We start from the raw sequence: 72,089 nt of genomic DNA, 5'->3' as shown, positions 1-72,089 counted from the left end.
GTGAGTGCTGCCCTCTCAGAGTGATGTGGATGAGATATTAAAAGAGATCTCTTCTGCCCATTCATGTAGGTGTATAACATTTCATGGCACTATTTAGAAAAAAGAGCCAGGGAGTTACCTCAGTTGGAATCAGTCAGCTGGATAATGTTTATTCCACAATAAATATTTCAAAAGCAGACTTATCATCACTTTAGTATTTGAACACTTGCTATGTGCAAGTTGCTTGCCATGTTTCCTACATTTTAACAGTACTAGAATTCAAGAAGTATTTCATTGCCTGAAAAGTGCCTTAATATCTAGTGTTTGTGAAAGGTGCTGTGTAAATGCATGTCCTTTCACTCACCAGCAGCAACCAGAACTATTTTTAAACAAGAAGAGCTTTGATTCACTAACAAATTCATTAGTGACATACATGTGTGCTTTGTCCAGATTCCCATCCATAATTATGAATACTTCCATGTTGTCCAAGTGCTTAGTACACTTAGCATTCCAATCAGATCACTGGGGGAACAAAGCGTGCCCCCTCCCAACTGCCTTGTGACTTCTTCCAGGAATCTAGGAAATGCTGAGCTCACATATATAAAAGAAAGCAGCTGTAGCTATTCTGACTGATGTCACAGTCAGAATTTATGTGCCTTATTATTTTACAAAAATAATATTTTGTAAGAAAGGTATGTGTGCTTTCTTATGATCAGGATGGATGCCTCAGATTATCCTGTTCCTCAGGATAAGATGTTCTCTAATCAACCTGTTCAAAGATATTACTGTACACCTCTGGAGCAAATAGGGCATGAATCCAAGCCTCCTGGTCCAGAATATGGACACTACCCCTGCACCTGCAGACTACCCCTGACAGCAGACATGACTTGAACGTGGACCCTCTAACCTAATGCTCTAACGAGCCATCCATGCTCCCAATTCCATAGGTTCAATATTTTCATCAGTCTGTTCAAGGATTCCTCACCTTTGGAACAGATAGGACTTGAACCAGGCTTCCATTGTGCTATGAGGGTCTTAGGTCCAAACATCTTCAGCTGCTTCATCATTAATATTCTTTAATCATAAGGTCAGCATTAGGGATGTTCACTGACGATTGCACAATGTTCAGTACCACTTACATCTCATTGCTGCTCAGATACTGAAATAGTCTGTGTCCAAATGCAGAGTCGAGAGTGTGGTGTTGGAAAAGCACAGCAGATCAGGCAGCATCCGAAGAGTAGGAAAATTGACGTTATGGGAATAAGCCCTTCATCAGGAATGAGGCTTGTGGGCTAGGGGACTCAGAGATAAATGGGAGGGGGTGGGGTTGGGGGGAAGGTAGCTGAGAATGCACTAGGTAGATGAAGGTGGGGAGAAGGTGATTGGTCAGAGAGGAGGGTGGAGTAGATGGATGGGAAAGGTGATGGACAGGTCAGGAGTTCGGTGCTGAGTTGGAGGCTGAGGACTGGGATAATGTGCAGGGAGAAGAAATGAGGAAACTGGTGAAAGCCACATTTATCCCATGTAGTTGCAGGGTCCGAAGGCGGAATATGAGGAGTTCTTCCTCCAGGCGTCCGGCGGTAACGGTTCGACGGTGGAGGAGGCCCAGGATTTAGATGTCCTTGGCAGATTGGGAGGGGGTGTTGAAGTCTTCAGCTACAGGGCGGTGGGTCGGTTGGTGCAGGTGTCCCAGAATGTCCTCTGAAACAATCCTCAAGTTGGCGTACTGTCTTCTAAATGCAGAGGAGACCACATCGGGTGCAACGGATCTAGTAGATGACCTTGGTGGAGGTACAGGTAAATTTCGGTTGGATATGGAAGGATCCTTGGGGCCTTGGACGGAGGTGGGGGGGTGGGGGGTAGAGGAGGTGTGTGCACAGGTTTTGCACTTGCTGAGGTGCAGGGGAAGGTGCCGGGAGTTGGGTGGGGACCATGAATCTGACAAGGGAGTCGCAGAGGGAATGATCTCTCTGGAACACTAATGGGGTGGGGAGGGAAAACTATATCTGGTGGTGGGAACCGTTTGCAGGTGGCAGAAGTGGCGGAGGGTGATGCGATGTATGTGGAGGTTGGTAGGGTGGAAGGTGAGGACCAGAGGGGTTCTGCACTTGCTGTGTTGGGAGGGGTGGAGTTCAAGGGCAGAGGTGCAGAAAGTGGAGGAGATGCTCTGTAGGGTATTGTCGACCACGTGGGAAAGGAAATTGTGATCTTGGAAAAAGGAGGTCATCTGGGATTTTCTAAGGTGGAATTGGTCACCCTAGGAGCACATGCAGCAGAGGTGGAAGAATTGAGAATAAGGGATGGCATTTTTACAGCAGGTAGGGTGGGAGGAGGTGTAGTCTCGGTAGCTATGGTGGGCTTGCAGTAGATGTCCGTGGTTAGTCAGTCACCGGATATGGAGTTGGAGAGGTCCAGGAAGGGAAGGGAAGTGTCTGAGATGGTCCAGGTGAACTTGACGTTGGGGTGAAATGTGTTGAATTTGCTCCTCGAGGGAGCACAAGGTAGCGCTAATACAGCCATCGATGTAACGGAGTAACAGGTGGGAGGTGGTGCCATTGTAGATGCGGAAGATGGACTGTTCCACATATCTGACAAACAGGCAGGCATAGCAGGGTCCCATACGGGTGCCCATTGCTACCCCTTTGGTTTGGAGGAAGTGAGAGAATTGGAAGGAGAAGTTGTTAAGGGTGAGGACCAGTTCTGCCAGGTGGATGAGTGTGTCAGTGAAAGGACATTGGTTGGGACGGTGTTAGATGAAGAAGTGGAGGGCTTGGAGGCCTTCATCATGGTGGATGGGTGTGTACAGGGATTGGATGTCCATGGTGAAGATGAGGCACTGGGGGCTGGGGAAACTAAATTCTTGATGGAGGTGAAGGGTGTGGGTGGTGTCCCAAATGTAGGTGGAGAGTTCCTGGACTAAGGGGGAACAGGATGGTGTCAAGATATGTAGTGATAAGTTCAGTCGGGCAGGAGCAGGCTGAGACAATTGGTGACCAGGGAAGTCAAGTTTGTGAATATTGGGTAGGAGATAGAATCAGGTAGTGCAGGGTTAACGGACAATGAGGTGGAGGCTGTGAATGGGAGATCCCCAGAGGTGATGAGGTTGTGGATGACCTGGGAGATTATGGGAAGTGAGGTCGTGGTCGATGGGGCAGTAGGAGGAGGTGTCTGTGAGTTGGCGCCTGGTTTCAGCAGTGTAGAGGTCAGTGTGCCCAAGTACCACAGCGTTTCCCCCCCACCCCCCACCCCAGTCTGCAGGTTTGTTGGTGAGGTTGGGATTGCAACAGAAGGCGTGGAAGGCTGCGCGGTGAGGGTGGGAGGTTGGAATGAATGGGGGGGGCGGTGGACAGGTTGAGGCAAACTATGCCACAACAGCTGTTAGGAATGAAGAGATGGAGGACAGGTAACAGGCCAGTACGGGGTGTCGAGGTGGATGGTGTGTGTTGGAGGTGAGGGAAAGGGTCCTCGATAGGTGGGCGGGAGTCTTGATTGAAAAAGTTGCTCTGGAGACAGAGGCAGCGGAAGAATGTTCAAGGTTGCGATGCATGTCAAACACATTAATCCGGCAGCATAGAGGGATGAAGATGAGGCCTTTGCTGAGGACTGAACATTCATCCTCAGTGAGGAGGTAAGTCTGGGGGAATAGTCAAGGCACAGCAGGGCTGGGATCTAGGTCCCGGGGTGTTCAAGTACAATAATATGTAGGCAACACTCAGACTTGGGCTGCTAACTGGTAAGTAGCATTGTGCCATACAAGTGCCAAACAATGACTATCTACAAAAAGAGAAAATCTCAAAATCTCCTCATGACATTCAATGGCATCAGTACCACTGAATCTTTTACTATCAACATTTGAGGTTATTGTTGTGAGCAGTGAAAGAGGATTAAGAAGGCAGCTGAAAAGGGGTCAGTGAAAGAATCTGAGCAGGGGTGAGCCCATCCACCCTTCCCCATCACTGCCTTTTTTTTATCCCCAAGTCCTTCTTTCCCCTCCCGCTTACCCTCACTTCCTCGGAACTGCAATGCTCATTTCCTCACCCATTGCTCTCACTGCCTCCCAACTATTTTCACTCCATCCCCTACCCTCACTCACCCCATTCCTCGCCCTTCTTTCCTACACCCCAATCCATCATTTGCTCACACCCCTCCTTCCCATCTCTCAGATCTCACTCCCACCCCTACTCTCAATTCTCCACTGATTCCCTCCTTCACTTCCTGCCTTCACTTCGTCCTCATTCTCTCACTCACTCCCTGCCCTCAGTGCCAATTTGGATTAAAAAAAGCAGAACTGACTGATATGTGGGCACGTAAACTTTTTAATGTAAAAGGCTTGTTGATGTTTTTGAGGTGCATTTTCTTCTAATAACACTTTTGAGCATGTTTTGGTACCACTTAACTGGTAGACAATTGATGTTTTGTTTTAAAGAGAGGAAAAGGTAGGTAACTGTGCTTCAGCACAGATTTATAGCCTTTAGTTTCGCTATTACATAATGTAAAAGTTGTGTTGCATTACATTACACGCAACGTCAACATTTTTTATTTTTAGATAAGGCACTCCTAGAAATTTATGCATTCTGAAAGAACTTATACTATATTCAAAAATAAATTAGTTCTGATTTCCTAAATGTTAATGCCCTATCTAATGATCTGTATGGCTGAAATTGTCCCTTAGTCAGAAATCCAGTTTGTCTTCAATTAGATTTCTAAATATCTACCTCAGATTTTTGGAATCTTCTTTTCTAGATGGCCACTGCTGTTACTATGTCAAAAAGTGTGGTGCTGGAAAAGCACAGCCAGTCAGGCAGCATCCGAAGAGCAGGAGAATCAATGTTTCAGGCATAAGGCTAGTCCTCACTTTCTCTCATTGCTATTACTATGGCATGTTTGCTTCCAGACATCTGTTTTATGAGATATAGCAATGTTTATATTATCCTTCATAACATAAGAAACTGGTTGCGGATATCATTGAATTGAAAAATCCAACAGACATTTCTTATAGTTCAGCCTGCATTCAGTAAAACCTACATTCTTCAGATACTTAAGTGCCTGGGCTAACGTTAAACTGGTAGACTACAAAGAACAGCATGCTTCCAGTAGTGTCATGCAAGTGATCTGAGGCACAGTGGAGTATGAGATCTGTATGTCCTTGGGTGACAGCGATGATATTGGAGGATGTCTCGTCAAGATTTACTAACATACTGGCTGTAAGACGTAACAGCCTGATTTAACTGTTTATGCTTATTGGATTGCTTAGGGGACTGGAATCATTTTAGACACTTCAGAGCAGCAAGATTCATAATCATTGTCATATGTTTCCAGAGCAGTAACCATATTATAAGTGCATTTGCTCCTGGGAGACTTGCTCCAGTTTCATCAGGTGCCAAATCAGACCCTGGCAGTAGGCTCAGGGTGCATTTTACAAAATTGTAATTTGGTTGCAAAGGCCAACTATTTTGAACCAACACTGCAATTCTGATATTAAATTCTTTGCTGGGAGACACATTCCCTTTGCTGGGATTGAGGTGCAAGTCATACTCTGGCAACTCAAATATGATAACCAAACTCTGGTCAAAGACAGGTCAGCTAGAACAGGGTAAAAATGCAAGATTCCTTGCATAGTTAGGTGTCAAAATATTTTCAAACTATGGTTGCATGTAATGATTTCATTTATGAATAACTACTAATTTGAGTTTTGTAACATTTTCTGTTGAATTGCTTTCCTTGCCTGTCAGCATTATTGGAAAAAGACTAAAATCTTCAGCAATCAATGCTCCTCTGCATTTTGATGATTGGTTGGCAGGGCATCCTACATTGCAAGTCAAATGTTTTTTTTAATTTCTAAATTACATTATTTTTTGGTGGCTAACCCTTAGATTGCCTGAGAAATTTAATAATTTGATGTTATAATAATCTGGATGAACTAGGATAATTATGTGCAACATCTCGTAAAAAGATGGACGGTAACTTTTAGAAATAAACTAGTGGCGGCTTCAGCCACATAAACCCTGAACATGGAAGGGATTTGAAATTATAGTGGTCACAGGAAAGCACATATTCCAACAAAGTGGATGATCCGTTCTTTTTAAAATAATGCTGTGTTGATTTACGGTCATTGATTTTTAGAGAAAGTCTGCGCAATGCATCACAACATTGTGTGAAAACAACACTGGAATATTTTGGATCTATTCATTTGAAAGCAACAAAGATTATTTAATAAACAGAACATATCAGAATAACTATAATTTTGATAAATAACACATTTCTTAACAGCTTGTTCCTACAGCAATTTCATTGGTAGCATAAACCTACAAAATACTATATAATTCATGGAGCTCGGATGTTTTAGCTCATTAACTAGGTGTAAATTGAAAAATATATTTTTGTGTCAATGCTCACCATTGGATGTAATTAAAACATACTGTGGTTGCTTTCATTCCATGCTTGAAGGAGCATTTTAATTTTCTTTTTATATTGAGTTCTGAAAACAATACTTCAGCATATTCTAAAACTCAATGCTGTAACCTGCTCCTGTTTCAACCGCAATTCTTCACTCACTTGCCCATGACCATTAACAGATAGATCACTGAAATCTATCACAACATTGCTCAAACTTTGAGTTTTAAGTTGATGAAAATCACATCAACTATTTTTTTCCAAATAATTGGTAATTAAATATCAATGAACCTCCCAGGATTTTAAACAGGATGTGCAAGTTTAACATTGTATTAAAGCTCACCAGCATTCATTTTGGAAAGTTCATTAGACAGTTTACTGCTTACGATTGAAATGATGTTTTTGCAACAAAAGAAATTTTGCAGCACTATATTAGAGAACATTCACACCAACAAAAACTACTTTAGTATATCAGAATGAATGCATGAATAAATAAGGACTGCAAATTGCACATTTCACTTGTGAGGAAGACTTTTCTCTAGTATTTTAGTAGTGCAATATAGAGCTTGTAACAGTTCCTCCAAGAGTTCCATGTAGTTCCACCAACCTGCTCTTTCAGTATATCCATGCAATTCCTTTTAGGTGTGGATTTAGTTTCCTCTTGTAAGCATTTATTATATTTGTCACTAAAAGTTGGAACAGTTAAGATTTTCTAACACTGGTTAGTCTAATTTCGAAAATACATCTCAAACATGAATCAATTAGTTTCAACAATCAAAACCTAGGTTTTTCTTTTTAAAAAGTTATTGGGAAATTGGTCTAAATGATTTTTTTCTAAAGAATGGGGTGAATTTTATTTATAACTTTGTGTATTGTCTCAATTGCTGTAAAGGAATTTGTCACAGCCATTAAAATATGAACAGCACTTTCAGAGCAGATTACGCACATGGGTTAGCTTGAAGTCATCTCAGTGAAAGGAAAGCTCTTAACATACTTTTTCAGCTTTATAAGTACAGAACATCAACCAGGCTGGGAAAAACCTCAAGGAGGCTTTAATACAGCATAATCATTTGAACTCAACACGACAGCATGCCCTACCGAATGTTCTCTTGTTAAATGTGTTTCTACTGACTTAACAGGAATTGCAATTTATTATTGCGTGTAAAAAAGATTTTAACAAGTTATTTTGCTTATCATGTTAAATTTGCCCTCTGGTTTCAGCCTTCAAACTAATTTTGTTATCCTGCTTAAATGCTTCACAATGATAAAGGCTCCTATTAAATCTCCTTATAGCCTTCCTTGCTCTAAAGGAAACAAACAACTTCTCCATTCTATTCAAATATCTTTTATCTCAGAAACCATTTTAGTAAATTTTCTTCTATACCCTCTCCAAAACCTTTACATCCTTTCTAGTTTGTAGTGCCCCAAATTAGATATAATGTTTCTTTGCTTATTTCTTTCATGCATGTAAGAACCTTGTACAAGCCCCCATCAAGTGGTGCTGGATGCCTTAAAACTCATGAAGATAGAAAAATCCCCGGGAACTGATTAAGTGTATCCTAGAACTCCATGGGGAGCTAGGTATGTGATTAATGGGCCCCTTGTTGAGCTATTTGTATCAGTGATAGCCATGAATTAGGTGCCAAAAGACTGGAGTATGGCTAATGTGTTGCCGTTATTTAAGGAAGGTGGTAAGGGAACTATAGACTCGTGAGCATGGCCTCAGTAGTGGGCAGGTTGTTGGACGAAATCCTGAGAGACAGGATTTACATGTATTTGGAGAGGCAAGGACAGATTAGGGATACTTGGCTTTGCAAAATTGTGTTTCACCAACTTGAATTTTTTAAAGAAGTAACAAAGATGATTGATTAGGGCAGAGTGGTGGATGTGATGTATATCGATTTCAGTTAAGGCATTCAACAAGGTTCCTCATCTGTAGTTGGGAAAATGCTGGAGGTTATCATTAAAGAAGAAATAGTGAAACATCTGGATGGAAAGGGTTTCATCAGGCAGACACAGCATGGATTCAGGAAGGGAAGGTCGTATTTGACAAACTTACTGGAGTTCTTGAGGATGCAACAAGTGTTCTGGATGAAGCTGAAGAGATGGATGTTGTATACTTGGATTTCCAGAAGGTCTTTGATAAGATGTCACATAAAAGACTCATCCACAAGTTAAGAATGCGTGAAGTTGTGGGGTATGTGCTAGCATGGATAGAGGATTGATTAAACAATAGAAAACAGAAAGTTGAAATAAATGGGTGTTTCTCTGGCTGGAGATCAGTGATGAGCGGTGTGCCGCAGAGGTCAGTGTACAGACCGCAACTGTTCATGATATATATAAATGATTTGGAAGAGGAGACCAAGTGTAACATATCCAAGTTTGCTGTTGACAGTAACTTGAGTGGAAAGGCAAACTGTGCAGAGGATGTGATGGGTCTGCAGAGAGATTTAGATAGGTTACGTTAGTGGGCAAGGGTCTGGCAGAGAGTACAAGGTTGGAAATTGTGAGGAGAAAGTGAGGACTGCAGATGCTGGAGATCAGAGCTGAAAATGTGTTGCTGGAAAAGCGCAGCAGGTCAGGCAGCATCCAAGGAACAGGAGAATCGACGTTTCGGGCATCAGCCCTTTTTCAGGAATGAGGAAAGTGTGTCCAGCAGGCTAAGATAAAAGGTAGGGAGGAGGGACTTGGGAGAGGGGTGTTGGGAATGCGATAGGTGGAGGGATGTCAAGGTGAGGGTGATAGGCCGGAGTGGGGTGGGGGCGGAGAGGTCAGGAAGAAGATTGCAGGTTAAGAAGGCGGTGCTGAGTTCGAGGGATTTGACTGAGACAAGGTGGGGGGAGGGGAAATGACGAAACTGGAGAAATCTGAGTTCATCCCTTGTGGTTGGAGGGTTCCCAGGTGGAAGATGAGGCGCTCTTCCTCCAACCGTTGTGTTGCCATGGTCTGGCGATGGACGAGTCCAAGGATCTGCATGTCCTTGGTGGAGTGGGAGGGGGAGTTGAAGTGTTGGGCTACGGGGTGGTTGGGTTGGTTGGTCCGGGTGTCCCAGAGGTGTTCTCTGAAACGTTCCGCAAGTAGGCGGCCTGTCTCCCCAATATAGAGGAGGCCACATCGGGTGCAGCGGATGCAATAGGTTAAATGTGTGGAGGTGCAGGTGAATTTGTGGCGGATATGGAAGTGTCCCTTGGGGCCTTGGAGGGAGGTAAGGGGGGAGGTGTGGGCGCAAGTTTTGCATTTCTTGCAGTTGCAGGGGAAGGTGCCTGTAGTGGAGGTTGAGTTGGTGGGGGGGTGTGGACCTGATGAGGGAGTCACGGAGGGAGTGGTCCTTTTGGAATGCTGATAGGGGAGGGTAGGGAAATATGTCCCTGGTGGTGGGGTCCGTTTGGAGGTGGCAGAAATGACGGCGGATGATACGTTGGACATGGAGGTTGGTGGGGTGGTAGGTGAGGACCAGTGGGGTTCTGTCCTGGTGCCGGTTGGAGGGGCGGGGCTCAAGGGCAGAGGAGCGGGAAGTGGAAGAGATGTGGTGGAGGGCATCATCGACCACGTCTGGGGGGAAATTGCGGTCCTTGAAGAAGGAGGCAATCTGGGTGGTATGGTTTTGGAACTGGCCCTCCTGGGAGCAGATGCAGCGGAGACGAAGGAATTGGGAATATGGGATGGCGTTTTTACAGGGGGCAGGGTGGGAGGAGGTGTAGTCTAGGTAGCTGTGGGAGTCAGTCGGTTTATAATAAATGTCTGTGTCGATTCGGTCACCCGAGATGGAAATGGAAAGGTCTAGGAAGGGGAGGGAGGAGTCTGAGACGGTCCAGGTGAATTTGAGGTCGGGGTGGAAAGTGTTGGTAAAGTGGATGAACTGTTCAACCTCCTTGTGGGAGCACGAGGCAGCGCAGATACAGTATTCGATGTAGCGGAGGAAAAGGTGGGTAGGGCCAGTGTAGCTGCGGAAGATGGACTGTTCCACATATCCTACGAAGAGGCAGGCATAGCTGGGGCCCATGCGGGTGCCCATGGCTACTCCTTTGGTTTGGAGGAAGTGGGAGGATTGGAAAGAGAAGTTGTTCAGGGTGAGGACCAGTTCAGTCAGTCAAAGGAAATTGTGAGGTTATCCACTTTGGAAGTAAAAATTGTAGGTCAGAGAATTATTTAAGTAGTATAAGATTGCAGCATGCTGTTTTGCAGAGGGACCGAGGAGTGTTTGTAACATGAATCACTAAAAGGTGATTTGCAGGTGCAACAGGTAATCAGAATATTGGTTTTCATTGCTAGAGAGATTCCATTTAAGAGCAGGGAGGTTCTATTGCAAAGTACAAGGTGCCAGTGAGGCCACACCTGGAGTATTGTGTGCAGTTCTGGTCTCCTTAATTGAGGAAGGATATACTGCCTGAGGCAGTCCAGAGGAGGTTCATCAGAGGAGTTTGATTCTGGACAGGAGGGGGTTACTCTATGAGAAGGGGTTGAGCCACCTGGGACTGTACTTGCTAGAATTTAGAAGAATGAGAGGGGATCTTATAGAAACATATAAAATTATGAAAGGGATAGATAAGATCGGAGGAGGCAAATTCTTTCTGCTGGTAGGTGAGACAATGACTAGGGGACATGGCCTCAAGATGAGGGGAGTAGATTTAGGTCAGAGATGAGGAGGAACTGCTTTTCCTAGACACTCGTAAATCTATGGAATTCTCTGCCCAAGAAAGCAGTAGAGGCAGCTTCATTAAATATATTCAAGACACAGTTGGATGGGTTTTTGCATGTAGGGGAATTAGGGATTATGGGAATAATGCAGGTATAATCCATGTCAGATGCCATATCACTTGCCCTTCACTCCTTCCTAGAACATCTTGACACCAAGAACAGCTACATAAGAATCCTACTCATTGACTGCAGTTCAGCCTTCAACACTATTATCCCCTCTAAATGACTAAATCTAGTGATCTCGGACTAAGCCCCAATCTCTGCAACTGGATCCTCAGTTTCCTGACCCACAGGCCACAATCAGTGAAGATTGGGGACAATATTTCATCCTCACTAACACTCAACACTGGAGCCCCTGCGTACTCAGCCCCCTACTGTACCTATTGTATACCCATGGCTGCATAGCCAAATACCAGACTAACAAGTTCGCTGATGACACCACCATAGTCAGTCGAATCTCAGATGGCGACAAAACAGACTACAGATGGGAGGTGGAAGACCTGGAAAAATGGTGCAATGAGAACAACCTAGCTCTCAATGCTGGCAAAACCAAGGATTACATTATTGACTTTTGGTGGGATGTTACTCATGCCCCCCTACACATTAACATTCCACAGAGGTGGAATGAGTGGAGAATGTCAAGCTTCAGTGAGTGGTCATCCACAACAAGCTTTCTTGGACTCTTCACGTGGATTCACTGGTTATATAGGCCCAACAATGTCTCTTCTTCCTCAGGCAGCTGAAGGAATTTGGCATGATGGCGAATACCCTTGCCAACTTTTATAGGTACGCCATTGACAGCATTCGGTCTGGATGTATCACTACTTGTATGGAACTGTATCATTAAGGATCGGAGACGGTTACAGAGAGTGGTGAACTTGGCCTGGTCAATCACAAGGCCAACCTCCCATCTACAGACGGCACGGATAGGGTGAATAGCCAAGGTCTTTTCCCAGGGTGTGGGAGTCCAAAAGTAGATGGCATAGATTTATCGTGAGAGGGGAAGGATTCAAAAGGAACCAAAGTGACATTTTCATGCAGAAGGTGGTGCATGTATGGAATGAGCTGATATAGGAAATGCTGGAGGCTGGTACAATTACAATATTTAAAAGGCATCTGTATGGGTATATGAATAAGAAGGGTTTACAGGGATATGGGCCAAATGCTGGCAAGTGGGACTGGCTAAATTTAGGATATCTGGTCAGCATGGAAGCTGATTTTAAGTGTGCCCTCAGTAAACTTGCATGTTTTATTCAGCTCAAGGAAATTCTGTACACATTTCATATGCCACCTTTGAATATAGTACTAATAGCAGTACAAGATCTTGAATCAATAAACTACCAAATTCTTATAACTAAGTCCACCAATTTTTGTGAGGAGTCCGTAGTCCTGCTTCTAGGGCGACACAGCGGTTAGCACTGCTGCCTCACAGCGCCAGGGTTCCAGGTTCGATTCCAGTCTTGGGTGACTGTCTGTGTGGAGTTTGCACATTCTCCCTGTGTCTGCGTGGGCTTCCTCCCACAGTCCAAAGATGTGCAGGTCAGGTGAATTAGCTATGCTGAATTGCCCATAGTGTTAGGTACATTAGTCAGAGGGAAATGGGTCTGGGCAGGTTACTCTGTGGAGGGTCAAAGTGGACTTGTTGCGCCGAAGGGCCTGTTTCCACACTGTAGGGAATCTAATCTAATCTTCTACATCGCCAGGAAGCCTTGACCAGATTTAAGAGCCATTAGATTCCCACTTTGTCCCCCCACTGTCTTACCACTGAACACTATTGGCCAATCAAAAAACTGGCTGCTCTTCAGCACCAATGAAAGTAATGATCTGTGCTGTAACATTAATAGCCCTCCTTTAGGAGACCAAAGGAAGTGGGCAGCTTTGCTAATGCCAATCATGTAAGCCCTGGAAATGATGGTGTGAGGCTGTGACCTGTTTTCTAGAGTGAAATGGGAATAAGCAGGGATGGGATAGCAATGTTCAAAGCTTTGGTTGGACACAGAATGACTGATCAGGACCCTCCACCCTTTCAAGAGACTTACAAAGAACAATACAGCACATTCACTGGCCCCTCAGCCCTCCAAGCTTGCGCAACCACATTTTGCCCTTTCAGACAAAAACGATCTTCATTCCCACAATCTATATCCCTCTATTCCCTGCCTATTTATGTATTTATCCAGGCACTTCTTGAATGCTGCTATTGTGTCTCTTTTCACCACTTCCTTTGGCAATATCAGGAACTCACCACCCTCACCTTGCAATCTCTTTTAAACAACCCCCTCACACCTTGAGCCTGTGTCTCCTACTAACTGACCCTTCCACACTGCGGAAAACACCTCATAGTTTCCACTCTATCTATGTCATTCACAATCTTATAAACTTCTGTTAGGTCATCCCTCAACTCTGGTTTTGCCGTGAAAACAAACTCAGCCTATCCAATCTTTTTTTGCAGATAAAATCCCCCATAGCAGACAACATCTGGTTAACCTTTTCTCCAAAACATCCACATTCTTCTGGTAGTGTGGTGACCAGACTATATGCAATAGTCCAAGTATGGCCTAACTAAAGTTCTATAATGCTGCAGCATAACTTGTCTTTCCTTATACTCAATGCCCCTTTCAATGAAGGCAAGCACGCTATAAGCATTTTTATTATCTTATCAATCTGCGCTGCTATCTTCAGTGATCTATGGACCTACACATACAGATCCCTCTGCATAGCCAATACTCCAAAGGGATCTGGCATTCGCTGTATAATTTCCACTTGTACTTGACCTTCCAAATGCATTACCTCACATTTGTCCGGCTTTCCACGGTCTATCTGACGACTTCACCAAGTGACACGGGCACCCTCTGCCACAGTCAGTGCAATGACCAATATAATAACCACACAAGTTTCATCAGCAATTCACTGTGCAAACAAGTGGTCTGTTACTCAAGTCTTTGGTTAGGGATCATTGTACTTGTAAAACAACCTAGTGTTAGAACTTCGGATCTTCTGTAAGTACGTTCAGCTTTAATTTCTATGTGTCGGTGTTCAGTAATGAAGATTGTTTCAGAAATAATTGAGGACAAAAGGCATTCCTTTTTGTCCGAAACTATGCAGATGAATAAGTTTTAAACACTACTGTGGAATAAGAACACCAGTTCTAAAGGATAAACACTCCATTCCATATCTTGTGTTTTTGATACCTTGTGACCATTAACATTCCATATCAAAAAATAATGCCTAACATATATTTTAAAATCTTTACTTTTCCAATGAAATGTTTAACACTCTCTGATTTATATAGTGAAAAGGTATATTCTTTAAAAAATAAACAGTCCTGGCCTAGTGATCAGCCTCTGACATTCCTTAATATTTCTCACTTTTGGCCAGTGAATACTTTGAAAAACATCAATAATTGTATATAGTACATTTTGGGTAGATAAAGCACACCTTTTTCAATGTTCAAGTATAAACACTAGCAAAGACTACTTCGGCAAAACTGCCTGTTACAATGTAAATTTTATGCCAACGGGCATCTGCATATGTGCTGATTTATGTAACTCCCAGCCACATGACGTCACAGACAGTTATGAATTAAGAAATTCTTGGTCAACTGTTAAAAATTAACAGTGCTAAATATGTTAACAAGCAGATTTTATAAGCAAAGGCAAGATCTATATTTTTTCTAACATGAAGCAATACAGGATAACTGAAAACAAGCCTAATGATTTAAAGAATAGCTACATGGAACCAGAACCATAGTCATGTAATAATGTTGCAGTAAGAGGAGAGGAAACAAAAAATACACATCAACCATATTTGTATAAAACCATATCTGTGTCCTTATAGGAGGGACCATTTTATTATCTGGCAATATAGTTTTCAAAGAAACCTTCCAGTACAACTTGTTTATTGCCACTACTGAATTGCCAAATTGTTGACCAGCATACACGATGGCATCCAGTTGCAAATTCAGTAATTTTGTTGTTCACATGTTCAAGTTACGTCAGGAATTCCCATGGAACTATACTTCCCTATTAAAAGGCAACAACAGAAAATATTTCACTTGTAATGCTATGTTCTTTCTTCAGACATAGTTAACACAAGTTTGATACAGTAATGCACAATGCGCTCACAAACAAGAGTAAACTGTAAATCATTGGAGAAAAAAAGTAAAAGACTTAATAAGTTTAATCACAGTGAAGTGCGATAAAGATTCATCGTAACATTAGGAGAAATGCTTTTGTTTTGTACGATATATTTAGCTTCCATATAAATAGAATAAAGTTAAATAAAGCTGTATGGTTATCAGGTTTATTTACGTTACACAAAAATTGAACAAACATTCTTAATTACAATCAGTAGGTGATGGTCAAATACCATCAATGGTGGAAGATGAAAAAATGCCACAAACAAAATCATTCAACTACTTTTAAATACAAAAGGAAAAATATAGCCATTAAAATGTATTAATCAGCGCCTTTGCAATCTGGAAATAATCTATATAAAGTGCAATATTAGACCTAATTATGTAAAATGGTCGTAATATTTAACACCATGTCACGCTTGCTATATTTTTATGCATAATTACATTAACATTGAATTTTATTTTGTGCAATATTGGATTACAGATTAATTCTGCTAAAAACCGTTTTCATTGAAAGATAGGTTAAACAGCAGCCAGTACCATCTCTATTATAGATAAGAGCGGGAGTCAACATACAACTATTATTCATAAGCATGGCATTTAATAAAATTATTGTGGAAGGACACTTGTCTTTGGAGTTGATGTAAAGGTCATGTGAATTACCACTGTTCAAAGGCTTAGCTCATCGGTCAAGTTTCACCGCTCTTACAGTCATGATGTAAAGCTTGTTGCTTCTCCAGAAGCTGAAGAACAAGAAAGGAAGTTACTAAATAGTATGAACTAATTATACATAACTTCTTTAGAAAAAGGTTAATCAAAATTCATTTTACCTGTGCGATTACGGTACCTAGTTCTGGCTTCAGCTCTCTCCTCTGCATCAAAGTACCATACCGTGATAGCATATCTGGAACACAAAAATATTAGCTTTGCTGAAAGAGGCACATTTTTTCAAAGCTTTTCATCTTGCACTCATTAGGACAATTTTCAAGAAATGCCAAAGCAAAAACAACATTTATACAATATGAGAGGAAATTGTTATTTGGTTGGCAAATGAACGCTGACTGGCAGGGACATTGCCAAGGAGAATGCAAAATTAATTCCAGTTAACGACTAAGCTTTGTTAGATTTTAAACCTGGAAGGTTAACACTGATTTCTTAAAATATTGCCATGAAAAACAAACCACAGAATAGCTGTCATCTATTTTGTTGAGTTGAAACAATCACTGTGCATGTACATGTTCTTTCTGCCTTTACAATTCTTCCTACTAACATGTAACCCTAAATTCATTGCCTGCATAATTCTTCACACACTTAGTTGTATTTGGCAAATGTAGGCCAATTGTAGTTTCACATCTACTACTGGACACTGCATTTTGAATTTTGCAAGCATATGCTGGTTAGATACAATTGCTAACTTGCTTGTTGTGAACAGGTTTACTTGATATGAATTGCCAGTCTTTGGGATGTAGAGCCTACACATATTGCATCACATGGACAATGAAATTCATATATTGTGTTACCCATTTATGCATGTGCTTTTGGCTCGATGGCAATATACTGTTGGTGGCGAATAACACTAACATTGCCTCTACACAGTAGCAGTGTGAAACAGCTATCCTCACCTGCTCAAAGCTTAGGTTACCTTTGGAGAGTAAATTATCTCAAATGTAGATTAGGTCAATTTCAGGACCAAACATGACAGCTTTCAGCAGGAACCAAAATCACAAATTTCTCTTCAAATATCTTGAGTACTTTCATTAGATTCCTTTTATGCCCTCAATAATTTATAAAATTATTTTGAAGTCTAAAAGTCCAACTTGATATAAGTAATGAATCAACAGGTAGTTTGCTACTTAACAGCTGCTGGGCTTTCTGTCTTGCCAGTCTTTTAATTAAAAACCAAGTTTGCAATTACCAAATGCTATTGTTTACCAATTGTTAAGCAGTAGTGAAGCAAATCATAACAAAACTTCAAAACAATAAATATGTTAAAATTTGCATATTGGGAAACCTTGTCTCCAATGCATATATGGTGGGATGGAGGGGACATCAACTGTGAATTTTATTTTATTTTCCTGTTTTAATCCTGTTATTTCATTGTCAGTGGACAAACATCATTAAATGATACAAATGTATTCATTTCTCGCCAGTAACAGTTTCACATTAATTCCTGAAAACAAAGACATTTGTTGGGGGTGGGGTCTTTATATATCAGGCTTCTTTGGAGTTTGACAAAGGCAGCCATAGTTTTCTGATTATGTTTACAGTGCTATGTTTGTAAATGTATGCCACAGAACTCTAGCAAACATCTCAAGGTGTGAAAGTTGCTTGAAATGATTTTTCATTCACAGGGTAGTTTGTATTTTATAGGACTACAAAGGCAGCCAGATACCTTTGTAAAGAGAATGCCTGGATTTGGATTATTCATTGCCTTCATACTTGTCTGCATTTAGGAATTGTTGGTAGAAGTTCTATGTACTGAGCTACTTGTTTGGAGCTAGAAGGGGTGCTGTCCTGAGAATGGGTTGAAAAGCCGTTGGGACAATTAAATTGGTTGTAATTCTGCAGGTGCCATTCCTGATGCCAATCTGCCCACACCACTACAATTTTAATGGCGTGGGAGGTGTTGAGCAGTCTGCCTGCTTTTGGGCCAAATGACATCCTTAATTGGCTAATTACCTGCAGACCTCTTCTCAGTTCATCATAATACTTCCAATGAAAGATCCAATTTGATTCCAAGTGAAAAGTTTGGAAGCTCTCCTCGAGCTGCTAGAGGCCAAAGTTCCCAGAGATCCTTCGAGCACAATCCTTCTCAGCTTGTCCATCCACACACCCTCAACCTCATTAAACTTTGCCAGGCTGCGCTACCCTCAACAGCCAATGCCACCACTCACTTCTGATTCTGGTAAAAAATCTCCATTGGGGACTGAATGCAATCCAAGCAGAAGCCGCCCATTGTTGCTGCTACTTGAACTAGAGAGCTGCCAGCTATTTGATTGGTCTATGTCCCTCAGGTGTAGTACTCATCCTAAGCCAATTATTGATACAAAGAAAAGTTGAAGCCATTACTGTCAATGTATAGGATTCGACTATTCCAGGATAAGGGGCTCTCAGCAGTCTATACAAATTCCTTCCTCAATCAGTGAGATTTCTTGCTTTGTGCAAAGTAGCCATTGCATTTGCTTAACTTAAAATAAATTTTTCTGTTATCTAGTACTTTGGGATATGGTAAAGTTGTTATATAAATATGAATCATCCCTTCAATTGCTGAATATCTGCAACTAAACCTCAGATTTTTCAGCGTCAGCTGGAACACCTAGCCATCTTACTCCTTCCCCTTGACATTCAATGGCATTACCATTGCTGAATCCCTCGTTATCAACGTCATCAAATTTTCCATTAACCAGAAACTGAATTGGACTAGTCATAAAAACTACAACTACAATAAGTCAGAGGCAAGGAATTCTGTGGCAAGTCACTCAAATCCTGCCTTTCTAATGTTTTCCCATAAGGGACAAGTCAAGACTCTGATGCAATACCCTTTAGAACCTGGTTGGACATAGCTCCAAGAAAACTCAAAAAGCTACAACACCATACAGGACAAAACATCATGCTTGAATTGCACACCATCTAACACCTGCAACATTCATCTCCTTCACCACTAACACACTGGAAGCAGTGTGTACCTTCTAAAAAAATATACTGCAGTAACATACCCAGTATTCATCAACAGCGTCATTCAAACATGTGGCCTCTACCATCTAGATGGATAAGGGTAGAAAATACATAGGACACAACCACCTTCAATTTCCCCTCCAAGCCTCACACCATCTTGCCTTGAACTGCACTGCTGTTCCTTCACTGCCATGGTCTTAAAATCCTTAAACTCTTGTCTTAATAGCACATATGCACATTTACTTTGCTTCAATACAGAACAGGAGAAAAGAGAAAAGGAAGCTAGCTTGCCAGAAATCCCAGGGAAATGAACAGTGGATCAGGGACAGGGAATAAATAAAGTTAATGCAAGTAAAATGTTGGTATTGAGGAAAGCTCCAAGACTCGGTGATTTCCATTTAAGTGTGTTAAAGGAAGTAGGGGAACACATGATCGACTAAGATCTTTGAGAGCTCGCTTCGGATTGGAAAATTGCATGTCACTCTGCTTTTTAAGAAAAGCAAAAGTGGAAAACTAGGGAATTACAAGCCAGTTAGCGTAACATGTGATGAGGAAATTTTTGGAGTCTATAATAAAGGATGAGGTAACTGAATATTTTGAACATAGTGATAAATTAAGTGAATGAGTAAAGCTGTGGCAATGGAGTTCAATGTAAGCAATTACGAGGTTAGCTATTTTGGACCAAAAAAACGACAGATTGGATTACTTCCTAGATGGCATGAAGTTAAATACAATGGATGCCCAAAGAGACGTTGATCTTTAAAATATCAGGAACAGGTGCAGAAGATAATCAACAAAGCTCAAGGAATGCTGGCCTTCATATCTAGAGGACTGGAGTAAAAGGATGCAGAGGTTCTGATGAAGAGTCACCGGACCTGAAACGTTAACTCTGATTTCTCTTCACAGATGCTGCCAAATCTGCTGAGATTTTCCAGGAACTTCTGTTTTTGTTGCAAAAGTTATGCAACAGTTACACAAATGTCTAGGTTAGCCCTACTTAAGAGTAATGTGAGTAGACCTAGGATGTATTGGCTTGGAAGGAGTACAAAGTAAATTTACAAGATCGATACCTTGGACTTCAGGGGTTAAACATAAGGACAGATTATGCAAATTAGGCTGTTTTTTCCCCCAGAATTTAGAAGATTAAGGGGTGATCTGATTGAAGTCTTCAAGACATTATCAGGAAAAGACAGGGTAGATAAAGATAAACTAATTTCATTGGTTGGGGCTTCGACGAAAAGGGGACATAATCTGAAAATTTGTGCAAAACCATTCAGTAGAAATATTGGGAAGCACTTTTACACACAAAGGGTGGTTGATGTTTGGAACTTTCTTCCATAAATGGCAGTGGACGCTGGATCAGTTGTTAATTTTAAATCCGAGACAGATAAATTTTTGTTAAGCAAAGATTTTAAGGTGGGCCAAAAGCAGCTAAATGGCATTAGGCCATAGATCAGTCATGATCTCACTGAAAGATGGAAAAAGCTCAAGGAGCTGAATGGTTATCTTCCTATGTTCCAAGGACTGCAGTGGCTCAACAATTGGTGCATTACCATCTTCTCAAGGCAATTTGGGAAAAGCAATAAATACTGGCCTAGCTAGAGATGCCCACATCCCATCTTGAAATAAAAGAATACAAATCTTGATACGAGAGTCCTTTTCTCATTAGTTACCAGTGGGATCACTTGTCTGATTTAGACTATGTCTAGATGGCATGGTAGCTTATCTAACTTTTTTGAGCGACATTACTATCTATCGCATAACTTAGAGTCACAGAGATGTACAGCACGAAAACAGACCCTTAGATCCAACTCATCCATGCCGACCAGATATCCTAATCTAGTCCATTTGCTAGCACCTGGCCCATATCCCTCTAAATCCTTCCTATTCATATACCCATCCAGATGCCTCTTAAATGTTGCAATTGTATCAGCCTCCACCACTTCCTCTGGCAGCTCATTCCATACACACACCACCTCTGTGTGAAAAAGTTGCCCCTTAGGTCCCTTTTACATCTTTCTCCTCTCACCTTAACCCTATGCCCACTAAGTCTGGACTCCCTCACTCCAAGGAAAAGACCTTGTCTATTTATCTTATCCATGCCCGTCATGATTTTAAAAACCTCTATAAAGTCACCCCACAGCCTCCGATGCTCCAGGGAAAACAGTCCAAGCCTATTCAGTCTCTCCCTATAACTCAAATCCTCCAACGCTGGCAACACCCTTGTAAATCTTTCTGAATCCTTTCAAGTTTCACAACATCCTTCCAATAAGAAGACGACCAGAATTGCATGCAATATTCCAAAAGTGGCCTAACCAATTTTCCTGTACAGCCGCAACATGTTCTCCCAACTCCTATATTCAATGCTATGACCAATAAAGGAAAGCATATTAAATGCCTATTTCACGATCCTATCTATCTGCGACTCTACATCCAAGAAATATGAACCTGCACTCCAAGGTCTCTTTGTTCAGCATCACATCCCAGGACTTTGCCATTCAGTTCATAGGTCCTGCTCTGATTTGCTTTTCCAAAATGCAGCACCTCGTATTTATCTAATTTAAACTCCATCTGCCACTCCTCCGCCCATTGGCCCATCTGATCAAGATCCCTTTTTATTCCGAGGTAACCCTCTTCGCTGTCTACTACACCTCCAATTTTGGTGTCCTCTGCAAACTTACCAACTATACCTCCTACGTTCACATCCAAATCATTTATATAAATGACAAAAAGCAGTGGACCAAGCACCATTCCTTGTGGCATACCACTGGTCACAGACCTCCAGTCTGAAAAGCAACCCTCCACCACCACCTTCTGTCTTCTACCTTCGAGCCAGTTCTGTATCCAAATGACTAGTTTTCCATGTATTCCATGAGATCTAACCTTGCTAACCAGTCTCCCATGAGGAACATTGTTGAACACCTTACTGAAGTAAAGACAGATCACACTACCATTCTGTCCTCATCAATCCTCTTTGCTATTTCTTCAAAATAATTCAATCAAGTTCATGAGACATGATTTCCCACACGGAGAATTTTGCTTTTTGTTAATTTTTCCTAGATGCACCCCAATATCCACAGATACATGAACTCAAACAATAAAAGCAGTAACTGCAGATCCACTGCTGTGTCAATCAGGAGTGAATGTTTCTTTCTCTCCCCCTCACTGACCATGTAGTCGCTGCCTTTTGTCTGTATTCCTCCTTTTAAAAGTGCCATTGTTTGATCTTTTTTCCCCAAAGTTCCAAAACAAGCCAAAAGCTTATAAAAACAGTAATTTCTGCTCCTCGAATTCGAGTAAATCATGTCCAACACCTAAAATAACCCAAAAAAGGAGCAGCTCTTACAGCCACAATTTTTTCCCATCCTCCATTTTGGATTACCCATTTCTTTTGAGTCATATCATTATCTCAATGATATTTAGGATAAGTACATTTACTTGGATGTGGAATCTTAAATTTTGTCAACATCAAGGGTTGGAAGTCTTTCATAAACAGTAACACTGGCATGTCAAAGTTCTTTCAAAATGTAAATCTTAATAATAACATTTGGCTTGGTTCATTTTGGCTTGATTCCCAACTTTTGCAGAATCTCGAGAGAGGAATTTGGCTTCCACAAGTCTGTATTTCCATGTCACTGGTGTTAATTACTGGAATGATGAATGGTCATCACATTTAACCAAGATCAAAAGAAGCATAAACTCCTTGACAAATATTTTTGGTACAACTGTGCAGGCAAATTTTCAAAATCCAACTAATGGGAGGGTCATAATTTTCTTTTCTTTGCATTATTTTCGTTTATAATTTATCAAAATGTATAGTTTAGAAAATTTCATTCAGCTATTGGTTAAAGCTGACATTCAGGAATCTCTACATTGTTAGTTTATGGCAAAGCTGTAATAAATTTATATGACAAAATGACTTCAAGTTTTACAACTAACACAAAAGTGGAACAGCCCAACATTTCACATTAGGAAGCTTGGTACGGTTTTTTTCCTCCATCTATTTGTTCACAGATGCAGGCACTGTCAATGGGCCATTTATTGCCATCCCTTAGTGTATTTGTAAAGGTGGTGATGTCTTATACTTATTTCTAAGAGACTCCAACAAGGACATACCTGACAGAATATGCTGGTTGTACTTCATGTGGATTTCTTCGATCAGACCAGAACAACAATAATCTATCAAACATTGGCTCAACATCAACTACATACGATTTTCCTTCTGGAAATATTCGGAGAATACCACCATCAACCTATAAAAAATAAGTTTTGACAGAATGGCTAAGAAATATTAGCTCTAGAAAGACAAATCAGGTATGTCACTAACATTATAAGCTTTGCTGTAATAGTTTTCAACGGATGAAAGTTAACTAAAGTAATGACGAGCGCTTTTAAATAGAAAGTACAACATAGTTAGTATTGAACATATTAAGGCAAGGATCAAAGCAAAAAATAAGGACATTGCAAAACTTCTTCTAACAGGAGTAACCAGCCATAGCAAGTGATGGCAGATCTCCAAATCAGACAGAGCCTGATTGCATAACCATTGCCAATATGGTTTCATTTTTAAAACAGCCTGATCTTTTCTTGACATCCAAATTAAATGGGGAGGCTTTCAGGAATAGTGTGATGTTGGCAATGTGCCCATGTATTTGGCCAACACAATATTCGATAGCCCAATCCACATGTAATTTCAGGATTGTAAATATTTGTTGATGTGCTGCAGGTGCTAAATGAGCACATCACTTCAACTTGTCAGTTCAATGAGCAAAATCATCAGGATACAGAATGCAGCCTGTTAGCAAGACATATCTGGTATAGTGGGGTGAGTTCAATAAAAGATTCTGGGCAGCAGATAGCAAGCAGCCAATTGGGGAATATTGTTGCAATACTGGTCTTCCTTGCTCACAAAAATTTAGGAAACACAAAATTACAATTTTAGGGGAGGTCTCCAACAGTATTCAATACCTGGAGAAATAGAACTGGCAGTAAAGATACACAAAATGCTTTGTACATTTCAGCTTGAAAGGTACAGTCAGGATCTTACAAAAGGCAATTCTAAATTATATATTGAACACAATTTCCTGCCTTTTATGGGCAAGAATGTTGGCCGTCCATTTAAAAATCTGTTTGATCATTGACTGAAACTTGAAAATATTTGCAATGGCAAATTTACAATTGTCGATCATCAATTTAGCAAGTGAGAAATGGGCAGCCAACAATTGGAAGGCTCACAAAGTGTTATTTCATGAAACTGATGTGCTAACTGAACAAAATGGCATTGAGTTTCAACACATTTTATCTTTCTTTCTTTTGTTATATACACATGATTATCACATGGACAACAGACAATCTGTTCCTGAACTTTCACCATCATTAAGTGTGGTGACCACTATGAAATTTGCAAGGACAAAGCATCAATAGCAATCTCCAACTTAATCTCTTTCCTGATTTCTACTGCACAATGAAAATCAAATTTCAACACAGTGTCAGAACAAACAGATTTTAATCCAGATAGAACATAGAACATTAAAGCGCAGTACAGGCCCTTCGGCCTTCGATGTTGCGCCGCCCTGTCATACTAATCTGAAGCCCATCCCACCTACACTATTCCATGTACGTCCATATGCCAGTCCAATGACGACTTAAATGCACTTAAACTTGGCAAATCTACTACCGTTGAAGGCAAAGCATTTCATACCCCTACTACTCTGAGTAAAGAAACTACCTCTGACATCTGTCTTATACCTATCTCCCCTCACTTTAAAGTTGTGTCCCCTTGTGTTTGCCATTCCCATACTTGGAAAAAGGCTCTCCCTATCCACCCTATCTAACCCTCTGATTATCTTGTATGTCTCTATTAAGTCACCTCTCAACCTTCTTCTCTCTAACGAGAACAGCCTCAAGGCCCTCAGCCTTTCTTCGTAAGACATTCCTTCCATACCAGGCAACATCCTAGTAAATCTCCTCTGCACCCTTTCCAAAGCTTCCACATCCTTCTTATAATGCGGTGACCAGAACTGTACATAATACTCCAAGTGTGGCCGTACCAAACTCAATCCCTCTACTAATAAAGACCAAAACACTGTATGCCTTCTTAACAACCCTGTCAATCTGGATGGCAACTTTCAGGGATCTGTGTACATGGACAACGAGATCTCTCTGCTCATCTGCACTCCCAAGAATCTTCTCATTAGCCCAGTACTTTGCATTCCACTTACTCCGTCCAAAGTGTATCACCTCACACTTGTCCACATTAAACTCCATTTGCCACCTCTCAGCCCAGCTCTGCATCCTATCTATGTCTCTCTGCAACCTATTACATCCTTCATCATCATCCACAACTCCACCGACCTTAGTGTCGTTCGCAAATTTACTAACCCACCCTTCTAAGCCCTCATCCAGGTCAATTATAAAAATGACGAACAGCAGTGGACCCAACACCAACCTTGCTGTACGCTGCTAGTAATTGAACACCAAGATGAACATGTTCCATCAACTACAACCCTCTGTTTTCTTTCAGCGAGCCATTTACTGATCCAAACTGCTATGTCTCTCACAATCCCATTCCTCCGCATTTTGTATAATAGCCTACTATGGGGAACCTTATCAAACGCCTTGCTGAAATCCATATACACCACAACCGGTTTACTCTCATCTACCTGTTTGGTCACTTTGTCAAAAAAGTCAATAAGACTTGTTAGGCACGACCTACCCTTCACAAAACCGTGCTGACTGTCCCTGATCAGATTATTCTTTTCTAGATGGCTATAAATCCTATCTCTAATAACCTTTACCAACAACTGAAGTGAGACTCACTGGTCTGTAATTATCAGGGTTGTCTCTACTACCCTTTTTGAACAAGGGAACCACATTTGCTATCCTCCAGTCCTCAGGCACTATTCCTGTAGACAATGATGATTTGAAGATCAATGCCAAAGGCTCGGCAATCTCTTCCCTTGCTTCCTAGAGAATCCTAGGATAGATCCCATCTGGCCCAGGGGACTTGTCTACTTTCACACTCTGCAGTATTTCTAATACCTGTGCCTTGTGAACCTCAATCACTTCTAGTCTAGATGCAAGTATCTCTGTATCTTCCTCGCCAACGTTTTCATTTTCTATAGTGAACACTGTCGAAAAATATTTATTTAGTGCTTCCCCTATCTCCTCTGACTCCACACACAACTTTCCACTATTATCCCTGATTGGCCCTAATTTAACTTTCATCATTCTTTTATTCCTGACATAACTATGGAAAGCCTTAGGGTTCACCCTGATCCTATCTGCCAACAACTTCTCATGTCTCCTCCTGGCTCTTCTGAGCTCTCTTTTTTGGTCTTTCCTGACTTCCTTGTAATCCTCAAGCGCCCTGAGTTTTCACATTTTGTCCTAACATAAGCCTTCTTCTTCTTCTTGACCAGGGATTTCACTCCCTTAGTAAATTACAGCTCATGCGTTCTATATCTTCCTCTCTGTCTGACAGGTACATACCTAGCTAGGACACACAGGAGCTTTTACCTTGAATAAGCTCCAAATTTTTAATGCGCTCATCCCCTGCTCATCACATGGATCATTGGTGGCCTGCATTAAAGCTGAAAACTATGTTACCATCATTACTTAATGGATGACGGAAATTAAAAGTACATGTATCTAATACTTCCAAATGTTCTTGAAAGTATAAATAACTTCATCAACAACTATATTACAAAACAAACAACCAACAGAATAGAAACATTTACATTTAAATAATAAAATATTATTAAAGTCAATTTGTTTTAAGAAGTATTGTCTGAAATAATAAAAGCACAAATGTAACCTGTATAACCATACTGCTAGAAAGCGGAGCTGAACAATAACTTGAGAAAGAAAGGAATATCTCATACCTTTGCATCCCAGTTTTTATTCAAGTAATAAATACATGTCACACAACGACCATCACCAGTTGGATTGTCAACGTGCCGGACATACCCTGTTCCATTCCCTGGGTAGCAGGCTACCATTGCCTGAAGAAGTAAAATAGAAAAAGTTTACTTGTAAGCAATTTTCCTTACTTATTAGATTTTGATTATCCAGCAACAATGCAGGTTATAATCATAGAATGGGTACAGTCTAGACAGTAAACCAGGTGTTGGTTTTGGATGCCCTCTCTTTCCCTCATGGAAATGGTACTTACTGTATGTAAACCCTCTTCTTTTTAAAGACAACTCATTGTTCTGTTAGCTTTGTCTTTAAGTAGAGATAATGAAGAAAGGCATGCTTTTTTTCTTCAATCCAACCCATAATCCACTTGTGTCATGTGTGTTTTTAGTGATATTTCCTTGCCATTAGTAGCCTTCTGTAAGACTGGCACCAGAGCTGTGGTCTTGGTTATGTACCTTATATAACTGTGCTATTAGGTTTTGTTGCATGGCCATTTTTCTAAATATCTTTTGAAAAAAAATTGAAGTTTTAAAGTGCAGAAAATATAAAAGGAGTGATTTTACAATTGCCGTTTTGTGGTCCTGGTATGTTAAAGATCTAGATGCAGTCCTTTGAGTAAAGGCATAAGATGCTGTGAAGAGTGGAAATGGAAAATGGATAAGTGAGCATGTGTTGGTGCAAAACTTAAAAGGATCTCTGGTTGAATTCACCACAAGGTAGAAACTCTTCATTTGTATGGTAATGAAGAACATTTTCAGTAAACAATGAGGGAAACAGAGCAAAAAAAAAAGAGGGAAAGGAAGTTGAAATCACACTCAAAGGTTGGTGTGGGAAGAATTGGTTTTGCTTCATGGGGCATGGATACCAGTGCTGAAGAAAGAGGGAGTTGTTCCGTTGGAATTAGCTTAACATCAACTATGCAGGGACTAATACCTTGACAAATCTTGTAACTTGGGCTGGAGAGGGTTGTAAATTAAATAATGGGAAAGGGGGAACCACACAAGAGGACAAGTCTACAAATATCTCCAATTTTATGCTTCTGTTAAAACTGCTTACCATACCATGCATCTTGGCCTCATTAACAAAAATATGTAGCTTTTTATTCACATCATTTAAGTGATTGATAAACATTGTGAAATAGGACATGATTAGGGAACAGTTATTGAGGGGTTTGGGTATGGGGTGGAGGGGAATTAGACACACTTCTCAGGCAAGCATACAAAACCAAAGAGTAAAGTGCTATGTTCAAATCTGTAGTTTCACAGCTTGTGTTGTGAGACAAATTCCAATTGTAAAGAGAAATTAGCCAGCCCAGTTTCCATGGCAATCAGGAGTGAAACTGAGGTCAGAAACTAAAACTATTGGCTGAAATCATATAAAAGGACACAAAGTCAGCAGAGCTCAGTAGGTGATCATAGTCCAATGGTGCAATATAAGAAAGTAGATGGAGGCTAGATCCAGAAATTAAGGATAAACTAAAATTAATAGCTACAACTGTTTCTGCTAGTTACACTGACAAGGTGAACAACAGTCACCTGCCCAAGATCATACTGCATGGCGAGCTGGTCACTGGTTGAACAGTGGAACAGTAGGGCCTCTTGCAACTGTTTCAAGGACTCCTGAAGAAGCATATCATGTTGACTACTGCCAGCAAGAAACACAGACCATAGATCATGACGACTGGAGATGTTACATCAGAAGTGCCATAGACACCTTTGAGACTCATTGAAGAACCATGCTGTTAAGAGAATCGGTGTAGAAGACTAGGTGCATTTGGCCCCAGCAGTGACTGCATCTTCACTTCCATCTGCTGTGAGCGAATATGCCGATCACAGATAGGCCTGAGTAGGTACCAATGAGTTCAACATTCCTAAATTCTTTGCTCTTGGAGAAATGCCAAGAAGAGCCAACTGGGGGTAGGATTGCCTCAAACCCCACTCTCCCCATGGTCCCCACCCAGAAAGTCCTGAAAAAGGTTTACCTTCTCGCCATTGGATCCCCTGAAGACAAGGTCTTCAGCAATGATATCCAAGACCCAAAACTGCTTGCCTCGGAGTGGCAGACAATTTCTGGCAAGACAGGATTTCAATATCAAGGCCTGCAATTTGCTGAGAAGCTTGCTGATGAGCTCTTAAAAAGATTTTGGCCATCAAAACCTTAACAAGATGGTTGGACCTCAATTCAGCAGGCTTCTTGATTGTTGGGGATGGAGTGTCAGTCACCACTGATGGCACCCACCTGCTCACAGAGACTGCAAAGTGGAAAATCTTGGCCATAGCTAGTTTACTGCAAATATGAAGTTTCACTTGACTGTGTTCATTGAAAATGAGAATTATTTAATGCCCTACTAATGGTACCAGAGAGAATTGATTACTGGGAAATGACATGTCATTGAACAACTGTCTTTGGTTGAAAGGCTCAGATGGTCATACCCTAATAATAATCACTACTGGTCCAATACGTTCAATGCCTATAAACTCGTTGTTTGATTATCAAAACTTTGTTTTAACTAGCACATTATGAACGGGCACTCTCGATGTATCGGCAAAAATTATATACTTGAAATACCAAATGTTTGCTGTATTATTGTGATCTACAGTGATGTCCAAATAGTCAATAAAAAGTGCGGATAAGAAGGCTCTCTGCTGTCATGTTTTCTTAAAGGCAAGAATACATTATTATTTGAGTGATTTATGCTGTAAATAAAATATAACCATGATTTGTGTACGCCCTGCATAATGTTTCTATTACTTAGCATATGTTTCTTACATTGATTATATCGGCCTCTTGATCAGTCAGAATATTTGATCAATTGGTACACTTCTAGTCCCCTAGATGCTGATTAATAAAATGTTTGCTGTAATAATATAGTTAAAGGACTGACGAAGGGTCACTGGACCCGAAATGTCAACTCTGATTTCTCTCCACAGATGCTGCCAGACCCAAGTTTTTCCAGCAATCTCTGGTTCGGATTTCCAACCTCTGCAGTTCTTTAGATTTTTAGTTAAAGATCTTGCCCGCTTTGGAATAAAAGTTTTAGATTATATAAAATGCTTCACAGAAATTCATCTAATCAATTCTCTTTTGAACTGTCCAGATCAGATTTTTCCTTTAGTGTTTCCTTTTGAGGAAACACAAGCTGAGACATTTTCCAACATTGTGTTTATGATTTCCAAAAGTCAAGAAACTCCCTCAAGTTTTTAAGCCTTCGGGAGCCAGGGTCAGGTGGTAGTAATGTCACACCAGGAAGCAGGCATGTGGTGGCAAAACAGGCATGACGGCAAGCTAAATCTGAAGGTCCTTCTCAGTGTGCTATGGCATTGCTCCAATCCTGCACGGGGTTGTTAGGTTTCATATTCCTCGCCCCTCATATTTCCCTGACCCTTCCATGTCCTTCATATATCTTTCATGTCCCATGCTTCCTCCAGCCAGATTTTTTCTTTCCTTTTCTTTTTCATTGCCTCATTTCCCTTCCAGGCCTTATCCACTGCACATATGTCCACTCTATGGATTCTCCATTCCCACTCTCCTAGTATTATTTTGCAGAATCACTGAGCTATTTGCAAGGCTGACAAGTGTTGAAATGCTCCTGAAACTGATGCAATAAGCACAATTGCTTTGAAAAAGGGTTAATGATAAATAAGTTTGATTCATTGATAAGCTGTGGTTGATTTGATAATTTTATGATATTATAAGATCAGAAGATATTTGTAATACAGCTTATCAATGCTTGTTTGCTTGGTTTAACAATTTTAGGAGCATTTCAAAAACTTGTCACAGTTATACAGCCTATTTCTAAATGTACTAAACATTGAAAGAGAGAGTATGGAGGATGCATAGGAGTCATGGAGAGGGGAAAGATATGAGTAGATACGGGAGGCATTAGCAAGACTTTTTTTAAAAAAAGCATACTTGTCAAAAGGTTCCTGAATCTTCAGCAGGTTTCCCCAATTGCAAATTAAATTTACCTAATGGCATTCCCATCGGCTTCTATAATCTTTCACATGATGACAAAAATAGACTTGGCGATGAAATTCAGACTTTGCCTAGTTCATATACAGAACAACTTTGATTGTCTGAATAAGACGGGCAGGGAATATTTTGTTCGGATAACCGATTGGTCAGATAACTGATAACGTTTTTACAGGATCTTGAGATCTTGTTCGGATAATCCGAAGTTTGGATAATTGATGCTGGGATAACCGAGGTTGTTCAGTAATGACAACCCCAACATCACAGGATGGGTTTGTGGGGTTGCAACCCAATAGTTTTCAAATTAGGGTAAGATAGTACAAGTCACGAATAGAGCTAACTTGAAATTCTGATTCCACAGGTCACGTTTTACCCAGTTGTGACTTAATTCCAGGCAGGTGTTAGAGCCTTTATATCAAAAATGCATGCAAGAATAATTTAAAATAATTTAGGATTCAGCACATAAATGTGATGGAATAAATACAACTAACAACAGAAATGCTGGAATTTGCATTTTACACGAAGGCTTTGATCAAAGAATTAGAGAAGCCTATGCCTGAGCTCTGGAAATGCTGATGTTCTATATCCAAGAAAGATGTCAATCTTTTATAGGGATAGCAACTTTCCAACCACAACAGCGTCACTGGGAGTAGTGCCCATAGTTAGAAGTACAGAAGTCCCCAAATCAGCCACTACTGATACAGAAAATGGGTTCAAGTCATGCTGGGACCAATCAGGCTGATCCTAGAAATATGGAAATTAGTTGGGTTGATTTCAAGTGCAGGAGATCTTTCAACAAGAGATACCATTGCTGCTACTGGAGAAACTCTCTGTGAACCATAAGGTTCCAATCAGAAGGAACTAATTCTCTCCACCCTCCACATGCCTGCACCGAGGCTGCTAGATTGGCCTCCTTAAATGTCACAGGGCCCAACCGCCACTGGTAAAATACCATTAATGGTCACTGAACATGTTCAATTCACGTAAAGGTAGGCAGACTGCACTCTACCTGACCTGCAACTGGGAAATGCCAGTGGGAGCAGGAAGGTGATGAGCAGAGCACCCTATTGCACTCATCAAATTGAACAGCTTCCCAGCTCCAATCTCCAATGGTTTAAAATTCTGACCACAGGTCCTAGTATGAATTATGTAATAAAAAGTTACATGCAATAAAAGTGTGTTTTAGTTAGAATGTCGAACATTTTGAGTTCTAAGTGTAATTTGTGAAATGCCAGGTTTTATATTCAACTCAACCCATTCTAATGCACATTCTAGTATTAAGCGCAAGTCTGGAATTGTTCATACACCTGCAGTCTAAGCACAGTGTGTATCCCCAGGATAAAAAATAAGGTGGATTCAACAAGGGTGGAGTGGATGTTTCTACATTGCAGAAAAAAAAACACTGTACAGTCACAGAAGGCGATTTCATCAGTCTTGTGTTTCAGCGAGTGAAACAATATAACTGAATTGTATGAAAATGGAGTCATGAAATGCAATCACAATTAACAGAAAAGCTTTAATCTTAAAGTTCCCCTCATTGAATCCAGATAATTCAAATGTTATTAATGATTTAATGAATAGGGAACAAGAGGGCAAATGTCACCAGTAATAGCTATAATTTTCTAATTTCAACTAAGATTGCAAACCCCATCAATAATAGATTTTGCATATACTACATTCAGTAAAAAAAAGTTTTAAAAGATTCTAATGTTGTACAGCTTTTAATATTTTTACTTAATCTATGGTTAAATCTTTGGTGTCTATCATCAGTTTTTAACAGGAGAAATTTACATTCAAATTGTATTTTAAAAGTCTTAGAAAGCAAGTAGAAAACTACAGCAAAATCAGTCATTATACTTATTTAATGCTGCCTTATTTAAGCTTTATGAAAGATATGTGAAAAAAAACTTGGCTGCAAGACTGATTTTTTTTGTTGGCACTGCACTATATGAATAGCCTGCTTCATATATGGTTCCACCTAGTACATGGATCAACTCCATATTTTATATTTTGATCACAAATCCTGCATGTAATTAGCATCTGCACAAAAATTAGTAGAGTATTTTCTTCAAAACTCAAAATGTTCCAATCTTATCTTCTGTCAATGACAAAGAACAGTTTCCATTGGCAAGTAAGCTGAATGGAATGAGGTCAGTGTTAATGCTCTGTGATCTGCAAATACTTCATGCCTTAAGTGTACAGTGCAGTACGTGCTCACAATCATGAACTGAAAACCACAGCAGTTGCAAAACTATTGATTTCATTCCAATAACTTATACTTCAGTTTGGCTTTGCAAAAGCAGGCAGCACAGCTGAGGGACTAAATCCATAACATACAGACTTTACTGGGCTTGTTTGGTGGCATAAATAAAATAGATCACAGCATAGAAATTGACCCAAGATTTTTTGCCCCATAAACAATGTTTTCACATCTACTCATCATCAGTCAAACCCCTACTCTAATTTTTCAGCCGCAACATACTAAATTCATATTAGTAGTCGTTTAAATTTTCACACCCACATAGAACTGACCCCGTGTGACAAACATCAAAGCTGATGACCACTCACACTATTGGTTCATTTTTGTTAATCAACATATAAATTAACCCCTGCTTTTGGAGGGATTTTTGAGATTTAAAAAGTCAATTTATACAGACTGATATTGATGCTATTCAAGAAAAAAATTGAACCACCGAACAAGAAAAGAAATATGCCAACAACAAGAGTACCTGCATCATATTCGGATAATACTGTCAGAATGTCAAACACTATGCAATACACTCTATGTAGTCACTGTAATATGATTACCTACACATTACTGGACTAGTACTCTTGCGGCTGAGGCTACTAATCAAAATTCAAAGTCAAATCTTACTAAGGCAGTTTTGAGAATTTGAATTTAAAAAGTAATCTGGAAAGAAAACAGAAACAACAGTTGAGGTGAATTGTTGTGATAGCCCAACTGGTTTACTAATTACCTTATCCATTCTGACTGAAGTGTGACTTCCTTTTCCCCCACCAATGTGATTCATAACTGCACTCTGAAATGGCATGACAAGCAACTCAAGCATTTGTAACAAGCATTTGTTAATAGGAGTGAGTATTAATAGCTGCACTTGCCAGTGACTTCCATATTCCAAGCATGAACTAAAACAAAGAAATATAAAAGAAGAATTCAATTGCATTCTATCAAAGCCACCACATTGGAATTTAAAATAAACAAAAACCACTACCACAGATCAATTTTAGCACCAAAACTAAGACCGACGATTAATTTGATGGAACAGCAAATCCATTTAAATAAGTTTAAAATTGTGCTTTAAGTTACTTTGAACTTCTTGATTAAACTTGTAAATAAAATGTTAAATTTTATTATGCCACTGGTTCTGCAGCATTTTTAAACAATCAATGCTAATTATCTCTATTAAATGGCTGATGCTAGTCCATTTTTTTGCCGTTGGTAGGTTTTAGCAATTTATATAATTAACATCAGCCAAGATTGCTTGTTTGCATAAAATTTGTGGGCCTAGACAGGTATGTATGCCACATTCCATTTTATGGAAGAGGTACACTGTACTGATTAAGGCCTCTCCATGGGTATTCAGGTCACAAGCAAATAGGGCCCCTTATTCTTTACAAGGTCTCCATCTAAGGATTTGGTTGGGCTTAACTGCCACTATTCACTTTTCATCAACCTGCCAAAATCACCATCCCTCAGCCTCTCTTCTATTATCACTTTTTAAAACATTAACTGTATTCAAGGCATGATTCGATAGAACACTTGGGGCGAATGGGATCAAAGGTTCTGAGGAGAAAGTAAGATTAGGCTTGTGAGTTGGAGAATCGGCCATGATCATGATGAATGGCGGAGCAGGCTCAAAGGGCTGAATAGCCTCCTCCTGCTCCTATCTCCTATGCTTCTGTGTTTTTCTATTAGAGCTGCTTATTTTCAGCAAGTTCAAGGCCATATCTAAAGCACAATTTAAACAATGCAAACCAACTGTTGTAACTATTCAATTTACCATTGATTTGGAAAATTAGTTAGTCAAGGAATGCTGAAATGCAAAAGTGATTTCACTCTCGTGGTTACTTATGCATATATTGTTGTATTTTGCAGTGGTTTAAAAGCTCAACAGCATTTAACTTATATCATTACACCTTTTTTTTTAAAATGAAATGCCAGAGAAGATGCTGTGCATTTTTGGATTTGCACTTCCTTTTTGAAAGAGTGGGGAAGAACACATGCTGCCAATATCTTAATAAACTAAATACATACTTTTTTTTCCATTCACAGCAGCTAATGTGACTGATCTCTCACAGCTTCTGGCTCCCAGCTATCATTTATTTCTGAATAGGTAAATAGAATGTAAAAGTAAACCTTTATAATTTTAAAACAAATCACAGGAGTAGTCCAGATTTGTGCTGAGTCGGCTAGTCTCAACTCGATAAGGAAGTAATGTGTAGACTCTCTGCACTTCAGTTTGCTAAGACAGCAAGACCAAAGGGACACATTCAAGAATACTGAGAGAAATGAGCATGGAAATTGCAGAGGCAGTGGCCATAATTTTCCAGTCTCCCTTAGACTCGGGGTGTTGCAAGAGGAACATAGGAACAGGAATAAGCCATTCAGTCCATCAAGTCTGCACTGTTTAATCTGATCATAGCTGATTAAAAACTTTAATGCCTTTTACCCCAAAATCCTTTACACCATTGGTAGATTTCTGATTACAATCTCTACTTTAAACATATCCAAAGCCGGAGCTTCCAGTGCTCTGAGGCAGAAAACTGAGAGTAAAGAATTGCAAAAATAAGCCCAGCAACCGGTGGCCAGAAAGTTCAACCTTGGTACTGAAGAAGTTTCTAGAAAGATCATTTGGAACAAAATGAATAGTCAAAAGGGACAAATTCAATTAATTAAGGAAAACTTGCTTGTATTTGTAAATGAGGTGCAGGAACAGATGTCCTAGGTATTCATATGCATAAACTATTGAAGGTAACAGGTCAGATTGATGGAATGGTTCATAAATAGAGGGGCATTGCGAGAAGCAAGAAAGTGATATTAAAACTTGTATGAAATACTGGTTTCATCTCAACTGATGCACTGTGTCCAGTTGTGATCCCCACACTTTAGAAAAAAATGTGAAGGCAATAAAGAATGTGCAGAAAAGGAAATCACAGGAATGACTCCAAGGTTGAATAATATCAGTTACACAGAAAAGATGAAGAAATGGAACTGCTTTCCACAGAAAACAGAAGGTTAAGAGACAGTTGACAGAGGTACTCAAATCATGAGAAGTCTGGACATAGTATTTTGGGAAAACTACTTCCATTAGTGGAAAGATTGAGAAGAGGACAAAAGATTTAAAGTATTTGGCAAAATAAGCAATACTGACATGACGAAAATCTTCTTCATACTGCAACTGGTTAGTCTGGAATGCACAACTTGAGACTGTGGTGGAAGTTCAACTGAGACATTAAAAAGAGGATTGGATCATTATCTAAAAAGGAACCAGTGAATAGGTAACTTGATCCTTCGTAGAGCGAGTAGAGACTCTACAGACCAAATGACCTTCTTCTTGCTGTAACCATACTCCGATTCTTTGAACTAGGGTAGTATCAATTGCTTCTACAGCCTAGGTTAAGAAGTGGTACATCAACCAATGATCCCACATGCAATAACAGTGGCTCAGTGGTTAGCACTGCTGCCTCACAGCACCAAGGTCCCAGGTTCGATTCCAGCCTTGGGCGACTGTCTGTGTGGAGTTTGCACATTCTCCGTGTCGTGGGTTTCCTCCGGGAGCTCCGGTTTCCTCCCACAATCCAAAGATGTGCAGGTCAGGTGAATTGGCCATGATAAATTGCCCTGAAAATGTTTTGCTGGAAAAGCGCAGCAGGTCAGGCAGCATCCTGAAGAAGGGCTCATGTCCGAAACATCGATTCTCCTGCTCCTTGGATGCTGCCTGACCTGCTGTGCTTTTCCAGCAACACATTTTCAGCTCTGATCTCCAGCATCTGCAGTCCTCACTTTCTCCTCCCATGCTAAATTGCCCACTAGTGTTAGTGTTAGGAGGGAAATGGGTCTGGGTGGGTTACTCTTCGGAGGGTCGGTGTGGACTGGTTGGGCCGAAGGGCCTGTTTCCACACTGCAAGTAATCTAATCTATTCAAAGATGCATGTGGATGTCAAGTTAGAATAAAATAGAGTTTTATTGTACTGCCTTCATTAATTGAATAACCTATCAATACTTAATGTCAAATTGCATTGATGATTGACTTGAGCGAGGTACTAGAACATACCTGTGAACCTGCATCTCAGAAATGAGATTGTACCTCAGGAAGAAGTCAACACCTTTAAATAGGATATTAAGACAAAAGTACAGACATTAGCAACAAAAGACCAAGAAAAACTAAAATTGGGTGACAGACATAGATATTGTAAATTGGAGTTTAACCATTACGTCCTCTCACAAAACATGAGATTCATAAACCAAGATAAATCAAGAGTGAAATCTATAAACAAGCACAGCAGCTTTTTACCACAAACCCCACTCGACCAGAGAAACCAAACTTCCTAGAAGTAATAAACATCACCAACTCAAGAATGAGATGCAATCAGCACTAGATAAAGGGATCTTTTTGTGCCTATGAATAGCTGAGAGTTTCTTAGTTATAGATCTGATAAAACTCCAACAACTAGTAAACTGAACAAAGAATGAAGATATTTAAAAGCATTGCCAATTTAGTTATAATGTTGGAAAATAATTATCAATAGATGTAACTTCTCATATATTTTGTAACATAATCATAAACTGAAATGTTTGGGAGCAGGATAGCTGCTTCCGGTGAGGTCTGGCTCTTAGCCAACTGCTTGTTGATTTAATGACAGTGCTACGTGCAGAACGTGAACACAGTGATAGTCAAACTCCAGTGAAGTAACTTAATGTACAAGTGAACACCTCAATCAAAGCAGAACTTGATAGTACAAAGTTGCAAATAAATAAAGTACCTATTCTGGGACAAGTAAACAGTAATTTTAAAGCCTCAGCAGTGAAAGCAGGAAAATCAATCAGACTTTTTAAATTGCCGTTGTAAACCAAAGTATATAAACGACCATAACAGAACGTGTTTTATATTCAGTTTTCAGAGGGCTATAACAAGTTTAAAAATCTGACATTTCTTAAGAATCATCAAAACTGAACATTAATAAATTAGTTAATTCTAATTAATTAATTAGAAAGAAACTGGCACGATGAAACCAGCAAGTTCTCAGCTTATATTCCTGGGAGTGCTGAGCTATGCCAGAGGTTCTTGATCCATGCACCAATTCTCTGCTTCCATCAATTCAGTGAAACTTTTTGTAGGTACAAGTTGTATCACTGAATGGAGCATGTCTAAACGAGACATCTATTAACAACTCAAGTCCAGTATCTTGCTGATGCTCATCTGTTTTTTACTAGGTGACAACAGTTTTGAAAATGTAATAGGAATTTAAAAATGGTGTTTTGTTGCACACATTCTATAACAGTTATTGTGGTCATCAAAATTTGTCTTCTGATAAAAGCAGAACAAATATATATGCAAGTTATTCACATATCCAAATATTGACTGGTTGCAAGAGTTCAAATGAATGCAGTGCACTGAAATGTATGTTAACAATTTAATTTAGATGTCTTGGTTTAATAATGGCATAGCAATTATATTTAACTGGGATTGACTTTGAAGTTATGTAGAAGAAAGATGAAAAACAGATAGAGGCATGTTTTTTGCAATGATTTCGTGCCTCTTCATGAAATCACGCTAATGTATGAAAACACTGGTTTTACAAGAACAAAGTGCTTAATCTTACAGTCCTGGGCATACAAATGCTGATTGTTTGTATATCATTGCCCAGAAATCCATGGTTGTTTCTGTTAGATTATGAAAACTGAGCTTGAGTCTATCAGAACAATCATAAACTCAGCTGGTTGCACACGTATTATTTTTTGTGGTTTTGCAAAGGTAGAACTTCTGCTCTACTTTAAAAAGCCAGCAGTGCTTGAAGCAGTGGGTGGAAGAAGTTATTTCCACTCCAGTCCCTTAATCAGAATGGATTGTGAATTGGAGCAGTCAGGCCTAGCCTCAAAAGAATGTATCTAGACCAAAGCAGCAAAAGCACCTAAGGATCCAGACAGGTTCAGGTTCTGGAGCCCTGGAGATGAAGGGCCTAGGAGACTTATTTCAAGTAATACGTCAATTTTTATGCTGGAGGTGACATGTAAAAAAATCTGCATTTTTCATAGGCCAATTTATTGTTTGCACTTCTTGGGTATATATAGTAAGCTGTATTGTAAATGTGCACTCACCAAAGTCTCACTCTACCCCAATCTAACAAGCAATCAGTGTTTCCCAAGTAATTTCCCTCTATGATGCCATACGGAGGCTGAAAATTATTTACAACCCCTCAGTGAGAACTGAGACATTAAACTCGAGGGGGGTTCCATGAGAGAAGGGGCCTGTTGGAGCAGGAGCACTGCTGTTATTCAACTTAGTCAGTGCCCCATTGCTCTTCAAAGCTGAGGATCAACCTGGGGTTCCAAACCTCATTTTTGAATGAGCTGCGCTAAACCCTTCATTCTTTCTATGGTTAGCATGACAGTGTATTTGCACGTGGTACCCACGAATGTGTCTTTTACCAAATTAAAATAAGACCGAAATGCAAGAGATAACTCTGAATGGGAGCTTGTCCATTGGTGGAAAAATAAGCATCAAATAAACATCTTTAATAAACTTTTGTTTATAATCACAACAATCCATTGTACTGACCATCTGGTAAAACCACTGTGAAACATACAAGCAAATTTTCTTATACAAACAAACTTGATTGAGTTTTTTGAAGAAGTAACAAAGAAGATTGATGAGGGCAGAGCAGTAGATGTGATCTATATGGGCTTCAGTAAGGCATTCGACAAGGTTCCCCATGGGAGACTGATTAGCAAGATTAGATCTCATGGAATACAGGGAGAACTAGCCACTTGGATACAGAACTGGCTCAAAGGTAGAGGACAGAGGGTGGTAGTGGAGGGTTGTTTTTCAGACTGGAGGCCTGTGACCAGTGGAGTGCCACAAGAATCGGTGCTGGGCTCTCTACTTTTCGTCATTTACATAAATGATTTGGATGCGAGCATAAGAGGTACAGTTAGTAAGTTTGCAGATGACACCAAAATTGGAGGAATAGTGGACAGCGAAGAGGGTTACTTCAGATTACAACAGGATCTGGACCAGATGGGCCAATGGGCTGAGAAGTGGCAGATGGAGTTTAATTCAGATAAATGCGAGGTGCTGCATTTTGGGAAAGCAAATCTTAGCAGCACTTCTACACTTAATGGTAAGGTCCTAGGGAGTGTTGCTGAACAAAGAGACCTTGGACTGCAGGTTCATAGCACCTTGAAAGTGGAGTTGCAGGTAGACAGGATAGTGAAAAAGGTGTTTGGTATGCTTTCCTTTATTGGTCAGAGTATCGAGTACAGGAGTTAGGAGGTCATATTGCGGCTGTACAGGACATTGGTTAGGCCACTGTTGGAATATTGCGTGCAATTTTGGTCTCCTTCCTATCGGAAAGATGTTTTGAAACTTGAAAGGGTTCAGAAAAGATTTACAAGGATGTTGTCAGGGTTGGAGGATCTGAGCTACAGGGAGAGGCGGAATAGGCTGGGGCTGTTTTCCCTGGAGCGTCGGAGGCTGAGGGGTGACCTTATAGAGGTTTACAAAATTATGAGGGGCATGGACAGGATAAATAGACAAAGTCTTTTCCCTGGGGTCAGGAAGTCCAGAACTAGAGGGCATAGGGTTAGGGTGAGAGGGGAAAGATATAAAAGAGACCTAAGAGGCAACGTTTTCATGCAGAGGGTAATACGTGTATGGAATGAGCTGCCAGAGGATGTGGTGGAGGCTGGTACAATTGCAACATTTAAAAGGCATTTGGATGGGTATATGAATAGGAAGGGTTTGGAGGGATATGGACCGGGTGCTGGCAGGTGGGACTAGATTGTGTTGGGATATCTGGTCGGCATGGACGGGTTGGACCGAAGGGTCTGTTTCCATGCTGTACATCTCTATGACTCTAAATAAAGAAGCATTCCTACAGGAAACTCAGAAGAATCAGAGTGAGGAGAAAGGTACTATTTGGAGTGAATATTGAATTGCCCTTATTGGCAACTTTCAATGACAAAGATTATAGTTCTCCACCTCATTAAGTATGGTCTCTGAACTTCTCACTGCAGTGTGCCTGTAATAATTATCTTAGGCAAGATCCAAGAGCTCAGCCACACAGTATTGAAATATACACCACAAAGGATATGATATGAAATCAAATCAGAAACACTGGAAATACTCAATACGTCTGCAGTGGTGAAATACGAGGAGCAACATCTTTCAGTGGCACTACTGTGATGTTACTACTGACCCGAAGGTCAAACAGATCTACTACTTTCATACTCCATCTCTAAAGGAGTTATACAGGCATTGAGGTTCAGATTGGACAGTATACTAATAGCAAATTTTATGTAACATGCTTTCAGCACTATGCAACATACTGGAAAATTATTTAAAAGTAATGCAGACGATCATACACTGACTGGTAGTTCAAGCAACATCTGTTGGATAAGTCTTCCGACAAATCTTCTTTTATTTGGTGTGGAGATCTCTTTCATATGAACATCATCAGTGGTATTGACTGTTATGTGTCATCCAATTGTGTAGCAGGCTAAGATGTTGTCTTTACTGGTTCAAGTTCACCAAATAAACTCAGGTGGATTGTATGGTTTAATTTCAGCTGCTGTATTTTGTTTTTTGTTGAACATCTTGCTGATAACTATCGTCTGAGGATACCTTTCAGTGCAGTCAGGGATGGAAAACATTTCCTATAACCCTGTGAAGTCAGTGTTTTCTTCCATGCTGATAGTGTAAAATAAGTCTAACTCCAGTAAGTGATTTGTGCTGGTTGAAACTTCTCAAGTTCAGCAATTAATCTTAGGAAACCTATAACAGTTTCCATGGATTCTGTTTTCATAAATCTGACATTGGTAGCTTTCTCATGAAGTGGTTGAACCACATGAACTAACTACAGAAGGGTGAGGGCAAAACCCACTTCTTTACTCAGGGGTATGCTTTCTTGATTCTGGATATACACATTCTCAAATGTTATTCTTTATGTTGTAGTGACACTCAGAACATTGCTTTAATTTTGGAATTGATGAAATTAATGAAATCATTAATGAAATTGTCTGCAGTTTCTTCTGGAAGATTAGCTTTTCTAGTGAATCATGCCCATTCTAGAATTCCATTTGTTCTTCATTTTCAACATTTTGTAATGTCTATCTTTCTTAATCTTCTGATAATTCATAATTTCATCAGCTGTATAACCTAGTGGTGCATTAACTTGTTCCACTTCTGATTTGACATTGAGTTTTGAAGCAATTTTGTATTTTAATCATTTTCTCCATTTGGTCCAATCTCACACTCTTTACGACTACCTCAGATCTTGAATTTATTAGGAAGTATTGACTTTTTCCACTACTTCATCATGTGTTGATGAAACGTATACCTGGGAAAGCATTCTAAATCTGAATAATTTCAAAACTGTTTTATATTTTATGTTCTATAAACTTGTCTTCTATTCAGGAATACAACCTTATTTTAAAATACTATAAAATTTGCTACTGTTTTCTGTACCTTTTTTTATATTTGCCTATTTTTGATAAATATGCATCACTGTTGAATTAAATCAAATTCTTCCAAAACAGCTGGTTGTTCTGTAGTGATTTACTGCTTTGAGCTTCAAAATGTTCTTTTTCAGAAAACCCGTATTTTTAAAATTGCTCATAATTTGGGGCTGAGGGGAAGGTAGTTGGGAATGCAATCAGTAGATGAAGGTGGGGCAGAAGGCAGTAGGTCAGAGAGGAGAGTGGAGCGGATAAATGGGAAAGACAATGGACAGGTCAAGAGGGTGGTGCTGAGTTGGAGACTTAGGACTGGGATAAGATAGGGAGGGGAAATGAGGAAATTGGTGGAATTCACATTAATCCCATGTGGTTGTAAGGTCCCAAAGCAGAAAATGAGGCGTTCTTCCTCCAGGCGTCGGGTGGTGAGAGTTTGGCGATGGAAGAGGCCCAGCACCTACATGTCCTTGGTGGAGTGGGAGGTCTACAAATGTTGTTCCTTTTCTTCAGGTGATTCTGAGTAGTTTTCACTCTTAGTCTCTTTTGAACTTTACACAACAGAGTCCATCACTGCAAGCATGTGGTATGTGACAGGTAAATGGAGTTCACAGAGTTGCTTATCATGTCATAACATGATATGATATCTGGGTACTAGACTGTGATTGGGGCACAGTGCCGCCACCAGTCCTCCTTTCAATGATAGTCTCAGGAGCAGTTTGGTAGTTCATTGGCATTGGCATTCGACATGTACCAGCCTCTGTGAACTCTCATGGCACACCTTTGCGCTTCAATGATGTACCTTGAGTTATCCCAGCAATTATCACTAATGATGTAGCAAGGGCACTTTGCATTCAGGGACATGCACCTAGCTGTGGATAGAACCAGGCTACATCTCCAGCTTTTTGCTTGCTGTCATAGCACTCTTTCACTCAGAGCCTACCTGGGCGTGTGTAGCTTCCCTGCCTTGTATTGCCTTGCCGTTTTGTGCATTGCTGCCTCAGTCAGAAATACCATGTTTCAAGACAGCAGTAACATGGTGACATGCCAGTTAGCTCAGACAAAGTTGGGAAGTTTGCAACAGTTGCCAGCTGACCTCAGTCTAGTCAAGAAGGATAGCCTTCACTTCGGGGATCCTGGCACATTAAGTCAAGGGCATCCTTATATATCACTCCAAATCCTACTCTAGATGGTCACAGTTATGATCCACTACTAATAATGGGTGAGGAGCCAAGTGATGGGCAACACATTACCTACTTTGACTTTTACTGCCCTATTTTGAGCTGTTTAGCTCCTGGAATGACAGAAGGGCAAGTATTATGGAAGATGGAAGTGAGTGGCATAATTATTACTGTTGGTGCAGGTGGGGAGTTTTCCTAAGTGAGTAGTTTGGCACACAGAGGGTGACAGCAAGGTTAATGGTATCAAACATTGAGGTGGGTGAGGGCAAGTGAGGATGATGTTGTAAGCATTAGTGGGAGTGATAGAGCATGAGCCTAGGTGGGAGGTGAGTCCAGTAGCAAAGATAGAGTGAAGGTGAGCAATCGGAGAGAAGCTGATAGAATACAGAAGCACATTAACCTTCTTCCTTAAGTGCTGGGCATTCCTCCAACTGGCTGCGACTGCTAACTTCAGTGGCAACTTCACACCAGGCTAGCATGGTCTGGTGTCATGTTCTCCACTGCTGATCGTTTGAGAAGAATAAGTCCCACCAATGCATCAAAGCCAAGAGGAGCTGCAGGGCCATGCCAATAAAGCAGGATAGTAATTTCATCCTTTCTATCATTTTTGGTGCAGATGTCAGGAACCATGCAAAGTACCTCCAAACTGACAAATTGTCCAACTGGACTCTATAAATATGCCAACAGTGGCAGGGATGATAATCAATTTGGAGTGACTGGCGAGTAGCGAGTTGCTCCAAAATAGTGCATGGCAAGACATGATGGAAATTGGACACGATACTTGCCATAAGGGTTAAAAACCTCACTTAATATCAAGTTTAACAAAATAGGGCAAGGAAATCCATTCAGCCTCATGGCCAGAATCACTCCACCAAACTTGATGCAACTCGCACTTAGCCAAAACAAAAGATTCAGCAATATGTATATTTACATATCTTTAAAATGATCGTTACATAACAAAATATCTATGAACAGTTTAAAGGGAAAAAAGCTCAAGCTCAACTGGTTAAAGGTGGAATAATCCAGTTAAACAGATTTTAAAAATTCATACTCAGTAGAACTAGTCTTGTAAGTGAGATACAATGGGCTGAATTTTCCCAACTTGGCAAGAGGGATTTATGGCAGCCAGTCTTCCATGGCCCACATCGACTTTTCTCATGAAAACAGCCACTCATCGTCTTATTAGTGATGTGGTTAGCCTCTTTGGTGCCTGTTTCATAGACTTGTGTGACAGGAGAAGCTAAGCTAAAAACAATTAGCTTCACTGCACTTCTGTGCTGCAAAACACAAACTTCCCTTCATACTGTGGCTGTGCATCATTATCCCCAAGGAAATGGCCAGGAAAGGAAGGTTAGTGCCTCATTTCAATGGCTGAGATATAAAGGTGCTAAGTGCATGCAGAAGTTGGATGGTGGAGAGGAGAGCAGTGCTGGTAAAGAAGGCCATAGCACCAGAGAGACAGCCTGGACTCAGACAGAGGCTGGGTAAATGCAGTGTCCTGGTTCAGGAAGAAGGTTTTGATCTTCTTTGCTCTGTGAAATTAAATACCATCTTTGCTACCTCATACTGACATAGCCACCACTCACTAACTCTATCACTGCAAATGCTTCTCACCAAAGGTCATAGACTACAACTCTCATTATTTCAAGTATCATGTTCACTCAGTGGTTCGCAGCCAACTCACCATCCCAAATTACCAACCCCCTCTACTCTCTGCTTCCTATTCAGTCAGTGAAGGCAACTCACAACCTCTCCTCCTCCTGCATCATAAGAGTCATAGAGATATACAGGACAGAAACAGACCCTTTGGTCCAACTCATCCATGCTGACCAGCTATTCTATATAAATCTAGTCCCATTTGCCAGCATTTAGCCCATATCTCTCTAAACCATTCTTATTCATATACCCATACAGATGCCTTTTAAATGTTGTAATCGGACCTGCCTCCACCACTTCCTCTGGCAGCTCATTCCATACACACACCACCCTCTGTGTGAAAAAGATGCCTCTCAAGTACCTTTTAAATCTATCTCCTCTCACCTTAAACCTATGTCATTTAGTTTTGGACTCTCCTACTCTAGGAAAAAGACCTTGGCTATTCAACCTATCCATGCCCTTCATGATTTTGTTAACCTCTATAGGGGTCACACCTCAGTCTCCAAAGCTCTAAGAAAAGTAGTCCCAGTCTATTCAGCTTCTCCTTATAGCTCAAACCCTTCAATCCCAGCAACATCCTTGTAAATTGTTTCTGAACCCCCTTCAGGTTTCACAAGATCCTTTCCTATAGCAGGAAGACCAGAATTGAATGCAGTATTTTAAAAGTGGCCTAACCAACATCCTGTACAGCTGCAACATGACATCTTAACTCCTATACTCAATGCACTGACCAATAAAGGCAAGCGTTACCAAATGCCCAATTCACTGCCCTGTCTACCTGCGATTCCACTTTCAAGGAACTATTAACCTGCCCCATGGTCTTTGTTTGGCAACTCTCCCCAGAACCCATACAGGTCCTGCCTGCTCTGCCTTTGCAAAATGCAACACGTCACATTTATCGAAATTAAACTCTACTTGAGGTTCCTCGGTCCATCTGATCAAGGTCCCCTTGTACTCTTGGGTTACCTTTTCACTGTTCAACCTTGGTGTCATCCACAAACTTCCTAACCATACCTCCTATCTTCACATCCCAATCACTTATAAAAAATGACCCTTGCAGCACATGCTCCTGTCCAATTTTGGCATTGGCCATACAGGCCAGCAGAGTACTCAGAAGACCATAAGGCATCAGAGGGGAAGCAGCTCATTCAGCCCATTTGTTCCATCATTCAATAAGATCAGGATTGATCTGAATCCACAACTCTGCTTCCTTGACTTTTCCCATAACCCTTCATTCCCTTACTGATTAAAAATCTATGTCGACCTTGAATACAGCCCTTTGTGGTAAAGAATTCCACAAATTAACTACTCACTGAAAGAAGGAATTCCTCCTTATATCTCTCTTAATGCATGACCCCTTATTCTGAGATTATGTCCTCTGTTCCTAAACTCTCACATGAGGGGAAATAACTGGTCAAATCTGCTATGAATCTTGTGTTTCAAAAGGTCACCTTTCATTCTTCTAGATTCCAATAAATACAGACCCAACCTACTCAACTTCTCCTCATAAGACAGTCTCTCCATGTGAACCGTCTTTGCACTGCTTCCAATGCAATTATAATCTTTCCTTAGTTAGGGGACCCAAAATTGTTCACAGTAATCCAGTGTGGTCTGACAACTGCCGCATGCAGTTTCAGCAACACTTCCTTTTTTTATACTCTACTCTATGCTGTAACTTTCTGTTGTCTTTCTCAATGTCTCAATCTAAATAATATTCAGCTTCTTTATTTTTCTGACCAAAGTGCATAGCCTCCTATTTTCTTATATTATGTCCATCTGTCAAATTTTTGCCTACTCACTTGACTATTTCGATCTACAGATTCTGTATCATGCTCATTACTTGCCTTCTCACCTACTTTTCTGCCACTTGTAAATTTGGCATTCACTTTCAAGTCATTAATATATTGTAACAATTGTGACCCCAGTACTGATCCTTATGACACTCCAGCTGTGAGAGGTTGCTATACTAAATGTGCCCCTTTATCCCAACTATGTCTTTTATTAATTAGCCAATCCTCTATTAATGCTAATGTATTACCGACATGATGGACTCTTCTTAAGTAGTCTAACGTGTGGTATCTTGCCAAATGCCTTCTGAAAATCCAAGTTTAAATCCATATATTTTACTGTGTCTTCTTTATCTAACCTGCTGGATACCTCCTCAAAGACTTTTCAAGGTTGAAGGGATTATTTTTCCTTTATAAAATACACATTTCCATATACTCTGCTATTACATCCTTTCTAACTAACTCTAACATTTTTTTCCCAATAACAGATGTAAAACTAACTATAGTTACTTTTTATCCACGCAGGGTAAACAAGCATATAACACCCCTAATCCTAGTTCCTTTCCTCTGCCATTCTTATGTCCAGGGATCTACCTTTCCTGTGGAAGATGTTGCTCCTCATGGCAAACTGATGCCATCCTTGCATCCAGGTGGCACCCCAATTGTTTGGAAGCCTTGACCTTCCTCATATGCCACCCATTTGTCAAAATCATGGTGATCCCTGTATTGCCTGAGTACTTAGTGACCCCTCTCCCTGTGACTTGTGAAAATAAAATGCCCAAGTTTCGCATTTGAAACCTTCTCCCTTTTATAGGCCCACCTAATTTGTTGGGGCCGGTTACATCAGACTCCCCACTGTATCTACTTCTATACAGCATACCTGATCTAACTCTGACCCAACACGTAGACTATACAATCCCATCAAAATCTCATAATGTTCTTCAAAAAGTCCTTTATCAATCTCAACTCCAGTTATCAATGTTGGGTAGGTTCTTGTGGTTGCCCTCCCTATGCAATGGTGAAATGCATGGTCCCAACCTGATTATTTAGCAACTGCCAAATACGTTATGGTCACTTAGGTCTAGTAGCATAAACATGGCACTATGTCTCTGGAACTGAATAATCAGAATATAATAAATCCCCTCCATTATCTGTCTGCCTTTTGACTTCTCTGGCCTCCTTCAACTACGTTCTCTTTGACCAACTTTTGCATCATCTCTAATATCTCCTTGCATGGTTCTATTTCAATTTTATGTTTTCCTGTGCAACATCTTGTCACATGCTATCTTAATAAAGGTGCTTTAGAACAATTAAGATTTTGCTATTACATGGTTTTTGCTTATTATTCTATCTAAAAGTCCATTCCACACTAAGATTCTGCAACTAGTTTAGATGTTTGTTCCTTTGATCCAAACTGACAATTTTGCCTTAATTAGTTTTCTGGGGTTACTTTCCACAACCTATTTAGTATACCTCAATAACAATATTTCTCACATCTTTCATACCTGAAAATACTTTGCTCATATTTCTATTAATTCTGATTCCTAACACTTAGAAAAAATAATGTGGGACAAATTGCCCTTATGGTATATAATACTAACATATCTTTTATAACTTCTAGTAAAAACACCAAGTGGGGAATCTAGCTCATGTTGGCCATCACTTTTTTTACAGCTTCTGTCCTTAGCTTAGTGATGTACGTAGGAATCTAATCAAAAATCACACAACACTACGTTATAGCCCAACAGGTTTATTTGGAAGCACAAACTTTCGGAATGCTGCTCCTTCATCAGGTGGTTGTAGAGTATAAGGTCGTAGGACATGGAATTTATAGCAAAAGTTTACAGTGTGATGTAACTGAAATTATATATTGAAAAAGACCTGGATTGTTTGTTAAGTCTCTCATCTTTTAGAATGGGCATGTTGGTTTCAGGTCCTGCATATGTAAATTCCAGAACTTTCTTAAAGTTACATTCTCAAGTGAACTTTAACAATAGGTGCAATATTGGCCCAGATAATGCACTGAAGGCGTGAGGTTGTCTGTGCCCCAATGATCAGACTGATTCTAATCTAAAAAAGGAATTTACAGAATCTCACACGGATTTATGTAAGTAACTTTGAGAAAGTTCTGGAATTTACATATGAAACATGCCCATTCCAAAAGATGAGAGACTTGACAAACAATCCAGGTCTTTTTCAACATATAATTTCAGTTACAGCACACTGTAAACTTTTGCTATAAGTTCTGTCTCCTACAATCTTATACTCCACAACCACCTGGTGAAGGATCAGCACTCCGAAAGCTAGCACTCCCAAATAAATCTGTTGTGATTTTTAACTTTGTATACTCTAGTCCAACACCAGCACCTCCAAATTATGTATGAATCAGTGTGATTGAGGTACTACCTCCTCAAAATGAATCAAATTAAGAAAAAAAATCATTCTCATGCTCTCTCCTTACCTCACTCACAAGATCATGAAACCTGTTTCTACATTCAGATGTTAAAAAGTTTCTGCTCAAATATAACACTTTTGAAACGGGGGCGGGCGGGGGGAGAGTAATACTGCTTCTCTGCACAAAATCTCTTTTAAACTCAAGATATTAAACTGGACACTGCAGTTGATAACAGCTTCTCAAATCAGTTTTTCTGTAAGTACTTCAAACATTTGTAACAACCCATTTTAACCTCACTGGTTAATTAGCTCAGTCAAACTCATACAAACCGGATAATCCGAATGTATCCAGAGAACTTACCTGGGATCTATCTTTTATGTTGTAATTCTCGAGTTTTCCTTCACAAAGAATAATAACTTTATCTAGTAACGAAAGAAGGAAGTCTATCGCATAACATCTGTCCTTGACTCCTCTCACCCAAGCGATCTGATCACCCCGTAGATGTCTCTTGCAGTAACCAGCTCTTTGACCGGCCAATTGCCCATCTCGTAACGCTCCTACAGAATGCAAGTTACGAACTTCTTCATAAACACAATCTCCGACTGCACTTCCCAAAAAATTATCAATGTAATAATAACCGTGTTCATTTAAACGAGGTACGACGCTCTCCCTCACTAGCTTCTCAAGATTTAAAACCATCTTGTGAAATCGTAAATCGAATCCTATCAGAGGATCCAGGATGCTACTTTTCCAATTACTGCAAGTTTTGAGTAACCCCTAATCAGTGAGCTTGCAAGATTTCTTGCTCTCTCTAATATCGCGGCTTCCACCTCTGGTTCAGAATCTTAGTAATATTTTCTGTATCTCAGATGTCTTAAGGTCGCAGAAATACCGGGACCTCAATTCTAAATGTCTTTCCAGCAACAACTATATTAAACTTAGCCTGTATACTGCATGTTGAGCTTCAGGCAATGACGTGCTCTTAGTCAGTGGAAGCGACGTGCAGACTGAGGGAGTGGGAGGAGCCAACCGCCATTGAGGAATTTCAGCACAGCATGTAGACAAAGTTTCATGGGGTGAATCTACCAGGCAATAGCCCTTTCGTATGAACCGGAACGCAGAAAGATGAACCGTGAAAAGAAATGGTGACATATTCACTCGATTTCGTTATGGTTGGGAAACCCTGACTGTTAGTAAAATGAATGAATGATGAAGCGAACACAAATAAAGTTCGCTTCTTTCTTGGGTATTTCCAAGTAGGAGCAACATCAATTGATCACTAAATATCTTCTAAAGTAGTACAATCTGGTCTCCCTCCTATCGGAAGGATGTTGTGAAACTTGAAAGGGTTCAGAAAAGATTTACAAGGATGTTGCCAAGGTTGGAGGATTTGAGCTGTATGGACAAGCTGAATAGGCTGGAGCTGTTTTCCTTGGAGCACAGGAGGCTGAGGGTGACCTTACAGAGGTTTATAAAATCATGAGGGGCATGGATAGGGTAAGTAGGCAAGGTCTTTTCCCTGGAGTGGGGGAGGCCAAAACTAGAGGGCATAGGTTTAGGTAAGAGGGGAAAGATATAAAAGGGACCTAAGGGGCACCTTTTTCATGCAGAAGGTGGTACATGTATGGAATGAGCTGCCAGAGGAAGTGGTGGAGGCTTGTACAATTACAACATTTAAAAGGCATCTGGATGGGTATATGAATAGGAAGAGCTTCGAAGGATTTGGACCAAGTGCTGGCAAATGGGTCTAGATTAACTTAAGATATCTGGTCAACATAGACGAGTTGGACCAAAGCGTTTGTTTCCATGCTGTACATCACTACGACTCTGTAATCATTAAAATGTGTTTCAAGGATATTATATCTATCAAAGAAATAACTGTTTTGATTAAGTAATTTGGAGATTTAAGATCTGCAAATGCTGGAAGTCAGCATCAATAAAACACTGAGCTGAAAAAACACAGCAGGTCAGACACAACAGAGGAGCAGGAAAGTGGATGTTTCCAGACCCTTCATCAGGATATGGGAGGGGAAGGAAACTCAGAAATAAATAGAGGGAAACAAGGGTGGGAGGAGGGTGGTCGGTGGAAGGTAGTGGGATGATGATAGGTGGATGCAGATAAGGTGTTATTGTGATTGGTCAGTGGCAAAGAATGTGGTGCTGGAAAAGCACAGCCGGTCAGGCAGCATCAAGGAGCGGGAGAATCAATGTTTCAAGCATAAGCTTTTCATTACTTTCTCCCCCCAATTAGTCAGTAGAAAGAGTGGAGCGGAATAGTGAGAAGGAGGATGAACAGGTATGTCAGGTCAAAGAGGCGAGGAGAGAGGGAGGGCTGGACATGGGATGAGGCTGGGGGTGGGGAGATTTTGAAGTTGATGAACTCTATGTGAGGTCATTGGGCTGGAAGCTCCCAAGGCAGAACGTGAGGTGTTGTTCCTCCAGTTTATGTGTGGCCTCGTTTTGACAGTGGAACAGGCCCAGGATGGCCAGGTCACTAAGGGATTGGGAGGGGGGAGTTGAAATGGCTGGCAACTGGAAGGTGGTGTTGATTGAAGCATACAGAGCACAGAAGCTCCACAAACCAGTTCCCGAGTCTGAGCTTGGTCTGTCCGATGTAGAGGAGACCACATCGGGAGCAATGGATGCAATAGATCAGGTTAGAAGAAGTGCAGGTGAATGCAATTCGATATTAAATAAACGAGGGTGCATTTGCACCAATTCTCCAATCACAGTACAGCACTCTGAATCCAGCATCAAGGTACCAGAATAAAGCAAAGTGAGATTTTCATGAATGAAATCTCTCAGTCTCACTTTCTGGACTAATTTTTGGTTGTCACCAAACAAGTATAATAATGAAGTAACAGCAACTTTTATTTAAGCGACACTTTAAGATGATGTCCCAAAGAGCTACACAGATGTACTGTCAAATAAAGAAATTAGATCTAGCCAAAAGAGACTGACTGAAAATTTGATCACACATCAGTTTTAACGAGGATCTTCACGGACATTGTCCACCACCTTAAATATTCACTTCCTCCAGCATCAACAAGCAAACCTTGACTAAAATTTGTAGTACCAATGTGCAACTCACAATTTTGTTTGTCAGCACTGACCAAACGTATGACCAAGAAGGACAAGTGCACTTGGTGCATGGGAATACAACCATCTAAGTTCCCCTTCAGACCACACACTATCCCAATTTAGAACTACATCACCATTTCTTCAGAGGCAGTGAGGTCAAAATCTAGAAAATGCCTCCTGAACAAAGCTGAAACAGTACCTTAAACACAGATTATTGTGGTTGAAGACGGTGCATCACTACCACCTTCTCCAGTAATTAGAAATAGGTAATAAATGCTGCTTTGCCAGTGATGTCAACTTCCTGTGAATTAACAAAATGAGATGGAAAGGCAGAGACATTTCGGAAGGCAAAACTTGAGGTGTAACTGTATTAAAAATAATGATCTTGTGGCTATAGTAGATTACCACAGGAAAATAAATAGAAGTTTTATAAGAGAGAACAACAATCTGAAAGCAATTGATTATTTTATGAATAGTGAATACAATTATATTGAATGCTTGAAGTAAAATAAAAAGGCAAATTCCCCCTAACAATTAATATATATGTAGTTCTGCTTTAGGTGAAAACCCATTTTTTCCAAACCTACTAAATTTGCCATCTGTTCTTTTTACCAAAGTGTTGTTTCAGCATGTCAATTTTCTCCTTAACCTCTCACCCTTTCCACCTTGCTATACCACTACATAATGCTCCTTAAAGTACCTTGTGTATAATTTTCTGGGATTTTAGCCTTTTTCCGTCATGAAGGTAGAGATAGTAGCACAGAGCTACTATTGTCACTGGACTAGAAATCTCGAAGTCCAGCCTAACACTTTGGGAACATGGCTTCAAATTCCACCACAGCAGCTGCATCTCAGTAAAGGTAACCATTTTTAATTAATGCAGAAAACCCACCTGGTTAATTAATGGCCTTTAGGGAAGGAAATCTGCCATCCTTGTCAGCTCCACTTGGTCACCACCTGAAGACCTTCTACCTGCCCTAGAACACTTCATTACAAACTGCCAACATGACATCAGCCTCCTCAATTTCTCCATCCCCCCCTCACCCACTCCAACTTCACCCCCTCTGAATATGCAGCACTCCACTCACTCCACAATAACCCTGGTTCACCATCAAATCCACTGATAAAGGCGGGAGTGGTGGTATTCTGGAGGACGGACTTTTATATCACAGAGGCCAAATGCCAACTCTCTGACACCTCATCTTACCTCCCCCTTGCCTATGACACCACCGCGACCCATCATGCCCAAATCCAAGACACCGTCCGTGCAATCATTGCCTCTGGTGATGTTCCCTCTAGTGCCTCCAAACTCATAGACCCCCAGCCCCTTACTGCCCGGTTCTACCTGCTCCCCAAGATCCACAAGCCCAGCTATCCTGGCCGACCCATCATCTTGGCATGTTCCTGCCCCACTGAACTCATCTTGTCCTACCTCGAATCCATCCTCTCCCCCTTAGTTCAGACACTTCCCACCTACATCTGCGATACTAACCATGCCCTCCATATCTTCAACAACTTCCAATTTCCCTGCCCAAGGCGCTTTCCCTTAACTATGGACATGCAGTCCTTATACATGTCCATACCCCACAAGGACAGCCTCCAGGCCCTCCAGTTCTTCTTCTCCAATAGATCCATCCAGTCCTCCTCCTCTGTCTCACCAAACTGGACCTCACCCTCAATAACTTTTCCTGCAACTCCTCCCATTTCCTCCAAATCAAGGGGGTGGCCATGGGAGCCCGGATAGACCCCAGCTATGCCTGCCTCTTTGTTGGACATATCGACCAGTCCTTCTTCAGCACCTTCAGGCACCGTATTCCAACTCTTCCGCCGTTACATCGATGACTGTATCGGTGCAGCGTCCTGCAACCAGGCTGAACTGAAGCAGTCCATTGACTTCGCCCACAACTTCAACCCTGCCCTCAAATTCACTTCTTGGATATGTCCCTCCCCTTTCTTGACTTCACCATTTCCATCTCCGGTGACAGTCTCCAGACAGACGTCTACTACAAACCTACAGACTCCCATAACTACCTGGACTACACCTCCTCCCACCCAGTATCTGCAAAAACTCCGTCCCATTCTCCCAATTCCTTTGCCTCATCTACTCAGATGAGGAGACATTCCACTCGTGAGCACCCAAATGTCCACCTATTTTGAGCAACGCGATTTTCCTCCGTCATCTAGACAGCACGCTGCTACACCACCTTCATTCCCTATTCCACCGCTCTAACCCCCCCCCCCCCCCCCCAACGCAATAAGGACAGAGTCCTCCTTGTCCTCACCTACCCCACTAGTCTCCGCATCCAACGCATCATCCTAAAGCACTTCTGTCAACTCCAAATAGACCCCACCACCAAGAACATCTTCCCTTCCCATCCTTCTCAGCCTTCCGCAAGGACCATTCCCTCTGACAGTTCTTGGTTCACGTCATCTCCACCACCAAGCTCCCAGGTACCTACCCCTGCAACCAGACAAAATGCAAAACCTGCCAGTACACCACCCCACTCACCTCCATCCATGGCCCCAAACAGTCTTTCCAGGTGAGACAGAGTTTCACCTGCCTCTCTTCCAACCTAGTTTATTGCATCAGGTGCTCTCGATGTAGTCTTCTCTACACTGGGGAGACTGAACGTAAACTCAGGAAATGACTCACCGCGCATCGCAGCCGGGTCCGCAGAGGCCAACTATGCCTCTCAGTCAGCGCCATTTTTTCCCCCCAACCATTCCCTTGACTTCTTCCATTTCCAAAACAAACCACAGCGCCTATTGGAGGAACAATACCTTATCTTCTGCCTGGGCACCCTACAGCCTGGAGGACTCAAGATTTAGTTCTCCAATTTCAAATAACCTCCCTTTCCATCCCCCGACTCCCTTCCCAGACACTCCCCCTCACTGACACTGCACCATGCCACCAGCCAGATCCATTTCTCCCACTGACTAACCAGGACGTATCCTCTACCTGTCTTCACCTATCCCCAGTTCACCACCCTGTCCCCGCCTCCCCCTTTACCTGCAGCTTCCTCCACACCCACCGCCAGTCCTGAAGAAGGGTTACACGTGAAACATTGACATCAACACCTCCTGACGCTGCCTGGCTTGCTGTGTTCTTCCAGTATCCTGTCTGTCTACTTCGGATTTGCAGTTTTCTTTGTCTCTATCCTTATCAGGTATGGCCCACATGATCCCAGACCCACAACAATGAGTTGACTCTCTACTGCTGTCTGAAAGTGCCTAGCAAGTCAGTCAGTTCAAGGGCAAGTAAGAATCGTCAACACTTGCCAATGATGTCCACATTCCATGAAGCAAAAAAAATCCTAAATCTGAACAATTTGAGCAAAGTTAGTCTCCTGTACAAATAATTAAGATCATTTTGAAACTGGTCATATGTGATGACTTGGGTAGAAAAAGAGAAAATTCACAATAAGTTGATGAGTTGTGTGGAGAACAACAATGCATGACATGAATAAAATATTTTCAAAACAAATAAAATGGCTGGGTGCAGAGGTGTGAAGCATCTGTATATTTCTCTACTACCATTAGCATTCCCTTTATCTTTGCTCTGGGCACCATCACCTCTGTTGCACTTGGTACTCTTCCCTTTTGACAACAACATAAAAATTACTGTTTTCCAGCCCCCTTCAATTCTGAAGAAGAGATAAACAGTTAAGGTTGAGTCCAATATCTCTCCACAGATCCTGCCAGACCTGCTAAATTTTTCCCAAATTCCCTATTTTTATTTCTTAATCTCTCCTTTCTTACCTTCCTTTATGGTTTATAATGCTCCTTAGAACCTCAGAACAGACTTTTGGTCACCTGTTCTAAAATATCTTTATATAATCCAATATTAAATTTTGTCTATAACGTTCCTGTGAAGTGCCTTTGGTCAATCTACCACTTTAACACCTATCAAAATGCAAGCTGTTGTTGTAAGCTCTCTTTTCCAGTTCATGATTGCAATTTTCACATTTTACCCTAGTATTCTTCTTCCTTTCCCAGTTTATGATGGTTCTTTCCACTTCCTTTTCCCTCAATTCATGCTGACAGTTCATATCCATCTTCCTCAGTTCCGACTAAAACTTTTCACTCTATCCCTTTGATCCTCACTAGACTTTTTACCCTTACTTGGTTTAAATTGGTATTCTCCCACCTGTCCCTTCTACTCTCTTGCCTCTTCAGGGATAACATACTGCTGTGAATGGAAATTTGTGATAGTTTTAAAAGATTCAATTTTCAATGTTGCAATGCTGTTGTAAGACTTCCAACCCATTGCAGTATTTCATACTTGCAGCAGCAGACAAGAAGGCAGGTACAGACCCTAAGTAACCCAGACTTTGTCGGCCTCTATGCCAATGGTGGCTGCCACAATAGTTACCACTTCAGATTTAGCACTCTAAATACTGAAGGGCCAAAATCATTCAGCCCTTCAAGCCTGCTCCAACACTCGTATGATCATGGTTGATCATCCAATTCAATTGTTTGTTCTACTTATTTCCGATATCCTTTGATCTCTTTAGTCCAAGTAATACTTGGCAATAGCCAACAACCTTATTGCAGGTGGAGGTATTGGCACACTTAGCTGGATGGTACTGTGTGACTTGACAATTCTTGTGTTATAATTTCTAATTAACACACCAGATTCTAATTTAGGAAATGCCTCTTGTTATCTATGTATTTAATGAATAATTTAAATTTGATCTAATAGAAGTATACCAAAAAAATTCTAATGTAATTTACTGATGCAACCAAAATAGCAAAATACATGTTCATTTATTATAGGATACATTGTAGAAACATAAACATAAATTTTATTTAAACAGAAAAAATGCTGATATTGAAAAACATTTTCAATCATTACTTAGATTTTAGTTACTGACCTTGTGCCTTCCTCTGATTCTGTAGTGCCCAAGTTTCCCATCAGCATGCAATATAAGTTTATCCATTCTTTGCATCAGAAGCCCTATAGATGCACAGCCAGGCTCAGTACCCTGTACCCACATTATTTTGTCTCCACGAATAGTTTTATTGGAAGTGCCAGATGGTGCAGTTACTTCTTTATCTGAAGCGGTACTCTGCCCTGCCAGTGTTCCATCCTCAAAACTACCACTCTGATAGAGAGTTACAACTTCTTGCAAAATTTTGTCGCCAATTTTGTTGCCTAAAAAGTTATCGACAAAACATAACCCGTACTGATTCATGCAAGGTGCTATGTGATCTAACACCAGCTTTGACAGGTTCATTCTCTTACTACTTGTAGTTTTGGTACAAAGGTGTTTATTCAAGGTATCAGGTGCTTTCCAAGATTCGCATTTTACTTGACACTGATCCTCTTTGTTATTAGAAACTCCCTTCGAACACTTTGGTGGTTCATCCTCACTACTTGCATCCTGTTTCCTCACTTTCTCGTCACTTGCTAAACTACCCGAACTTTTGACGAAAGAGGTGCTCAGTGGATCAAAAGAATGTCCGCGTGGTGTTGCTATTTGGGGTTGTACAACTGGAGGATTGCGGACCGTGCTGGCATGTGGAGGCTTCATGTTGTACGTGTGGAGCGACATGTCCGCTTGTTTATTTACTTGTTGGGAACACGGGCGTTTGCGCAGTGGCTCCGCACTGTCCCAGCCTGCCAGCGGCGCGCTCGCACGGTTGTCACGATCCCAGCGCAGTTCCAGGAAGTGCCAACTGTCACCAGCTTCCACGCGCCGTACTGCATTATCGTTCGCCGCGCATCCCACCGCCAGCCCGCTCGTGCCCTCCGATTCGACGGGCGGTCGTTGCAGCTCGCTCGCGCGCTCGCGCTCCGCAGCCATCCGGTGCGGGCCGCCTGCACCGTCACCCTGCCCGAGCTCCGCCGCGACTTGCCCCGACCTGCGCCTTGTGCCCAATGCGCCGTGAGCCCCGGTGTCATCGTCTTCGGCTTCGTTATCCATGCCACTCACTTCTGGAGCACGAGAACAAGCCTCCGGCAACGAAACTCGCTTTCTGCCGCCCGCTCGGTTACCGACACGCGTGCCATTCCCCTTGTCTCGCCGGTGGAGCGAGGAAACCGAGTCGCCAAAGTCGAGCCAATTCGCACCGGTGTTTGAACAGTCCCGATCTCGCGCTTGCTTCCCTTCCTCGAACCTGGTGCGCGTGCTCGCAACGGGCTCTCCCTCGGCGCGGTCGATGTTCCGCGAGACCCTGTCATTTTCTAATCTTTCCTGCACGTGGCCCCTGTCCTGGCGCTGCTTTGCAGCGTCCCTAACCCAACTCCGCATTTCCAACGATTCACACCCACTGATTGTAACTTTTGACAAATCGTCAGTCACAGATTATGCTGCATTAACAAAACCCCAATGTACCTGAGGCAACCTTCAAGTGCACGCGCTTTCGGAGCTTTTTCCATGCCTAGGACGTTTCCCAAAGGGCATCTACCTTCTCCGCCCAACCAATATATAAAACGAATCCATAAAGTTAGAAAATGTACTGGGGAATGAATGTTTGATATGCACGCATGAGAAGGTGCATCACAACTCTCGATTTATACCAAGCTGTTCTTATTTATACTCCTACCCATGTGACTAATGTATTTTGGGAATTGAGTGATAGCATGCATTATTAGGAAGACAAGCAAACTGAAAACTGATCAAAGTGAATGTTTGCAGTAAGGAGGTTAATGTTTTATTTGTGCTTATGTGTGGGATAGTACTCCTGCATAAATTTAAGTATTGTTGTGAAAGTAACAGAATCATGTTACATTTATAGCACAGAAGAAACGCATTCTGACCTTAATGGAGGGGATTGGTTATCTCAGGGGTGTGACGGGGAAAGTCCATTGCTGATGACCTAATGACCATACGGAAGGGTGCCTTCACACACACAAAAAAAACATACACGTTTAAAAAGGAGACTCCTAAACTTAATTTCCCACAAGCTGATCCGAGAAATAAAGGGCAAATGATATCTCTTAAGGGATGTCCAACAAATCGTGAAAATAAGGGGTTAGCTCTTAAAATACACAAGTTAGTCACTTGTCTGCAAACTTTCTGGAAGAACAACTCATCTAAAGCCATTCCCTATAGTTGCCTTAAAACTTTTTTGCTACTCATAATTAATCAGTTCTCTTTTGAGGGCTTTAATTGAATCCGTCTCCAGTACACGTCCAGACAAAACATTCCAGATCCTGACCATGCGCAATGTGAAAAGCTTTATCTCTCACCATTGTCTTTTTTTTTGCCAATCACTTCAAATCAGTGACCCCTGGTTCTCAATCCTTCTGGAAGTGAGCACGCCCTTCTCCCTATCTACTCTGTACAGATCCCTCATTATTTTGCACACTTCTGTTAAATCTCTTCCTAATGTTCCCTTCTTCAAGGACAACAATCTCAGCTTCAACAATTTATCCGTAATGTTGAAGTTTATCATCCATGCAACTATTCTCATTAATCTTTGCTGCATCCCCTTTTATGCTTTTACACCCTTCTTGAAGTGTGGTGTCCATAATTGGGACATGAAACTCCAATGAGCTAAGCTTTATACAGGTTCATCATAACTTCAGAGCTTTTGTACTCTTGTCTTTATTCGTAAAATCAGTTAGCCACTCTCAACCTACTCCGCTTCTTCAACGATAATGCCCCAGTACACCCTAAATCCTACCTCTTTTAGAATAGGACTCTTTGTTTTATATTCTGGATTAGTGGTGCTGGAAGAGCACAGCAGTTCAGGCAGCATCCAACGAGCAGCAAAATCAACGTTTCGGGCAAAAGCCCTTCATCAGGAATAAAAGCAGTGAGCCTGAAGCGTGGAGAGATAAGCTAGAGGAGGGTGGGGGTGAGCTCATCTCTCTGTGCATTTTCTGTGCATCACCTTTCAACTTTTATTTGTCTCACTGTCTCTCTGCTGTTGAAATTTATCACTAATCAAAATTTAGATTTCTTCCAAGTTTTGTGTCAATTTAAAATCAACAATATAAAGATAAAGTACAGAATCTTATCAATTTTAAAATGTGCCAAATATAACATTTAACTATGTAAAGATTTATGTATATTTTTAACTAGCAAAGGGGTCAAAAGTTAACAAGAATAGGTAAGAATATAGTGTTGAGACCACAACTGATCAATTATGATCTTATTGAATGGCAAAGCAGGCTCAAGGACGAATGACCTATTCCTGCTCCTAATTTATAAGCTGGGGCCAGGGTACATAGTAATAACGAAGAAGAACTGGACAGTAAGGGGAGGCCAGCAACAGTTACCCTGGTTGGAGAGATTGTTGCCATGAAGTTTGGGATTGGAGTGGTGCAAGAGTGTTCAGGATAGCATATTGCAGAATGAGGCAACATTGGAAGAAATGGGATAAGGATGGTATAAGAAAGACGTTGTGCAAAGGATGGAATGGCATGGGTTGGGATAGCAGAGAAGAGTTGGATGACTTAATGTAAGTTATAAAGTGTGGCAAAATGGCAGGGACAATTATTCAATTGTGCCATTTTTTTGAGGCGAGGCCATCATAGTTAAATTGTCACTCCTACTTTTTAGATTGAAGAAGAATTCTGTATTTTGGACATTTTGATCGTGGATCCTACAGAAATGCAGGATATAGCTTAAATCCAACTGTGTTCTCATAGGGCAGGGTAGTTGGGCAAAGGCAAGCCACACCCCCTTTTTCACAGCACTGACTGTCATTTTCTGTGCTTTAAATCTTCAGCATTCCAGACAGCTCTTTGACATCTCCTGGTAAAAGGACATGTTTGAAGGTAAGGCTAAGGATGACAGGTGAGAAGGATGCCAGGTAAGGAAAGTGCCAAGCCAGTGGGGTGTCAGGCAAGTATATAGGATGCCAGGTTGATAGGGTTCCAGACTGTCAAGTGTGTAGGATAACAGGTTGGGGAAAGGGGGAAGTCATCTATCAGGACTGTTGGAAAAAGGTGGGGTATCAGATAGATATTGGGAAAAAAGGTGTCAAGTCTTGGTTAGGTGGAGAAGTATCAGGACTGGTCGTGGTACTAGCTGGAGATGCTGGTTTTGATCCCTGAGGGAAAAGGAGGTACAGGGGAAGAGCAGTTGTTGAGCAGCAGGGGAGGGGAGAAGAGTATGTCAGGCCATGGAGGGAATTGTATAGTCGAGTCCTAGAGGGATAGGGAGTAATTGGGTCACAGAGGGTGGAGGGTGTGTCAAGTCTAGTGTCAAGTCCTGGGTCCCAAGTGAGAGGTGGTTGTTAAGTCTAGCTGGAGAGTGGAAAGGAGGGGAAAATGTATTGGGTCTTAAGGTGTGTGGGGGATTTCAGGTCCTGGCAGGAGGAGAGCGTTGGCATCCAAGATGAGGGGTGTTTTCAGCTCCCGGAGTCAGAAGGATTTGTTTTGGGCCTTTGGGTGAGGGGAATGTCGAGACCTGAAGAGAGAGGACATTGTCAGGTCTAGAATAAAGTGGAGGTTATGTCTGGTGCTGTGGTTAGGGCCAGTGTCAGGTCTCAGACTGAGAGATGGTGTCACAGCTGACACTGGGAAGGTGTTGGGTCCCATCTTGGAAGAGGGAAATTAGGTCCGAGGGAGGAGGACTGTCATGTTCCAGGGAAGGGTGGTTTTAGAACATAGAGATTAAGGGAGTTATGTCAGGTCCTGATATGACAGGTTGTTTGTTCTGTACGACCAAGCAACTATTAATCCCTCTAGAGCATTCTGGTGCACTCATCCTTTACTCCCTACACCTCCACGGATCCCCACTTCACTTTCCTATGCAATCACAGAAAGTTTAACACTTCCTTATTTACTTCCTCTCTTCCCTCTCCAATGCCCCAGACCTATCTTCTAGGTGAAACAGCAAATTACCTTCAATCAATGTAGTCTTATGTATTCATTGCTCACAATGCATTCACCTCTGCATTGGGGAGATGAAACATAGGCTGGGCAACTGCTTTTCAGAGCACCTATGTTTTGTCCATAAACATGACCATGAGCTTTCTGTTGCTTGTTGCTATAAAACATCACCTTCTTCCCTGGCCAACGTCTCTGCCTTGAGCTTGCTGCAGTGCTACAACAAAGCTCAATGCAAACTGAAAGAACAGCACCTCATTTTCTGCTTGGGGACTCTTCAGCCTTCAGGGCTCAATATCAAGTTAATAATTTTGGAGCCTAAGTACCTTGTCCCATATCCCCAACCCCGACACACCAGCCTTGATGTCACATGATGATCCCAATTAACAGCAATTTATTCCCTCAAGCTAACTTTTACCTATTCCTTTGTTTGATTGTTTTATTCCATTTCCATCTATCATTTACTCCTCCCCTTTCCCCAACACCCCATCTTAAGTTTATAGACCAACCTTTTTTTACCTACGGTCAGTTCTGAGGAAGGGTCACTAGACCCAAAATGTTAAGTTTGCTTTCTCCCCACAGATACTACCAGACCTGCTAAGTTTTCCCAGCAATTTCTGTATTTGGTTCTGATTTCCAGCAGCCACAGTCCTTTGGCTTTTACAACTATTAATCTATCCTCTCCGGATTTTCTACCCAGTCTAATTCCAAATGGCATGACACTGCACATACTTAGAATCAAGGAAAGAACAGTTATACTAATTTGAATCCTAAAGAAGGACTTTGACCATGGAATAAGATTGGGACTAAGGAAACTGTTTTCCTTAATGCTGAAATTATAACAGGCAGATATAAAAATAAGGTGTTCCTTGAATAGTATTGAACCCTGCCAGTTCAACTCAGGAGAAAATAGTTCTGTAATAGTCTGTCATATTTTATGACCATAAACAAGTCTCAGGCTAGACTCTAGGAAAAATTTGGAATTGTATTCCCAGGCCTGATTATACACATGGACAGCTTTATGTAGTTTTTTTCCAAAGTGAGTAGCTTTGACTCTGTAAGAGATAATTACCTGGCAAGGAGAGACATAGAACATAGAATATTACAGCACAGTACAGGCCCTTCGGCCTTTGATGTTGCGCTGACCTGTGGAACCAATCTGAAGCCCATCTAACCTACACTATTCCATTCTCGACCATATGCCTATCCAATGACCATTTAAATGCCCTTTAAGTTGGTGAGTATACTATTGTTGCAGGCAGCACGTTCCACGTCCCTAATACTCTCTGAGTAAAGAAACTAAGTCTGACATCTGTCCTATATCTATCACCGCCCAAGTTAAAGTGATGTCCCCTCATGCTAGCCATCACCATCCGAGGCTGTCACTGTCCAACCTATCTAACTCTCTGATTATCTTTTATGTCTCATTTAAGTCACCTGTCAACCTTCTTCTCTCTAACGAAAACAGCCTCAAGTCCCTCAGCCTTTCCTCGGAAGACCTTCCCTCCATGCCAGGAAACATCCCAGTAAATCTTCTCTGAACCCTTTCCAAAGCTTCTGCATCCTTCCTACAATGCAGTGATCAGTACTGTACACAATACTCCAAATGAGTTTTGTACAGTTACAGCATGACCTCATGGTTCCGAAACGCAATCCCTCTACCAGTAAAAGTTAACCCACTATATGCCTTCTTAACAACCCTATCAATCTGGGTGGCAACTTGTAAGGATCTATGTACCTGGACACCGAGATCTTTCTGCTCATCGGCACTACCAAGAATCTTACCATTAGCCCAGTACTCTGCATTCCTGTTACTCCTTCCAAAATGAATCATCTCACACTTTTCCGGATTGAGCTCCATTTGCCACCTCTCAGTCCAGCTCTGCAGTTTATCTATGTCTCTCTGCAACCTATAACATCCTTCGTCACTATCCACAACTCTACCAACCTTAGTAGCACCCACAAATTTACTAACCAATCCTTCAATGCCCTCATCCAGGTCATTTATAAAAATGACAAACAATAAATCCAGAAATGTGCAGGTTAGGTGAATTGGTCATGCTAAATTGCCTGTAGTGTTAGGTGAAGGGGTAAATGGAGGGGAATGGGTCTGGGTGCGTTGCGCTTCGGCAGGTCAGTGTGGACTTGTTGGGTTGAAGGGCCTGTTTCCACACTGTAAGTAATCTAATCTAAAAAAAAAGTGGACCCAAAACAGAACTGAACTCCAGGATAAATATTTCCCATCAACCACCACTAGCTGTCTTCTTTCAGCTAGCCAGTTTCTGATCCAAAATGCTAAATCACCCTCAATCCCATGCCTCCCTATTTTGTGCAATACCATGTGGAACCTTATCAAATGCCTTACTGAAATCCACATACACCACATCATTTGCTTTACCCTCTTCCACCTGTTTGGTCACCTTCTCAAAGAACTCCAAAAGGTTTGTGAGACACGACCTACCTTTCACAAAACTGTGTCGACTATCCCATATCAACTTATTCCTTTCTAGATGATTATAAATCCTATCTCTAATAACCCTTTCCAACACTTTATCCACAACTAAAGTAAGGCTCACAGGTCTATAATTTCCAGGGTTGTTTCTACTCCCCTTCTTGAACAAGGGAACAACATTTGCTGTCCTCCAGCCTTCTAGCACTATTCCTGTAGACAATGATGACATAAAGATCAAAGCCAATGGCTCGGCAATCTCCTCCCAGGCTTCCCAGAGAATCCCAAGATAAATCCTATCCAGTCCAGGAGACTTATCTATTTTCACACTTTCCAGAATTGCTAACTCATCCTCCTTATGCACCTCAATCCCACCTCAATTTTCCTTGACCACATTGCCTTTATCTGGTATGAATACTGATGAAAAGTATTCATTTAGCACTTTCCCTATCTCCTCTGACTCCACACACAACTTCCCATTACTATGTTTGATTGGCCCTAATCTTACCTTAGTCATTCTTTTATTCCTGATGTATCTATAGAAAGCCTTAGGGTTTCCTTGATCCTATCTACTTCTCATGTCCCCTGCAAACTATGATCATGAAGGCCATTCTCCCAGGATGGGTCTATCCCATGATACTTTGGGTGTACTGACATTTGCGATGTCCCCAAATGCAGGATACTCAACTGCAAAAGTTGTGGTAATGGAGGATTGTGTTCTATTTTGGTGAGAGATTATAATTTTGATTTATTATTGTCACATGTTCTGAGAGATAAATCATACCTTACATATGTAAATCAGGGTATTAGAACAATGTAAAGTATAGTGTTACAACTACAAAGAAGGTGCAAAGAAAGATAAACTCTAATATATGAGAAGTCCTTTTATAAGTCTGATAACAGTGGAGAAGAAGCTGTTCTTAAATCTGTTGGTCTGTGTTTTCAAACTTTTGTATCTTCTGCACAATGGAAGAGGGTGGAAGACAGTATAAACAGAGTGGGAGGTATCTTTGATTATGTTGGTTGCTTTCCCGAGGCAGAGGGAAGTATAGAAGGATTTAATGGAAGGAAGGCTGGTTTTTGTATTGAACTGGGCTCATTTCACAACTCTCTGTACTTTCTTGCGGTGTTGGGTACAGCAGTGAATATACCAAGCTGTGATGTATCCAGATAGGATGCATTCAATGGTGCATCTATAAAAGTTAGTTTAAGAGGCATTATGGACATGTCTACTGGTCCAGGGGTAGAAACACTACCATTATGTCAGAAGAGAGCCCTCTATTGCTATGAGGAGTACTGCATTTCTCTTCAGACCATCATGGAACTAATTACTTCAATTGGCATAAAAGGTAGGCAGACAACCCAACAACTACACTGCCACTGATAAAACTCCAGCAGAGGCACGTAGACATGATGGAGGTAAAATTCCAACTGTTTTTGTTTCTCTCTCCACATATGTTGATAGACATGCTGAATATTTCTGTTTTTATGGTACAAAGGTATTGCCCAATAAATTGTTATAACGCAATTTTCTTCTGATAATTTCAACACAAGCCTATTGCAAAAATACATTTTTGCCCTCTCTTATGAATTGAAGTGTAACCTCATGTACACATTATCTAGGACATAGCACGTTGGAGTGAACAGTGAGCATTTTTACTGTTATTATGTACACGAAAAACAGTGTGGGTTCTTCCATTAATCTCTGACTGCAAAGTCAGTGGAAAATAAGATGCTAAAAGAAACAAGCTGAACACTAATTTTAATAAGAGTATAATTAGCAAGTGAGTGCGAATAGGATAACTGATTTCACAAGATTGCTTTATATAATAAGTCAAAAAGATTTAGCACCTTTCTTCGGTAAGTTTGGACTGTCAGTCCAAACCTTTATGAGATATGGATTTCATGTCTTGCCAGTTACTAGTTCATATATGTAGAACAGTAATAAGAAAATAGGCCAGTAATTACTCTAGATTTCGATATGTCTTCTTTTCAATCCAGCTGAGTATAAATACAGATTCTGGACAGAAGTCTGAACAACATGAGCAAAAGTGATATTTGTGGAAAAATCGATCATGAAGTCTAATGAAGCCTATTGTAACTTTGGGAGCCATCGTTTTGATATTTTTAACCAATCTCTTCAGGCACATTATCAAGAATCCCTACAGTATGGAAACAGACCATTTGGCCCAAAGACCACATTGACCCTCCAACGAGTATCCCAACCAGACCATTCCCCTACCCAATTACTTCACATTTCTCCTGACTAATGCATCAAACCTACATATCCCTAAACAATACTGGCAATTTAGCATGGCCAGTTTACCCGACCTGCACATCTTTTGACTGTGGGAGGAAATCCACATAGACACGGAAATAATGTGCAAACTTCACACAGACAGTCGCCCGAGGCTGAAATCGAACCCTAGCACTGTGAGGCGCCATGTCATGGCAGACCTCAAAAGCAGGTGGGACTTGAATCCAGGACTTACTGCCCATAGACTGCACCAAACTGCATCTGTGGTATCTCTGCTTGCTGTCATTGTGCTCACTTTTAACCTACCTCGTTGGTCACAGCATCTCTGCCATTTCTGAGCATCAGGCTCATATAATTCTGTCTTGCAGTCCTGTTTAGCAAAGACTCAAAGGCGGGAAGTTTGCCATTGTTGTTAGCAGAACTCAGTCAAGTTAAGGAAAATGGCCTTCACACCTGGGATCCCAGCACAGAATGTGAAGGCCAACCTCCAGTACCAGTCCAGGGAATTGAACACAATCAGTTAGCTACTCAGGAATCAAATTTCTCTCCACGTAAAGTGTGAGGAGATGAATATTGGGCAGCCCACCATCTGTATTGACTCTTCCTGCCTTTTTGAATTTTTTTTCCTCATAGAATAAGAGATGCAGATATTACTGGAGATGAAAGTGGGTAGCACTCTTGATGCAGGTGAGACGGTGTTCCGAGTGAGGGAGTGGGCTGTGCAGAGGGCATATACAATTAGTGGTGTCAGGGTTGGGGTAGGTTGGAATATGTTGCAGGCAAAACTGAGAGTGGTAGAGCATGTAACTGCCTAGTGGGAGGTACCTACTATAGCAGAGACAGAGTGAGTGTGAGGTATCAGAGAGAAATTGGTGGCACATACACTGGTATGTGGAGTAAGACCTGATTGATCTTCTTCCTAAAGTGCTGGAAATTCTTCCAAATGGCTGAGAACGCTGTAACCCAGTGGAAACCTTTAACCAGGCTGACTTGGTCTGGTGCCATGGGCAACATTCTCTAATTTTCTTTCTGGCTAAATGGCTGTCTGATGTCTGTGCATGCAATGACTTCTAGAACTGAAAGTGAACATTGTGAACAGCAGACCAGTGCTAAACAGCATACACAGAACCTAGCAGCAGCTGTGCTAGTAGACGTAGCCACAAAGGGAACATTGGCTGTGGCCTCTATTGCTGGGTTGGCAGAGGAGGAAGTCCTACATTTGCACCAACCATAGGACCTTCAGGTGCCTGTCACAAAGTGGAGTGCTGATTTCCTCCTGTTTAGCATGCCCTGGGTAACTGTCAGGAACTGTGCAGGAAGTTCTAGATTTACTGCTAGTCTGGTCCATATTGGGCTTATAAAGATGGTGGGTGCACAAGGGATACTCATTAATTGCAGCATTGCCTGGCAATGCTCAGCTATTCTTGGGAATGGTGCATGGTAAGATGGGACTGGAATTGGATCTGGGGACACTATCAAGGTGCCATAATAATAAGGAGTGTTGAGTAAGGTAGTTGAGAGAATTCACTGGGCTTCAAAGCAAAAAAAAAGCCTCCGAGAGTCTCAACACAAATCTCACTTGAGAACTTAAGATTTGGCTCAATCTTTTGAAAAATATTTCTCATAATCAGTCACGATTAACTCACTCCAAAACACCCTGTGGCAGAGAAAGAGCCTTCAATGAAATTAGATTTGCAGAGGTAACAAAACTTGTAGTGATTGTAACGAGGTCAGCCAACTGGACATCATAAGGTATGCGTTCCCTGATTGAGGCTATTAATCTGGGCAATCAGGGAGCCCAGGCTGACAGAGAAAAAAAGGGAGTGTCAAGAGATATTCACACTCTGAGAACTGACTCTGGTGAGGTAGTACTAGAGTCAAGGATTGTCCGTGTGTAAACAAAGGGTGATCTGGTGACAGAATACCAGTCTCTGTGGAATTATTTCAGATCTGCCCCTCAAATACCAGCTTCACTGTCCTTTACTGCAAATTCTGTTATCAGATAACTTGTTATGAGAAGAAGGTGTAAAATTTGTTGACTATGTCAACAAAACCCGCATCCTTGAATTGAAAAAGGAACCATCCCACAACGGTCTTCTCTGACTCTTGCTTTAGACAGCACACATAATTAGGAAAAAGACACACCATTTATCCTGATAGAGACTGCTTGAAAACATTTACATGCCTGCCAGTTTATATGGATTTCCCATCTTCCTAATGCAAAATTTAAAAAAAGTAGCAGGCAGAATCTCATACAATTCAATTGCAGTTCATTTAAAGCAGCTATAACATTAGTCTAAATTTTATGCATCAAAGGGAATGGTGTTAAAAATAGGAGAGTCTTGCTGAAACAGTGCAAGGCACTAGTTAGACCATACTTGAAATATGGTGAACAGTTTTGGTCCCTTATCTAAGGAACAAAATATTGCTTTTGGAGACAGCCTAGAGAATGTCCTCTAGTTTGATCTCAGTATGGACAACACATTTTCTGAGAAGAGATTGAGTAAGTTGGGCCTGTATTCATTGGTGTTTAGGAGAACAAGAGGGAGCCTTATTGAAGTATATAAGATTTCTAGGGGAATTAACAAGGTATTTGTGTAAAGGTTGTTGCCCCATATCAGAGAGATTAATACCAGAGGTAATAATTTCAGAATACTTTGGGGGGGGTGTGGTGGAGCCTTTTAAAACATAAATAAGTAGAAATTTCTTCTCTTAGAGGATAGTGAATCTGTGGAATTGTTTACCATAGAGAGCCCTCAAGACTGGGTGATTAACTAGATTCAACACTGAAGTAGATTTTTAATCTGTACAGGAATCAAGAGTTATGGGAAAAATGCAGGGAAGTGAAATTAAAAGTGATCAGTTCAACCATGATCTCAATAAATGTCAAAGTAGACTTAGTGGGATAAGTGGCCTACTCCTTTGTCTTATGATAATACAGAATGTCAAGATATGCAACAGGAAGAGTAAGACAACAGTCACAAAAATGTTGAAAAATATTTCAACTGTATTACAACAATGACAATACTTCAAAAGTCCTAAAATACTTTGGAATATTCAAATGTTATGAAATGCAACTTATGGGGAAGAGCAAAACAAGAGGGTATCAATATAAGATCATTAGTAAGGTATCAATTAGGGATCTGCAGAAACCTTTTTACATGAAGAATACAAAGAATTTAGAAATTGTTACCATAAGGAGCATTTGAGGCAATCAGAGGCACTTGAAGGAAAGTTAGATAAGCATATGAAGGAGAAGAAATTAGAGAGTTATACTGATAAAATGAGATATGAAAGGACGGTTGGGTGTTCAAAGTGAAGCATAAATGCCAGCAAGAGCTATTGGGCATAATGACATGTATTGATTGTATACACATGATGTGTAATATCTAGGGATTCACTTGTCAATAAGAGCAACATGCCCCACAGTGGAGGCACAGAAGTTTAAGGATTAGAACAGGTCAGGCCATCAACATGTATAGGCAGCAGGTGGGGGTAGCGAGTGTCATTCAATCTGAATGCCTGCCTCTCTTATGCAGCTATGTCCACGTACAGATGTCTCTGAACAGGGAGTATGTGGTATTTGCTGGTATGCTGGAGACCTTCCAAAATTAGTGGGCACAAGGTGTCCAGAGAGCATCATCAAGCTCAGGAACCTTATTTTCATTTGATTTGTTAAGTTTCTTATAACATTTTGGGTTTGTGTTAGTGTGTTCATGGGATCTCTTTCATTACCCTTTCAAGTGAGGCATCTAATACACCTTTACATTCTTATTTTGATTTTATTGTCATATATATTTTACAGTGAGAATACAATAAAATACAGTGAAAAGTCTTTTTAAGTTTGCTTGTGCACAAATCAATAAGAGTAAACTTAAAGTCAAGGTGCCAAAGTGAGATAGATATGAATTGGTTGAAACTGAGAGGGTAGGTGAGAAAACATATGTTTTGTAATGTGTATCTTTCTTAATTAATGCTTTACAAGTGTGTAAAGATTGGTTTCACTGCTATCCATCATCTCCATGCTTATACATGGAGCATGATCGCAGAGGATGATTGCCTGAAGGGCAAAATTGAAACAAAGGAAATAAAGTTTAAACATGAAGCAAAAATCCTAATGATTATTGTGGTTAATGGCAAAAAGAAAGTATAAATTGTTTGTGTATGATCGCCTTCTCATACTCTAGGTGCCTTTATAACTAAGATGGCAGCGTAAGTGGCCATCAACTTCTCAATGTACTCATTTGAGTATGTGACAATAAAGCTCATTCATTCATTGAAGTCTGAGCCAAAGGTCTGTTGAAAGAAAGAAAACAGAAACTGCTAGAAATATTCAGCACTTAAAGATCATAGTACTGAAGTTTTTATCAAAGAGAAGTGTATGGGAACCTTTTGCACATTTAGTGATGGATAGACATTCTCCTGAGGGAAAGGGCTGGAGAAACTTAACAAGTTTGACAGTATCTGTTAAGAGAAAAACAGAGTTAATGTTTCAAGTCCAATTCAGAACTTAAGGGGGCTAGAAAAAATGTTTTTATTTTAACTTCTAACATCCACAGTTCTCTTTTTTTAAAGTCATTTTTTTAATGCTGTTATCAAAGGTGAGTAGTTGCAAGTGGAAAAGATGGTGGGGATTCCCAGAGAAAATAAACAAACGAAGTACAAATGGTAGTAAATGAGAGATATACATGTAGCCAATTTGCTTATTTTAGAAAGACATTTTTTCATGAGACTGCAATCTTATTCATCACACAGTTCATCAACTCATTATGTACTTGTTCTTTTTCTATTCAAACCATGATATACAAGCAGCCTCAAAATTGCCTTAATTATTAGATGTTTCAGTAAGAACAGAGAAGATGGGAAAAGAAGGGAACGTGTGGCATTGTTAGTCAAGGACAGTATTATGGTAGCTGAAAGGACATTTGAGGGCTCGGCTACTGAGGTAGTATGGACTGAGGTTAGAAACAGGAAAGGAGAGGCCACCCTGTTGGGAGTTTTCTATAGGCCTCCAAATAGTTCCAGAGATGTAGAT

At 40.9% G+C, this 72,089-nt stretch overlaps 1 protein-coding gene across 7 annotated transcripts; it reads right to left on the bottom strand.

Moving 5' to 3' along the window:
• Window positions 1-14,873: 14,873 nt before the first annotated feature.
• egln3 (egl-9 family hypoxia-inducible factor 3) lies at window positions 14,874-58,892 on the bottom strand. 7 transcript variants are annotated; one of them, XM_072568946.1, is made up of 7 exons: window positions 57,436-58,892; window positions 26,761-26,880; window positions 26,396-26,476; window positions 22,994-23,130; window positions 16,033-16,106; window positions 15,866-15,945; window positions 14,874-15,089 (listed from the first exon to the last, which is right to left on the bottom strand). In XM_072568946.1, the coding sequence occupies exons 1-6, from the start codon at window positions 58,813-58,815 to the stop codon at window positions 15,914-15,916; spliced, it is 1,824 nt and encodes a 607-aa protein (XP_072425047.1). In that variant the 5' UTR covers window positions 58,816-58,892; the 3' UTR covers window positions 14,874-15,089; window positions 15,866-15,913. The 7 variants fall into 7 exon arrangements, with proteins under 7 accessions (XP_072425047.1, XP_072425049.1, XP_072425046.1 ...); XM_072568948.1 differs by lacking the exon at window positions 57,436-58,892 and adding exons at window positions 33,748-33,810; window positions 49,841-50,455 and having other exon boundaries at window positions 14,874-15,945; XM_072568945.1 differs by having other exon boundaries at window positions 14,874-15,945.
• Between the last annotated feature and the right edge of the window lie 13,197 nt (window positions 58,893-72,089).

This window comes from Chiloscyllium punctatum, chromosome 4 (genome assembly GCF_047496795.1).
Source record: "Chiloscyllium punctatum isolate Juve2018m chromosome 4, sChiPun1.3, whole genome shotgun sequence".
Classification (NCBI taxonomy): Eukaryota; Metazoa; Chordata; class Chondrichthyes; order Orectolobiformes; family Hemiscylliidae; genus Chiloscyllium; species Chiloscyllium punctatum.
This window is presented reverse-complemented; position numbering and strand designations above follow the sequence as displayed.

Bases quoted from the DNA above. Each gene is read 5' to 3' on its own strand.
- egln3 (XM_072568945.1), bottom strand. From the start codon at position 58,815: ATGCGGAGTTGGGTTAGGGACGCTGCAAAGCAGCGCCAGGACAGGGGC. The intron at 26,881-57,435 runs GTCAGTAACTAA...TTACTTCTTCAG, and splicing joins GAATCAGAGGAAGGCACAAG to GCAATGGTAGCCTGCTACCC. The intron at 16,107-22,993 runs GTATGTCCTTGT...TTTGTGTTCCAG, and splicing joins CAACCAGCATATTCTGTCAG to ATATGCTATCACGGTATGGT.